Here is a 70,356-nt window from a genome sequence, read left to right as displayed (position 1 = left end):
AGATCAATATAGAATATGTACATCATGGTCTCTTCTTCATCTCTATGAGAGAGAGAGAGAGAGAGAGAGGAGAGAGAGAGAGAGAGAGAGAGAGAGAGAGAGAGAGAGAGAGCGAGAGAGAGAGAGAGAATGTGTGAATGAATGAATTTCATTATTAATTTCCTGTGTCTTGTCATAAGACCCATCTCTTATGGGATTATAAAATACCCAAAAACATAAATAAACAACATTCACTACCACATTTTTTAAAGTATTTGATTAATACCAAAAAAACTAAATAAATAACAGCACATATACAGTATGTTTTCTTTGTCCGTTTGTCCCATGCTTTCTCTAAATATTCTGCAAGTGTGACTACCGGTATGTTATTTGTAAAAGTCCATGCAAGTCTCTTTGTGTCACTTGATCATATCTATGTCTGCGTGCGTCCGTGCGTGCGTGCGTGCGTGCGTGCGTGCGTGCGTGTGTTGCACAGTGTACCTTTATTGGCTGAGGTGTCTTGCTGAGACTGAGAGCGAGTCCGTCCATTCTCCATGCTCAGTCTGACGGTGGGAGCAGCAGGACTAGTAGGGCTGACCACGCTATGGTCTCTGATAGACACTGTATCCATGCTGGTCATCATCACAGGCATAGTGGACATGATGATGGGCGTTGGACTGGTGCTACCAGAGGAGGCGCTGTTTCTCTCAGAGAGGGAGACTGCCGTCCCTGGCTGTGAAGATGCAGTACCGCTGTTCTCCTCCGGGGGCTCTGCAGCGACCTGGCCTTGAGTTGAGACGAGGGAAGCACTGATGACGGTGGAGAGGTTGATGTCCATGGTGTGTGAGTTTGTGTTATTGATGACGGTAGAGATGCTGACATCCATGGTGTGTGAGTTGGTGTTGGTGTCGTTGCCGTTTCCCTCCTCTCCATACGGAGTGGCTTGGTGGACCACGGCATACGGCGCCACTTTGTTCTCCTTACACCTGTTGGTTTAAAATGGTTGGAACGGGTTCAAAAGGACACCCTAAAGCAGTGTTTCAAAGTCTCCCCATGACTCTGACAGTGTATGGGTCAATGTAGACCCCTCTAAAGGAACCCACAGTGTCCCTGGAATCCACTTTGCAGATATACAAGCTCACAGCGCGTTCCGGATTACAGTTTTAAAGCCAATCATGTCTAAAAAAATCACACCCAATGTGAAGTGAGCGGTGGTCGTGCTTGCATAACGTCTTCAGACTAGGATTTGAGTCTAGGATCTACAGGCTATGCTATACACACACGTTTTGCTATGGCAAAACGCTGAGGAAAAAGGCTACAGACATACGACATATGACATCACTAGACAAACATGATGCTACACACACACATTTTACTATGGCAAAACGCTGAGGAAAAAGGCTACGGACACACGCACAGCCACTTATAGGAGCGGTTTGCACCGCTCAAAAGACTACTTACATTCCGAACCAGTTCCTCTGCGTGCACTGCAGTCTGTGGGAGAACTCGAAGCAGTTCAACTTCAGCACGTTAAAAAACACGTGTCCCACCACGTACGAGATGCTGTCGTTGGCCCCCGCCAGACAGCTGTGGAATCTACGGGAAAGACATGATAACAAACTCTGTCAGGAGAGATCCTCCATAGCACATTACACCCATATTGGCATCTCTCCACTGGCTACCTGTGCGGTACAGAATACATTTCAAGATCCTACTGTTTGTGTATAAAGGCTTAAATGGACTGGCCCCCCCATACATCTCTGAACTCCTGTCTTATCCCCCCACCACCAGGACCCTCAGGTCAGCAGATAGGGGGACACTTGAGGTCCCGTTCTCTAACAAGGTACACAGGGGGGACCGCGCCTTTGCAGTCGCTGGCCCCACCTTGTGGAACAGCATTCCCGCCTCTGTTAGGTTTGCCCCTTCTGTTGAAGTTTTTAAAACCAGGCTTAAAACACTTTTATTTTCACAAGCCTTTGAATCCCCCTGATGAACTGTGCACTTTTTCGATTAGAGGCCTTTTCTTTTTTACCCTTAGTATTTTTAATGTTTTTAATGTGAAGTACTATGGTTAGGTTGTCAATTCTACTTTTATTTTTCATTTTTGATTGTTTGTAATGATGCATTTTTAACCTGTTGAAGCACTTTGGTACAATGAGAGTTGTTTTTAAATGTGCTATATAAATAAATTTGATTTGATTTGATTTGATTTGATACCAGATCAACAACTAGGCTCAATATGGTGTAACATTGATTCAAACCGTCGACTTAATAGTGGGAGAAATATGTAACAAAAATAGGCTAATGTGTTCACTTCCGGCAGAAAGCAAATTTTCACGCTTTCTGCCGGAAGTGAACACCTTTTTCACATATTTCTCCCACTATAAACCGTCACTACTAAACCTCTGGCTCGGTACTTGGTCTGTTCTTTTAAAGATGGGGTGACATTTTCCCCCCCTAAAACATGATGATCATGTATTATGATTATACTAGGAGGAAGATTCTCCAAAAAAAAAGTGTACAGAAAGTGTTAAAATTATGTTTTTATGTGGCCACACCCACCAGTTCATTAAGTGTGCCTTGTTGTCAGGTGGGTGGTGGTGACCCAGCTGAAGTTAGCCACACCCACATATTATGATGTCATTATATCTGTGTATTTCAATATGATTATTTTGGGGGTCCTGGCCTGAAAAGGTTGCGAACCCCTGGTTTAGACAAGAGTATACTGTGTGACACTATTTGACCATGTTTTTCTTTCTTTTCCTGATGACATTACAATCTAGCTGTGTCGTCCCCGTCTGAATACACTGTCCTTCCTGTGCCTTTAGGGCTCAGGGCCGTTTGACAGTATTATTGAAAACCTTCAGATAGTACGGCTATTTTGATAAAGTCACTCCGACCCAACACTTTGTCTGTGGAACACTAAAATAATGGACCTATGTAGCAGGTTGAGGCTTTTGTACTCAAATAGTAAAACACATGAATAGTCATGAATAGAATTGTCTACTACTGTTAAGTACCATAGTTTTGTACTTTTTCTGTTTTGTATGTGTCTATGGAGTTAACATTACTCTAATAGAACACCGGGAGTGGTTATAATGTGCAAATGTGCCTTCCCTGTGTATTTTTGGTTTCTTCCTAAAAGCATAAAATCACCTTTACCATACACCCAACACTGTGGGTGTGGCTAACCTCAGCTGACAACCAGGCATACTTAATGAACTCAACTGGTATTGTGGCCACTTTAAAAACATAATTTTAACCACTTTATCCATATTTTATACTCTGGCTGCTTCTTGGGTCCCTGGGACAAAACCTTTTAAAATGGGGGTCTACCTGCTGCCAAATACTGTACATATCCATTTAGGGGTCATTGACAAAAAAACCTTTGAGAAGCACTGATTTTACAGACGGCTCTTACTTTTTGTCACAGTCACAGTGAGACATGGTGAAGATGTTGCTGTTGAAGACTCCGTAGCTGGACTGGAAGGACAGAATGGTGTCCTTACACTGGTCATGTTCACGACAGCAGCTGTCAGTCCCCGCAAACACACCTGCACAGACACCAGGCGGACAGGGGCGTCACAAGGGGGGAAGGGGAGAGTGGGACGGAGTTACTACTATAGGGCCCAAGGTGGAGGGGCCTTAATTATTTTATGCTTTAGCTATTGAAAAATAGCAGATATACAAGCTCACCGCGCGGCACCGAGTGCCGCGCTGCGAGCTTGTAGATCTGCTATTTTTGAAAAGTCGTGAAAATGGGTGCAAATCTTTGAATATAGACCTATGTATTTTTTTAAGCAAACATTTGTAACTCAAATTTAGCTTCTGGGTGGTCCCTGGAACTAAATATTTTGAGATGGGGGTCCGTGGCCAAATACATATCATTTTGGGGGTCCTTCACATGAAAAAGTTTGAGCAGCACTGACATAGAAACATAGGGTTTTCTTTTCGTGCGACACCCCTGTATGTAAACGTTCAGACATTCATCAGTGTGACGACAAGTCTAACTAGACTGCACCTTTCAGATGGATGTGGCCAAATAGATGTGAATCTGGGGGTCCTTGACATGAAAATGTTTGAAAATGAATTGAGTACAAAGGACCCCAATGGAATCACCAATAGCAGACCTTGTGTTGAAATGTACCTGCAGATCAATCTCAGAAAAATAGAATATTGTGTAAAACCTCACTGCAGTCAGATGTCATAGCACAGCACCCCATATCATAACTGACTTTGGAAACTTCCCACTGGACTTCAAGCAACTCTGACTTCAGAAGTGTGACATTTCTCTAATATAAATCCTTGTTTTGCGTGGTCTTGTTGTAATAGTTTGAAATATGGACTTATGATATTCATGAACTGTAGCTTATTAATTTATGCCATAAAGAAATCTAGGTTTGAACAAAAGGGTTTGGAATAATTCACTGAGTGTGCAATGTATCTAGAATATAATGAAAGTTTCAAGAAATATATGAACGTTTCAAGAATATAGGCAGACAGTCATTCAATCAATCAATCAATCAAAAGCAATGATTTGTTTTTGTTTGTTTACAAGTTTTACTTGTGCTGTCAAGCGGGACACCTACTGGTTGAGCCTATGCACTGCATGCAGGTTTTGCTGCGTAACGTTCCAGGCTGGCATGATGCCACACTACACACGCACGCGCGCACACACACACACACACACACACACACACACACACACACACACACACACACACACACACACACACACACACACACACACACACACACACACACACACACACACAGAGAGAGAGAGAGAGAGAGAGCCAGTCAGACAGACAGACAGACAGACAGACAGACAGACAGACAGACAGACAGACAGACAGACAGACAGACAGACAGACATAACAGGGGGTAACCAGTAACCACCTTACAACTCACCCAGGTCTGCGTATGAAGGCGCTTTATTCCCAGAGCCGCACCAGAGAGTTCCAGGAACAATGAAGCCTCGCTTCACGCGCCGATGGCCCACAATGAGACCATGGTTGTTGTGGTCATTCTTCATGTCCCCGACGCTCCGCGCCAGCCTCTGCCCCGGCCTCCCCTCCTCCTGCCCGGCCAGCCTCTGCCCCGACCTCCCCTCCTCCCCGGCGGCGGTTGGAGACGCCGTGGACTCGACGCACATCCCGTCCCCACCATCAGGACCAAACATGAGTCTGAGATCAAACGGTTCATGGCGTTGTTGGATGAACTCCCCCGGCGTCTCCCCGCTGCGCTCCTCCGCGCACAGAGCCGTGTATCTGTCTATCACCGCCGCGTCGTCGCTCCACGCGCAGCCGAGCGGAGCGCGCCGCTCCGTGGACCACACGGAGTGGTACAGGCGCACGGAGGATGGAGAGGATGGCTGGTGGAGGAAACTGTAGTGCGTCTCCTCCTGGTTCCCCATGACTTTGATCCAAGCGCAGCTGTGGTGGTTTATCTCCGCCTGCGCGGTGGTCCATCTCAGGTGGTGATGAGACAGTAAGGTGATGAAGAGGAGGACAGATGGTGTGTTGTGCATGATGTCTGTTAGAGCCAGCCTGTTAAGTCTTTGTCGATTAATATATAAATATAGGCCTACAGCACAGGATAAGGCAGACGATGCAAAACAAGCCCAAATATAGCCTAAATATAATTTTGTAGCAAGCAGTCTCTCTCTCTCTCCCTCTAAACTATTGACTATTGACGGTCCCTATTGGTAGCTTTTATACAGAGCAGGGGGAGTTTCCCAGCGCTGCAGACTACAGTGATATGTCAGCACCAGATAGCACACACACACACACACACACACACACACACACACACACACACACACACACACACACACACACACACACACACACACACACACACACACACACACACACACACACAGCTTTAGAAACACGTGGTACACTGCTGTCCTACTGTTACCCAAAACATGCATGTCTGACTGGGACTGTCCCTCCCTCTCTCTCTCTCTCTCTCTCTCTCTCTCTCTCTCTCTCTCTCTCTCTCTCTCTCTCTCTCTCTCTCTCTCTCTCTCTTCTGTCTCTGTCTCGCTCTCTCTTTTGCTTTCTTTCTTTCTTTCTAAGAATTCTTTCTTTCTTTCTTTATTTCTTTCTTTCTTTCTAAGAATTCTTTCTTTCTTTATTTATTTCTTTCTTTCGCTTTCTTTCTTTTGCTTTCTTTCTCTTTCTTTCTTTGGGAAAATGATGATGAAGGGTGTTATGAGCTGTCGGAAATGAAGCAATTTCTACAGAAAACTAAAAATGAAAGATTTTTGAAAATTGAAAAACATTTCCCTGGTAAACTGAAGTTTGTGAAATCAGCTAAATTAAATATGAAGAAAAAAGGAAAATGGGCTCTCTCTGAACAGGAGATTAGCAGATTGGAAAAAATGATTTCAAAAGTTAGGCAAGAGTTGAACGATGACACTGTTAAACAGACAGCTTAATGTTTCTTGTTATGTTCATGAATTGTTTGGTGCTGTGGTGTGGCTCCTTCTCTGCACTGAGTCCTCTTTTTCATTTAGCTTTGGTTTTAATGGACATGAAGATGATATATGGGCAATGCTTGACTGGACAATGGTGCAGACCGCTACATGCCTGTACTGTTTTGAGGAAGAGCCTCTGGTTGGAGGGGCCAGGATGGACTCATAAAGCAGTCCAACATCAGACTTCACTCATTGTCTCCACCAGCCGAAGGCATGGGGGAGAGTATGTTTTCCCCTCCGTCCGTCCGTGCGTGCGTCCGTCCGTCCGTCCGTCCGTGCGTCCTCGCAGTTTGTGAGCACCAAATCTCAGTCGCCGTTGGCCCGGTCGCTGCCAAAGTGAGCACACACATTCCCTGGATGCCAATCTAGAACCTCTGCCCTAAATTTTTCAAATTGGCCTTTCTAGCGCCACCTAGTGGCCGATGTTCGCGGTAGTATCTCGACAGTCATGTGATCGACATAGATCTGTCCGATTTTGCATATTCCATCCTGATTGGCTAAGATTGGCTTCCAAAGTTTGTAGGATTGAGCCGTTTTGAACAAAATGCCTCAAATCACAAACGCAAAGTGCAATTATCATGAAATCGCGCACACACGTTCCCACTAGGCCGAGGAAGAAATGCCACTTATTTTTTTTTAAATCAGCCTCATGGTGGCGCTATAACAGGCCGATTTGTGGTTTTACCTATAACTCCACCGATCAGTTTCAAACTTTGTAAGCGCACTCCCTAGAGGCTAAGGATAAACCTTTGCCCTGCATTTTTCACATCAGCCTTTTATAGCGCCACCTTTGGGCCGACATATGTAAAACACATTTTTGGATATTACTCCTTGAGATTTTATGCAAAAATCACGCAAATCGGTACACAGTATCTCTATAGTCATGTGATCAAGTCCGATCAGTCTGATATTTCATATTCCATCCTGATTGGCTAATATTAGCTTCCAAGGTTTGCAGGATTGCTCAGTTTTTGAACAAAATGCCTCAAATCATCAACGCAGCTTGTGATTACCGTGAAATTTGCCACACATATTCCCACTAGGTCAAGGAACAAATGCTACCTTTTTAACATTGGCCTGTTATAGCGCCACCAGCAGGTAGACTTTAGCAAAACACATTTTTGGAACACAATGCTTCAAATCATGCATGCAGCGTCCGATGTCATGAAAGATCTAAGGTGAAGAACACATGCCACCCTTTTTACATTGGCCTATTATACAGTAGCACCACCAGGATGCATGGCCTGGTGGAGACCTGTGCTCGGAAGAGCACTGCTTCTAGTTGACTCTGTGCCATGGGCCACTGGAGTGGATATTGCAAAAGCAAAGAGACTGTTGGATGTAGCTGGTCAAAGTATGGTGGAGGAGCGGGCAGCTGATCTGTTGGGGTCGCTAAGATCAGCGTGCTGTATGGACGGCTCTTTGATGGCGGAGGAGCGGGCAGCTGATCTGTTGGGGTCGCTAAGATCAGTTTGCTGTGTGGGCTGCTCTTTGAGACAATGGACAAGAACGCTGTCTACGGATGATACGGAACTTGTAAGGAGTTCAGATGGGGAGAACCTTTTCCCTGAGTTGGAAATCATGTGTTTAGACTCAAAAGGCTACTCTGAAAACCTGATAGAACTAAGACAGCATCAAAGCATTGCCATGCACTGTAATGTTGCAAGTTTGTGGTGTCCAGGACATTATTGGAACCGGGCTGGGTGTGGAGGAGGACTCGGTGCAGGGAGGGAGCTTAGAGGTCCCAGTGTTGAACAATTTGTACCCTGTCTTTTATTTGAACTGTATATAAAAAAAAAGGAAAAAAAAAAAAAAGAAAAAAAAGTAAAAATGTAAAATCTCTTGTTTTTAAGTAAAAAAATGACTGGAGCATTTTGTTTAATTGCAATACTATATGCGAGATGAATGGTATTGATAGTATTGTCTAAATAAAAGGGTTTTTTAAAAGTCAAAAGTCTTTCTCTTGTGAATGTAATGCTCAATCTATGCAGCGCCTTGGATAAAGGCGCTATTTAAATGCACCATTTACCATTTCTTTCTTTCTCTTTCTCTCTCTATCTCTCTCCCTTCTCTCTCCCCCCTTTTTAAGGGGGACTCAAAAAAATCAAAATCTCTCTCTCTCTCTTTCTTTCTCTTTCTTTCTATTATTTTCTATTTCTCTCTCTATCTCCAGGATCCTATAGTATCACATAAGTTATTACATTGCAGCATATAGTTTATATTAATCGGAAACAACAAGTGAATAACAAACAACCCATAATCTGAGTTCCCAGAAGTTCTTGCATGAAAACCAGAGCAAACAGCCTAACAATGGTGTGTGTGTGTGTGTGTGTGTGTGTGTGTGTGTGTGTGTGTGTGTGTGTGTGTGCGTGCGTGCGTGCGTGCGTGCGTGCGTGCGTGCGTGCGTGCGTGCGTGCGTGTGGTAAGTGATATTGACTTATTGACGTGCACAGAGAGAGACTATAAGTAGGTCTATCAATGAACAAACGTGACTGTGTAGCTCATCAGTGCATTGGTAAACACATGAGCCTGAACTCCAACATGCTGAATATGATAGGCCAGGCCGGGGACCACCAGTGGTCCTTGAGGGGGGTTCCAGGTGGTCCCCAGCTAAATGATGGAGAGTCGGTAACTAAATGGACCCTTGTACAGTAGATCTTTTGACTAATTGAGAGTGTAAAGATGCAGGTTTAATTTCTCGCTCTCAAGAGTTTAATTATTGTTGGACATCTGCGTTAATTAATTCACCAGAGGTCTACACAATTAGAAAGTTGTTTTGGTCAGAGTTTTGCTTGTTATGCTATGGTACCACATGAATAAGCCTACAGCATGGAATTGTGGACAAAATCGTTATCCAATCCATCCATCCATCCATCCATCCATCCATCCATCCATCTTCAACTGCTTATCCGGAATATAATCCTTCCATCTGGTCTTTGGTCTGCCACGGGGTCTCCTCCCAGTGGGACGTGCATCGAGGACCTTCCTAGGAAGGTGCTCGGGGGGCATCTGTACTAGATGCCCGAACCACCTAAGCTGACTCCTTTCCAAGTGTAGGAGCAGCGGTTCTCCAAGTCTCTCTCTCTCGACTGAACTTCTCACTCTATCTCTAAGAGAGATGCCAGCCACCCGTCTGAGGAAACTCATTTCGGACACTTGTACCTGCAGCCTTATACTTTCGGTCAAGATATTGTACATTTTGGGTCTGAGAGGCTAAATCTCATCAAATCGTGGTCTACTGGTCCATGGCTCAAAGGACGAATAGATAATGGACCTTGATTTAACTTTTGAGAGTATTCAGATTTCTTTCAGACCAATACTACATGTTTCCATAAAATGTTGTTTACTCACTTGGACTGGAGACGAGTTTTATCCATCTCACAAGTATTAATAAACAAACACACACAGCCAGAGGTTCAAGAGCATTCTAATAGCAGGCCTATCATTCTAAATATTCCCAGCAGGTTGAATTTGGATAATGATAATCATTGTAAGAGCACACATCTGTATTTCCCTTTAAAGACATACTTTTACAGGTAAACACATAAAAGAAACACAAAGCTTTATTAAATTATATGTGTTACGTTTAGTGCTGCACCTTATGCACATACGGCTGTAATTAGACCTATATATATTTATTTTAGCTCACCTTATTGCAGATCATCATGCATCATATACATATTGCGCCTGTGATGCAACAAAACATAAGATTTTAATTCTAATTTCATTATTATCATTATGACTGCTTAAGAATCAAATAAATGTTGAGACATATTGAGACATTTTATGTACATGTACAGTAATTAAGTGAGGTAGCCTAATTTTACTTTAGTGGAGTTTGCCTCATGTTCAACACTTTAAGGCCTGTCCATAGTATCTCCCAAATGTTGGGTGAGTTGGACGTTCCGATGTGCACATTTCCGAACTCTCATTCGGTCTAATGCTTTTCAGAAGTCGTGAGTGACGTCATTTTGTAGTCGAACCTTTTGGACCTTTTGACCGAAAAGGGCGATTTTGGTCAAAGTATGGACAGGCCTTTATACTTCTACTACTCAGAGGCAAATATTGCACTTTTACACCACTACAATTATTTGAAAACTTGAGTTACTAGTTACCTTGTAGATTGTGAATATTATTACAAAACATACATACAGTAACCTTTTCAGCCCTATTATGTCAGCTATTTAAAAATGTAGATCTGCAATTTTCAAAAGATTTTTTATACATTTTGAACAATTGTGAAATGGGACATTCTGCATAACGAGTTATGAGTACTTTTAACTTTTGGCACTTTTAGTGCATTTTGATGCCAACACTTTTGTACTTTTACTCAAGTCTAGTTTTGAATACCGGACTTTTACTTGTAAGGGTGCCCTCACACCAAAATACCTATGAGAGTGGAATCCACGTTCCGCCAATGCATTTCAATGAGAAGGGAGCGTTTTTTGCAGAAATCCTCTGCTGGCATGAAACCGCTTCACTCTCATTGAAATGCATTGGCGGAACGCAGATTCCACTCACATAGGTATTTTGGTGTGAGGGCACCCTTAATCCGCGTTCCGCCAATGCATTTCAATGAGAAGGGAGTGTTTTTTGAAGAAATCCTCTGCTGGCATGAAATCGCTTCACTCTCATTGAAATGCATTGGCGGAACGCGGATTCCACTCTCATGGGTACTTTGGTGTGAGGGCACCCTAACAGAGCATTTCCACACAGCAGTATTGATACTTTTACTCAAGTAAAACTTGAGTACTGTGAGTACTTCTTCTTCCATCACTGGTAGGCTAATTCTCCCCTTCACATACCTTGGGTTTAGGTTACACAAAGGAGGAGTCTAACGGGCACACAGGCACACAATGGTGTCTTTTCATTCATGTCCGAGAACAGAACAGTGGAAGAAGTGACTTTTAACCAGACAGGATTCAGCTTGACCTTGTGATCTAAAAAGCTCAGATTGGTTTTCAGGGGTGTCGCACCACATTCTGGGCCCTGGGTACAAGGATTCACTCACATTTTGTGCTTTAACTATTGAAAAATGGCAGATAAAAAAGATTGCCACGCTGTGAGCTCGTAGATCAGCTATTTTTGAAAAATCATGAAATTGAATATTTCAAATCCTTCTAAGGCTTTTTGAAAAAACTGTTTCAATGTCAGTGGCACTCAAACTTTTCTCATATGAAGGACCCCCAAAATGATATCACGGACTCCATCTCAAAATATTTCGTTCCAGGGACCTCCAAGAAGCAACATTTGAGTTACAAATATTCGCTTAAAAAATACACATATTCAAAGATTTGCACCCATTTTCACAGCTTTTCAAAAATAGCAGATCGACAAGCGAGAGCTTGTAGATCTGCTATTTTTCAATAGCTAAAGTATAAAACAATGAAGGCCCCTCCACTTTGGGCCCTAGTAACTCAGTCCCACTTTTCCCCCCCTTGTGACGCCCCTGGTGGTTTTTAAGGCTAGCTGAGGTCCATGAACCTTCACCCACTGGGAGAGGAGAGCGGCTTTTTATCAAGAAAGGTTCAACGTTCACTAAAATACCCAGCTGCGTGTCTGTCTGCGCTGATTGGTCCAGACCTCACCTGATCCACACAAAGTATGCTGCCATGTCACAGCCAGTGTTGCCAGGTCTGCTGATTATAAGCCACTGTGGGCTTGTTTTTCTGCTAAATATTGGTTCGTTGTGGGATGTTTCTAAAGTGTAGTTGCTTGTTTGGGCTTGTTTCCTAAATGTTGTTTAAACCAGTGGTTCTCAAACATTTTCATGTCAACGACTCCCAAATTAATAATATGTAATTGTCTGTGTATTCCCTATAGGACGGTGCTTCTCAACGTGTGGGTCCCCAAATTATTTAGGGGGGTCCCCAGATGATTAACTTAATGTGCAACGTTGTTTTCTCACTCAACAGTAAACAAACCAACATAAGGTTTTAATTGTATATAGCGTATCTACACATTTCTAAATACCTCTAAAATGACACATTAAACATTGGCCAAACTGTCAAATATTAGAGGCAGAAATTGTGAAAATAGCCGATCTATCTACATGCTCACAACGCCTGTAGATCTTGTGAGCATCGATACAGCACAAGCAGAGACAGAACAACACTGCGTTATACAGTAGGCTATTATACACTGTGCAAATTCATGGATGTTTACAGGTCCATTTTTACACTCTTAGTAGTCAGTTAAGATAAGAAGACCCATATGATTTTGCCATGTGTACTAAAACTGAACATATTACAAGTCGAGCTTGTAGAACTGCAATTGAGAACCACTCTTCTAAATCCTAATTAGTTTTCTGAAAAACTAAACTTTTCGTAAACCAATAATAATGTCAGGGAGGGACTAGTGGAGAAGAGATCCAGAAGGACTAAAAGACAAGTCATTTTAGGTTTGGTATAGCGCTCTGAACAGATCTACAAGCTCACAACACATCACGCTGCAACGCGTTGTGAGCTTGCAGATCGGTTATTTTAAGCATGCAACCAAGCAAAATCAATAGTAGATTTAGTCGGCTAAAACGACACTAAAACGAAAACTTTTCAGATGACTAAAATAAGACCAACACAGGGGTTGACACTAAGGTCTCAGAGGCCCTTGCACGTCGGGCAAGGTGTATATTATGTATATGTATATTATAATAGGTGGTACTCATAACTACTCATAATGCTTTAGGAATAATTATCATAAGACTACAGTACATCTATGAGTGCATATACTGATAATTATACAGTGTTATAAGCAGATTATAATGCATCATAACAGTAAGTTTATAATACAACATAGACATGGGCTTCACAGCAACTGTTATACCTATTATTTTAATTGTACTAGACAGGATCATTTGAAAGCATTCCCTATAAAATACACAATAACACCATCGGTGAAATGAATGATGGTTCGGTGGTGCCAAGCACGGAAGTCACATATAGATTAGATTATTACATAACATAGAATGATTTATTACCATTATAGAATGATCTCATAGCAACATCACACATATCATCAACTGGGTCAAAGTTCCTTTTTACACCTGGACACGGAGACATTACCTCAGAACGTAATGTCTAAACACTGCTATCAACTAGAGATGGGACGATAAGTGATATTATCGTGATAAAAAACACTCACGATAATCGTATCGTGGAGATTTAATTTATTGTGATATCGTCCTCTGTCATGCACTGGGATCAATTCACCTTTTATTTGACAAGCTGCATATCTGGTACCACTTAAAGCCTCTATAAATGGTAAAAGGGACTTATGATATATGTACTTGATACAGTCTTTTTTTCACTCCCTTTCTATCAAATGTCTTTGCCAAAAATTAGCCGATTCTCAAGCTCACAACGCATCGCGTTGCGACGCGTTGTGAGTTTGTAGATCTGCTATTTTTCGGCAAATGTTCCGCCCCAGGATAATGGAATATGATTATCGTGGGGTTTCTTTTGTCACAATAATCGTGATATGAAACTTTCATATCGTCTCATCCCTATATCAACACGTTCATCTTCTTCATCAAATAATTATGATAACAACCCTTTTCAATCAGCAAATCCTTTCTTTGCACCACTCTTTTTTTGGTTACATTCGCATTATAGTTAAATTAAAGCTGCACTATAGGTTAACTTTCCTCTTCTACCATTGAGCTAATAGAGCCGGCCTGCTTGCTCAGGGGATAAATTGACTCTTGAACTTCAGGTCAAAAAGTGTCAGATCGGGGCGCGGTCACAAGAAATGCCAGCTTCCGTTACTCGGGATTTCGGGAGGTGTAGTCCAGACCTTATATAGCATTCAGAGATTGTGGAATAGTTGTCTGGCTACGTGTGACTATTCCATCCATCCATCCATCCATCTTCAACCGCTTATCCGGAATCGGGTCGCGGGGGTAACAGTTCCAACTGAGACTTCCAGATTTCCTTATCCTGAGCAACTTCCTCCACTCCCTCTGGGAGTATACAGAGGCGTTCCCAAGCCAGTTTGGAGATATAATCCTTCCATCTGGTCTTAGATCTGCCACGGGGTCTCCTCCCAGTGGGACGTGCATCGAGGACCTTCCTAGGAAGGCGCTCGGGGGGCATCCGTACTAGATGCCCGAACCACCTAAGCTGACTCCTTTCCAAGTAAAGGAGCAGCGGTTCTACTCCAAGTCTCTCTCGGGTGATTGAACTTCTCACCCTATCTCTTCCGAGCTTGATATATGATCGCGCCCATCCCGTGTCTATAGGTGAGACATGACAAAATACAACCACACCAATTGTATAAGTTATATTGTATTAACATGCTCTACCATACAGATGTTATAAGTTATATTGTATTAACATACTCTAACATACAGATTCTATATTATATTAACATATTGCACCATGGACAAAATTTAAAATGCATTAATGAAAAAGAAGTTATAGTGCAGCTTTAAATGAACACAGGATTTCCTTTTGCTGTGCAGAAGCAGAATGGTACAAAGATGTAACGCAGAGGTTCTCAAAGTGGGGTCTGGGGACCCCCAGGGGGGTCATCGTATGGGTTGTTCCAGGGGGTTCCCAATCTGGCTCGTCAGAGAAAAGGGCACAACAGCGCCCTCTCTGTTTTGTTCTTTTTCATCAGAGAATCTCTTCTTGAGAGATCAGGGCGGCCCCAGCAAAAAGAGAAGCAGACTGCCGTATTTTCACATCATTAGTTGCGTTTCCATAAAGCCTCTTAATGCGCAATAAGGGTATTATCCGCATACATCTTTTTATGGAAACACTTCAAAATTCGAATAAACTTTCATTATCCGCAAAAACCTTTATCCGCTTGGAGGAGGTGGATTTTGAGGCTTTATCAAATAAACTTTGTGAATGGAAAAGGGTCAGCCAATAAATGCGAATAAATGATGACGTTCTGGGTCCATATCGTCCTCCAAGTTAACACTTTCCCCTGCCGCTTAACGTCCATTGTATTTGTATAACGTTAGCCCACAAAACAAACCGGTTGTTATACACACGGAGTGACAGAGACACGGTGTGTACAGTAAATTCCTCCCGTTTTCACAACGTGCCAGGCTGCCAGCTGTAGCTCCTTACAGCCCCTTGTTCAAAGACAACCTCCGACAGAACCAGTCGCTGTGTTCAGCTGGACGGCTCATGCGACCGCCGCTAATTCGAATGACACCCGCAAACGGAAAAAGGCTAAATTTGCTCTGTCTTAATGCGCATTTCTGATAATTCGCTTCCTATTTTCGAATAAGTTTATGGAAACATGACTATTGACATTTAGTTAACATTTGTCCCAAGAAGTTACTATTACTATAGGCCTTTCTGGGAGTGGGAGTGTGTTGATCAAGTCATTAATCGCAATTATGATAATAATAATCAATGGTCTTGTAAAATGTCATGATGGCGCGAGGAGGCGGAGCCAGGAGGAATGAAACGACCACAGGGGAGAGAAAGAGGACTCAGTGGTCAAACTGAGCAGAGGAGAGCAGAGAAGGCGGGGCTGCGACTGCGCGTTTACCACTGAGGCCTTGAGCTAGATGCAGAATAGACCCACTTTCAGAGTGAACATTTTTAACTAAAATCTCTGCTTCTGGGGGGTCCCTGGAACAACATATTTTCAGATGGGGGTCCGCGGGCAAATACATATCATTCTGGGGGTCCTTGACATGACAAAGTTTGAGAACCTTGTTAGGATTTAGAAGACATTTGTATAATCTGCCTATCAGCCGTTAAAGAGGTGGTGCCATAGTTTTTTACTTTTTCTGGTTTTCATGTGTCTAGGAGGTTGTCAGTACTTCATTAGACCCCCTGGTGTGGTTGTTATGAGAAATTATGCATTCTCTTTTTATTTGGGTTTTTATCTGGAGGATGCCACCTGCTGGGTCAGACGTGCCGTTCCAAAAACACCCATACTTATTACATCATAGAATCAACCCCTCCCCTAATTACCATTCACCCAACACACGTGGGTGTGGCTAACTTCAGCTGGGTCACCACCCACCATGACAACCACGCATACCAATGAACTGGTGGGTGTGGCCACATAAAAACATAATTTTAACTCTTTCTGTACACTTTTTTGGAAAAATTATTCCTCCTAGTTTAATCATAATAGTAGATAATCATGTTTTATAGAGGGGAAAATCATGGCACCTGCACCTGCACCTGGACCCCCAAAATGATATGTATTTGGCCGCGGACCCCCATCACAAAATATGTTGTTCCAGGGACCCCCAGAAGCAAAGATTTAATTTAAAAATGTTCACTCTAAATGTGGGTCTATTGGGCCTCAGCCTCGTTGACACACGGCAGGTCACAGAGAGGAGAGGACTCAGTCGTCAAACTGAACAGAGTTGTCGTTCAGCAGGACGTGCCAGCGCTCGATCTTCTTGTCTTTGTTCTTGAGGCAGTCGTACCAGTGCTTCAGGCATTCCCCTTTGGCCTGGATGCCCAGCTGGCATCCTCCTGTATGTGGACGGGCACACAGGGCACAGGAACACCACTGATCAGCATACACACAGCTTACACAAATACACACACTGACACACAAAGATAGACTTTACAATTTAGGCTTTTAGCAGAGACGGGGAAAGCATCTGTGTCACTTAAGATTTGAACCACTTTAAACATTATTTTATGCTTTACTTGTTAAAAAAATAGCAGATATACAAGCTCACAGTGTGGTGCCGCGCTGCAAGCTTGTAGATCTGCTACTTATTTTAAATATATTGACCCGATTCAATAAACGTCTTCTAAATCCTTCTTCTAAATCATTGGTTCAATCTTAAAAGGATCCCTGGCTAATACGACAAATATGCCTTAATACATTATAATTGTCCTCTATAACTACAATGTAAAATTAAAAACACCTTAAATATTTTATTTCCTCTAGAAATAGCTAATCTTTCACTCAATAGGGGAAATGCCTGTCGCAAGTTGATGATGTCATAAATGTCATGTGTGATCTATCCCTATCGAATTGATGGAAAGCATGTGCAAATAAAAACAAACGTAATACTTCCAATGGTTAATATGAGCATCAAATCAATATTTCAAATGTGTTTTTTGCACATGTATGCCATAAATTCCATAGGGATAGATCACACATGACATTTATGACATCATCAACTTGGGACAGGCATTTCCCCTATTGAATGAGAGATTAGCTATTTCTAGAAGAAATAAAATATTTAAGGTGTTTTTAATTTTACATTGTAGTTATAGAGGACATTTATAATGTATTAAGGCATATTTGTCGTATTAGCCAGGGATCCCTTTAAGGACCCCCAAAATTACCGTACATGTGTTTGACCGCGGACCCCCCCCATCTCAAAATATGTTGTTCCGGGGACCCCCCAGAAGCAGAGATTTGAGTTAGCTTTGAAAAAAATTATATTCAAGGATTTGCACAAATTTTCAAGATTTTTCAAAAATAGCAGATAATATAAGCTCATAGCGTGGCACTCTGTGCCTCTCTGTGAGCTTGGATATCTGCTATAGGGTCACACAGGTAAACCAAGAACCTAGCATCAGTCTAACCATTGAAACTATACAAACTATACATAATGCCAGGTCAACACATGAACCCGGCATCTGTCTAAATAACGTGCTATCTAAATTACATTGTAACCTTCAACCAACATAAACATTTACCATTTTTAAGACTTTTGTGGAGTGGTTTACTGGATGAATGGATGGACAGACAGACAGACAGACAGACAGACAGACAGACAGACAGACAGACAGACAGACAGACAGACAGACAGACAGACAGACAGACACTCACCAATAAAATCGTTAGATTTGCCCATGTCGTAGTCCCACACTGATATGTCCAGGGTTTTCTTGGCCAGTTCAGCGTGTTTTATTTCATAGCCGAACTCCTAAAAACAAAACCCACAGGTGATGTGTGCTGCGTGAGCTCCAGCACTACGCTACGCTACGCTACGCTACGCAACGCAACGCAACGCAACGCAACGCAACGCAACGCAACGCAAAGCAACGCAACGCAATACTGATCCTAATAGCTAGGATGGTGAAATGCAGGACACTTTTTATGTGTTTGCAGAAAGTACATTAACAGAAAATACATCAAATGACTGGGATCTAAATTATTATTATTATTATTATTATTGTTGTATTGTATTATTGTTTTCTACATTTTTATCCCGCGATTTTGCAACCCATTTTTCACCCAGTGCCAATTATCTAATCAATCCTGGGCGCTACACTCCCTCTGCCAACCTGGGGAGAGCAAAGGACTGACCTCACGCTTCCTTCTATGCATGAGGAGTCCAAGCCGCTTCTTCTCACCTGGGGACAGGGGAGAGATTTCCCTGGTTGGACGTAGCGCATGGAAGGAACACGTTATTCCAACCAGTTCCTTTCCCCTCCATCAGGTGCCCCGGCTGGCCAGGGGGAGGCAGTATAGAGACCAGGATTACTGCATGTCTTTTTGAGGGTATCTACCCTATAGGAGACCCTACCCCACAATACGGGTGACATTAGGATGGGTGGGCAAAAGCCCAAATTGATTTATAATAGAAGGTGCAGTAGACAACATTCTGCCACTAGATGTCGCACTCCACTCGAGAACAGCTCTGTTGCATAAGGTTGCTTATTTCCACAAGTAATTCCTATAAGGCAGCAGTCCTGCAGTTTGCAGCATTTTCTAATGTGTCGGCTGCCTCCAAGTGTATAAGGGGGAAAAAGTACATTCCTCAAAAAATATATAAATACAATAAAATAGAAATATTGCATTGATTATTTGACAATCTGATTACTTTTGTTTACTGTACTTTATAAAACCTTTGTGGAATTATTATTCATCTACATAAAATGCCATTTTAAAGTACTTTGTGAAGAACTGACCTCATTGTATTCTGGGTTGAGAGTCTTCTTTTTGATCTGCGTCTTGTTCTTGGCTTTCTTCCCCATATCTGGCTTCAGACATCTATACAGCACACACAGACACAACAACACTTATTATACACACATCTATACAGCACACACAGACACAACAACACTTATTATACACACATCTATACAGCACACACAGACACAACAACACTTATTATACACACATCTATACAACACACACAGACACAACAACACTTATTATACACACATCTATACAACATGCAGAGACAGAACAACACTGCGTTATACAGTAGGCTATTACAGGGGTTTTCAAAGTGGGTGACGGGGCACCCTGGGGTGCCGTGACGGCAGTCCAGGGGTGCCGCGAGATAATTTGATAATATTTGGAACATTTGAAAAAATATTTAGTATCATTTTAAACTTGAAGTACAAAGTTATTTTCATTCAGTTCTAGCCAAAATGGCTATTATCTCAACGTTTTCCTCGCAACATAATCACTAAAATATTGTCACTGTCGGGCAGAAACCTTGTATCTCCAAGTTTCAAATGTGTACGTCATTTAGTAAAGCAAAGCCCTGCTTCATCATACAAGACTTTCACACAAAACTAGTGAAAACAGCCGATCTACACAACGGCTCGCGATGCGAGGTGTTGTGTGCTTGTAGATCTGCTGTTTTCACTAGCCTCGGATTAAAAAAATATTTATGGGGTGCCCTGAGACAAAAAGGTTTGGGAACCTCTGGGCTAATATACACTGCATTATAAAATGCACCATTTACACTGTGCAAAATACTGGATGTTAATTAATGGCGCAATTTTTACACTCTTAGTAATCAGATAAGATAAGACCCATGTTTTGCCATGCAATTTCGTCAACAAATAAAAACTAGTCTAAAATGTTAGGGAGAAACTATAGTGGAGAAGAGAACTAGAAGTAGAAGTTTGGTTACGCTCTGAAAATGGCAGATCTGCAAGCTCACAACATGTCGCAGTGCGACACGTTGTGAGCTTGTAGATCTGCTGTTGTGAGCTGCCTTTGGTTGCATTTGCTATTTTCAATTCAGCATGCAACCAAGTGTAAAATCAGTCATCACAACGCCATCAAGGCCTGCTACAATACACTTTGTCTCAACAAAATCAACAGTAGATTATCATACTAAATATCATATGATTTTAGTTGACTAAAACTAGACTAAAACTAAACATTTTCAGATGACTAAAACTAAATAGAATAGGCTATATGCACAGCAGCCATTTTGGAGAGAAGTTGGATGGTCTTCTCACTTCCTTCAGAGGTGTTGCCAATAATACTAATGAAGGCTCTGCTCCATTCTGCTCAAACAGAGTCAGGGTGCTGTAATATTGTGCATGTTGGCTCACTAGAAACATTGTGCTACACCAGTGGTCTCAAAGTGTGGTCCAGGGACTCTCATCGTTCCTTGGGGGTTTCAAATGTCCCCTTAGAAGGTGTTAGTTACTCTTGAGAGTGTTCAAATATGGAACCAAATGCAGCCGTAAAAGGTTTGAGAACCACTGTGCTACATGAAATGGAACAGAGCCTTCATTAATATCATTGGTAACACCTTTGAAGGAAGTGAGAAGACCATCCAACTTCTCTCCAAAATGGCTGCTGTGCATAGAGCCTATTCAATTAAAAAGACTGCATGGTTTTAATGTTTTAAGTTTAATATGTGTAGGGATTGACGTACACTTTGACGAAGGGGTCAGAGTAGCCGTTGGAGTCCATGGCAGCCAGGTGGGCACAGCGGACCACGCCCACCAGCAGCCTGCCCTGCTGGCTGCTATAGGTCAGAGACACCAAGACACGCCCCCTGTCCTCTGTGTCAGAGCCGTCCAGCTGCAAGCACACACACACACACACACACACACGCGCACGCACGCGCGCGCACACACACACACACACACACACACACACACACACACACACACACACACACACACACACACACACACACACACACACACATCAAGACCTGTCACAATTATTACATAATCGTCTAATCGCAATTATTTGACAATTATTTTGTCATAATCTTCATAATTGTTTCCATGTTGAACATTTTTCATAGGCTATATTTTCAAATATTTTCTAAAAATAGTGGAAATAGACGATCTACAAGCTCACAACGTTGTGAGCTTGTAGATCGTCAATTTCCACTATCGATGTTCTTTTTAAAAGTATAAAGTTGTCAAATACGTCAGTAATTTCTTTTCCTTCGGGCGGCCCAGCGTCTAGTCGGCGACCTGGCCAACTCGGGAACGATGTAAATAGGGAATGAATGCCCCGCCCTTTAATGCAAACCCCATTATACCTGTTGTCATAGGACCCGTCTTGACCATCTGTTTGCCTGTGTCCATTTATGCCCATATATGGAGATATCTGTATCTGTCTGTCTGTCGGCGTCCATTTTATGTCCATATATGGAGATCACTGCAGATATAATCCTGGGTCCATTTTATGCCCATATATGGCCATATATGGAGATATCTGTCTATTTGCATCCATTTTATGCCCATATATGGAGATCTCTGTATCTGTCTGTCTGTGTCCCTTTATGCCCGTATATGGAGATCTTTGTGATTCTGCGTCCATTTTATGCCCATATATGCCATATATGGAGATATCTTTTTTATCTGCGTCCATTTTATGCCCATATATGAGATCTCTGTCGCTTTTTGTTTGTTTCTTCTTTAACACGTTGCAAGCCGCGGCAGAACCCTCTGAACAGAGGTAGCGCCGAAGAAATAAGCCATTTATTTACAAACATGTTTTAAAAAAACAAAGCCCACATGATAACAACACGTACTGGAGTGCTCGACACAGCGTACATATTCATCCTGCAGAGGTCGGCGATCTTACTTTGGCGAGGCGGAGGGGAGATCAATTCCATTCGTTTACGTGCGGCGAAGCAGGGAAAGGAGCGATAGAGAAGCGGCGCCCGAACGTGATTGAAACCGCGATCCACGAACAGAGACAAAGACCAGCCATCTTGTTTGAGCTCCTTGCTGAGTTTCAACACTGGGGAGAGGATGAGGCTCCTCCTGGCCAGCCATCCATCCAGAATGTGAGTCAACGGCGTGGCCTGCTGGATATTAGGAGTATCACACCCAGCACCAGAAAATGACTGTCAGAGCATATTAACCCTTTCAGATCGCTCCAAAAAGACACAGAGAAGAATTTCCGATGTTTTTTTTTTTTTTATTATAATTTATATCAAAAGTCCGGTAATAGACGGCGTGGCTGATGGGACCCAGTAGGAAGTCCGAGGGAGTACGGCCAGGCTTAGAAGGTGTTAAGCATATGGAGATATCTGTTTATATGCGTCCATTTTATGCCCATATATGAGATCTCTGTCGCTTTTTGTTTGTTTCTTCTTTAAGCAGAATACGCAGCCTGCTTAAATCTGCATCATTCAAGTCATCCTCCCAGTCCCACGCTTTGTTGCTTGTCTTATGTTTGTCTTGTCTCTTTTATTTTCTTTATCTTTTTTGGAGCGGACCCCATTAATGCAAACCCCAATATACCTGTTGTCATAGGACACGTTTTGACCATCTATCTGTTTGCCTTTGTCCCCACCCTTTAATGCAAACCCCAATATACCTGTTGTCATAGGACCCGTTTTGACCATCTGTTTGCCTTTGTCCCCTTATGCCCATATATGGAGATCTCTGCACACACAGTACCGGTTGCGGAAAACTCTGATGTCAGACATCAGCTCCGCATACGGGCATTCATTTTATGCCCATATCTGGAGAACGCGCGTGCCGGTGGGAAGAAGGGTTCTCGAGATACGCGGATTACATACATACATACACATTCACAGAGATTTTTTTGTTGACTCATGTGGAGTACGTGATGTCAGAGCCTTTTATGAAGTGATGTCACAATGAGTCAGCGCTTGCGCCGGTTTCCTCCGAAACACCTGATGTCAACAATCAGCTCCGCATATGGTGATTCCGAACGTTTCGCGCCGGCGTACGTGATGTCAGAGCCTTTTATGAAGTGATGTCACAATGAGTCAGCGCTTGCGCCGATTTCCTCCGGAACAGCCTGTCAACAATCAGCTCTGCATAAGGAGATTCCGAACGTTTTGCGCCGGTTTCGGAAAACCGTGCGTCGGGTCGAGGCTCGGCACTGCACTCCGCGCCGCGTCGGGGAACGCGCGTGCCGAATCTGAAGCCGGTGGGACGAACGGTTCTCGAGATACGCGGGTTACATACACGCAGAGATACATACACGCAGAGATTTGTCGCATTTATAGATAGATGTGTCATATCTGCCATGTGCAACTTCAAAGCCTACAAGCCAAACAGAAATGTAATTGTCAACGACAAAAACACAATTAAATCGTTAATCGCAATTATTTGAGTGACAATTAATCGTCATGTAAAATGTCATAATCGTGACAGCCCTAACCATCAACCATATGAAGCATGAGTGTCATGGCACTAATATATAATATTTAATCCAACACTACTGCAGAGAATATAGTGGAAGTGACGTCACATACAGTATGTTGTACACTCTCGCACACTCACTCATGCACATACGCGCACGCGCACACACACATGCACGCACGCACGATTCATGTTGAAGTGCAGATTTACATTAGCAGTAGTGATGTGCTGACATGCATCACTAGTACTCTACAAGGATTACCTTGTAACTAATGCAGGATCATATACTGTAGCTACACGTCTATGTCAAAGGTTATGTAACACATAGGACTGTCACGCACGACTATTACATTTTACACGACCATTAATTGTCACTCAAATAATTGCGAGTAACGATTTAATTGTGTTTTTCTCGTTGACAATTACATTTCTGTTTGGCTTGTTGGCTTTGAAGTTGCACATGGCAGATATGATAATGGAATAATAATAATATAATAATAATAATAATAATGATAATAATAATGGACTTACATCATCCTCGTAGAGCGCCATGCCCCGCGCCACCCCACCCACAGTTGCCTTCTTTACCTGAGAGAGAGAGAGAGAGAGAGAGAGAGAGAGAGAGAGAGAGAGAGAGAGAGAGAGAGAGAGAGAGAGAGAGAGACAGAGAAAAAAAAACAAGATTTAAAAGATGTGAATTACTGGTTTCTTTCAAAACCGTCCTGAAAAAGCTAGCCTGGAAATCAGACAAATCTGCCATTGCAAAAGAAATACATAAAAAAATTGCCCTCTGCAGATTTGGTCTGGCACAGCTCAGTTGTGATTGGATTTCACTCCCTCCGAATTAGTGAAGGGCCAATCAGGGACCAATATGTATCACCAGAGGCATTTTTTCATTTCTGACATATCAATTTGAGGCGTCCTTGAGATGGTTAAGTCTGAGAACCATTGCCGTATAGCGTTCAAACAAAACCCCAGTAGTAAAGTAGCCCAACACAACACTAATAAAGCCCTGTATGAGCCTATACATTAACAATAGCAGGCAGCAGTACAGTGTCTGTATGAGCTTATTAACAGTGCCTTAAGAGTTAAGACTCACCGGGATGACTCTCTCCAGACACACGTTGAAGTGTTTCTTCTGGTTGAAGGTGAGCTTCTTCAGGGCCACGCGCGTCTCCCCGATGAACTCATTATGACCAAACTTATCCTCATCGCTCACTGACAGCCTGCATGAGGGGAGAGACACAGCTTATAGTGAACCTCTCTGAAAACGCACTTTAGGGGGCATTGACGCAAAAAAGGTTTGAGAATAACTGACTTAATACACTGTAACCTGCCCACTGGTGCTGACATACAGAGAACACATATTCTGCTTGGCGCAGCGTTGTGAGCTTGTAGATCGGCTATTTTCGCTACTTCTTAAACATTTATTATCTAATTTATGGAATTTCTTTGATTTTTCTTTTTATTTATTTATGAAATTACTTCAAAATCGTATTTTAAATGAAAATGTAAAGGGACCCATAAAAAAGCTCTTATCGCAGGCTCTTTCGTGTCATCTCATCATCAGTGATGTAAAACATGCTCTTACCGTAGGCTCTTGCGGGTCATCTCATCATCAGTGATGTAAAACATGCTCTTACCGTAGACTCTTACCGTGTCATCTCATCATCAGTGATGTAAAACATGCTCTTACCGTGTCATCTCATCATCAGTGATGTAAAACATGCTCTTACCGTGTCATCTCATCATCAGTGATACAAAACATGCTCTTACCGTGTCATCTCATCATCAGTGATATAAAACATGCTCTTACCGCAAGCTCTTACCGTGTCATCTCCTCATCAGTGATATAAAACATGCTCTTACCGTGTCATCTCCTCATCAGTGATATAAAACATGCTCTTACCGTGTCATCTCCTCATCAGTGATGTAAAACATGCTCTTACCGTGTCATCTCATCAGTGATATAAAACATGCTCTTACCGTGTCATCTCCTCATCAGTGATGTAAAACATGCTCTTACCGTGTCATCTCATCAGTGATATAAAACATGCTCTTACCGTGTCATCTCATCATCAGTGATATAAAACATGCTCTTACCGTGTCATCTCATCATCAGTGATATAAAACATGCTCTTACCGCGTCATCTCCTCATCAGTGATGTAAAACATGCTCTTACCGTGTCATCTCATCAGTGATATAAAACATGCTCTTACCGTGTCATCTCCTCATCAGTGATGTAAAACATGCTCTTACCGTGTCATCTCATCAGTGATATAAAACATGCTCTTACCGTGTCATCTCCTCATCAGTGATATAAAACATGCTCTTACCGTGTCATCTCATCATCAGTGATACAAAACATGCTCTTACCGTGTCATCTCATCATCAGTGATATAAAACATGCTCTTACCGCAAGCTCTTACCGTGTCATCTCCTCATCAGTGATATAAAACATGCTCTTACCGTGTCATCTCCTCATCAGTGATATAAAACATGCTCTTACCGTGTCATCTCATCAGTGATATAAAACATGCTCTTACCGTGTCATCTCATCATCAGTGATATAAAACATGCTCTTACCGCGTCATCTCCTCATCAGTGATATAAAACATGCTCTTACCGTGTCATCTCATCATCAGTGATATAAAACATGCTCTTACCGCGTCATCTCCTCATCAGTGATATAAAACATGCTCTTACCGTGTCATCTCATCATCAGTGATACAAAACATGCTCTTACCGTGTCATCTCATCATCAGTGATGTAAAACATGCTCTTACCGTGTCATCTCATCATCAGTGATATAAAACATGCTCTTACCGTGTCATCTCATCATCAGTGATATAAAACATGCTCTTACCGCGTCATCTCCTCATCAGTGATGTAAAACATGCTCTTACCGTGTCATCTCATCATCAGTGATGTAAAACATGCTCTTACCGCAGGCTCTTGCGGGTCATCTCATCATCAGTGATGCCGTAGTAGATCAGGGTCTCGTTCCACACAGGGTTCAGGGTGGTCTTCAGGGTCTTGGTGCGGAGCTTGTTGGCCTGAGAAAACAACAAACAAACAAAAAAAAAACAAGTCTTGACCCACCTGAGAATGATTCCCCAAAATGTCTTCTGAATCCTTTCTATGATCAGTGGTTCTCTAACTTTTCAAGGACCTGCAAAATGATATTTGACCCCGAACCCTATCTCAAAATACATTTTTCCAGAGACCTCAGAAGCAAAGATATGAGTTAAAAAAAAAGCTTTTAAAATCATATGTATTCAAAGATTTGCAAAAATTCTCACTATTTTTCAAAAAATAGTAGATCTACAAGCTCATAGCTCGGCACTCCAATTTTAAAGATATATTTCTCTTCTTACAACATTAATCTGACTGGTCAGAACATATCAGAATGTGTTAGTGACTGAAAAGGCAAAGAGGACAGAGCAGAATCAATAACAATACATTACCAGTAAAAAAAAGAATGAGATTTCTGAGCCTTTATTGGAGATAGGTACAGTGGGTACGACAGAGAGAGAGAGAGAGAGAAAGAGAGAGAGCCCAGCCAGCTGTTGGGTCATGGTCATCACGCACCACTGCCTGCTCCTAATGAGATGTTGAGATGTTGTGAGGTGAATCAATGGAGAAGAATCCATCACACAAATCACTCTGGGTTTGATTTAACGTCTGGAAGCGTCGGAGAGCCACTCTGGACACATTAAAGTCTAGTCTCTCTCAGTCCATTGGCCAAAGCCTGATTTGATTTGTACTCTGTCGTATAAGACATTGTCGCATCCCGAAAACAGCCCGTCTAGATGAGACATTTCCCACATGCAACCCAGGGGAATGGGACAGGTTAACCATTTAAAGCCTAGCCCATATATTTCCTTACTTGTTCCCCTCGGAAGTGCCAAGGGCCATTTCAGTCAGACAACTCTTGGATAAAATAAATAATTCATTGAGCATAACATAAAGAGCACAAATATTTAAGCATATTTGGCGTCACAGCTCTGTCCCATTTCATTTCAAAGCGAACATCTTTAACTCAAATCTTTGCTTCTGGGGGGTCCCTGGAACAAAATATTTTGAGATTGGGGGTCCGCTGTCAAATACCTATAATTCTAGGGGTCCTTGACATTAAAATCTTTTAGCACCACAGATAAGAAACATACGTTTAATTCAGAAAACCATTAGGATTTTTCAGGTCTTCTGTCCATCTGAGGTCATAGGAGATAGCAGCGACTTTAAGCTCAACGATTTTCAGGACGGCAACGCCAGGCGGAGTACGGCTGCTATGACGCCATCGCCGTAGCGGTCCAAATCGTTAAGCAAACAGCCGTCGGCGACGGGGTCCCACCCCTTTTACTGAACTCTTTAGTTCCCATGGCAATGCGTCTATGCAGCAGACGTTGTCGCCACAACGTGGAAAGGGAGCTTCTGGTGTTGTAGAGACGGCTGAGACGGCGGCAGATATATACATTGAGCAATGACGCTGATCATTTCCGGTTACCGTCTGCCGTCCATTGCTTAAAGTCACGAATGTATTTCCTGGACAAGCTGAATTATCTTCATGAAAAACGTGGAGGTGAGGGCCATCTCTGCACAGTCCAGGTTCATTTTCATCTCCATCCTCTGGAAGCTCCTCACGGTCAGCCTCAAGGTTGAGGGAACGTCCAGCTGTCACAGCGATGACATACTGCCCTCGCCGAGGACACCAGACAATGTCACCACGCCACCGTGTCCACAATGTCACAGCGATGACATACTGCCCTCGCTGAGGACACCAGACAATGTCACCACGCCACCGTGTCCACAATGTCACAGCGATGACATACTGCCCTCGCCGAGGACACCAGACAATGTCACCACGCCACCGTGTCCACAATGTCACAGCGATGACATACTGCCCTCGCCGAGGACACCAGACAATGTCACCACGCCACCGTGTCCACAATGTCACAGCGATGACACACTGGCCTCGCCGAGGACACCAGACGATGTCACCACGTACGTGAGGAGCCTCCAGGAGGGGTCCTTGATGCTGCTGCAGACAGCAGACCCCCCCCCCCCAAAAAAAAAAAAACATTTTCATGTTACGGACCTCAGATTAAAGCAATCAAAGATACTCGCACCACTGACACTTAAGCCACTGGTTGATTTGGTTCCCAACCTTTTCAGGCCAGGACCCCCAAATTAATCTATTTGAACTGGGGGACGCCCCCACCCTGACAAGCACTTGTAGGAGTTGAGGCGTTACATTTAGTTTGACTCGGTTTCCACAGATGAATTGTGAAAATAGCTGATCTAATATTTTGAAAACAGGTGATCTACAAGCTCACAACTTAAGTAAAAGTTGTGAACTTGTAGATCACCTGTTTTCACAATGTTTGCCACTTTCGTAGGTATTATTTGTTATATTGTCAGAATTAACACTGATGCTGACATACAGTACGTATGTGCAGCGCGCACGCTGAGAGAAGGACGTTGTTATCTGTGTATACAGTACCTACTCCTCCCGCCAAAATTCAGTATTTTCAGCCCAACCCAGCTGATTCGCTGCCCACAAGGGGCGTGTGAGCATATTGGGTTTAAGAGTCTTGCTTAGGGACACACATCGACATTGCCGGCCCGACCTGGTATCGAACCTGGGATAACCAGGGGCTCTGATTCCCCAGGCGGGATCTCTAACCATTCAGCTATGGCAAAGGCTCTAAGTCCCACTCGAGCTGGTTACAACAGCAGTGACAACACAGAAACTGGCATAAGGACTACACTACACTGGGGGAGAGAAGGTGGTGAAAAGGAGTGGATGTGATGTGACCATACCTTACTGGCTCCAGGTAGGAGGTGTAACTTCACATAAGGATCAGCCAGTCCATTGGAGTCCATTGGCTTCAGGCTCTGAAACGTTCACAAAGGAGCACAATGTGAGTGTGTGTGTGTGTGTGTGTGTGTGTGTGTGTGTGTGTGTGTGTGTGTGTGTGTGTGTGTGTGTGTGTGTGTGTGTGTGTGTGTGTGTGTGTGTGTGTGTGTGTGTGTGTGTGTGTGTGTGTTACCTTGGCTTTGATAATACAGCAGTGCAGGGCGTTCTTCTCTTGTTCATAAAGCAGACTGAACTCCAGAGAGCCCAGACTGGCTGCAAAATGAAAAGTAAAGCACAAAAGACAAATGAGGAACAGAGGTCTTATTATGGACATGAATTGTTTATATATTTTGTGGAACCAAGTCTCCGTGTGCAGGGGCGTCACAAGGGGAGGGGGGGGGGGGGACTGAGTTACCAGGGCCCAAGGTGGAGGGGCCTTAATTATTTTATACTTTAGCCATTGTAAAACAGCAGATAACCAAGCTCGGCGCGGCACTCAGTGCCGCGCTGCGAGCTTGTAGATCTGCTATTTTTGAAAACATCTTGAAAATGTGTGCAAATCTTTGAATATATGTATTTTTTAAGCGAACATTTGTAACTCAAATGTTGCTTCTGGGGGGGTCCCTGGAACTAAATATTTTGAGATGGGGTCCATGGCCAAATAAATGTCATTTTGGGGGTCCTTCACATGAAAATGTTTGAGCACCACTGACATAATAGAAACATAGGTTTAAAAAAAAAAGAAACCTTAGAAGGATTTGAAATATTCAATATTTTCAGGATTTTTCAAAAATAGCAGATCTACAAGCTCGCAGCGCGGCACTCAGTGCCGCGCTGTGAGCTTGTATATCTGCTATTTTTCAATAGTTAAAGCACAAAATGTGATTCAATCCTTGTACCCAGGGACCAGAATTTGGTGCGACACCCCTGAAACCTTGTTGGGAAATCAGGTCTCCGACCCGTGTGGAATCATAAACATTGACTGATATGTTCACAAGTCCAGGGGGAAATTACCTTTTGCTGCTCCGAGCACACTGGCCAAAGAACCTTGTTTATTCTTGACCCGAATCAATAACATATACACACACAACTGAAGAATAACCAAATCAATGGAACCCAAGAGTATTATGGTCCAAAAATATGCTATTCAACACCCTGCAGATGCTATGAATTACTTAAAGTCCCAGCAAAAAAAAAACGTACATTTCTTTAACTCTTTTCGCCTACAGTATATGACCTGCCCAAACCAGTTTTAATCCAGGTTTTACCCATTAAAACCAGGAAACTATCAGTATAATTTAATTTAGAACAGTGGTTCTCAAAAAACGCAGATCTACAAGCTCACAGAGCTTGTACATGTGCTATTTTTTACATTTGTGAAAAATGTTGAATATTTATTCGATTAATGCACGACCGGGCACGGCGCAAACGATCCGAACGGAGCGGTCGCTTCGGTATCTTCTCCTCCCAGCAGGGAAAATCACACTTTTTTTCTTTTTTTTTTTTTTATCAACACGGACCAAAGTGAAGCCATAGAAGCGACTAGAAAAAAAAAATAGCTTCAGGTTTGAACGCACCTTTTACTTTTCTTCTTTTTTTCTCTTCTTTTTTTTAAAAATATTTTTCATCCCTCGATTTTGTAACCCATTTCTTCACCCAGTGCCAATTGCCTCAGCTGTAATCCTGGGCTCTGCTCCCCGGCTGGCCAGGGGGAGGCAGTATAGAAACCAGGATTACTGCATGTTTTTGTGAGGGTACCTACCCTTGGAGACACAGGGAGAACATGCACACAGAAACTCCACACAGAAAGGCCCTTTCGCCAACCCCAACTAGGGTGTGGGGCTGTGGGCGCTGATGACACGGAGGAGGAAACACGCCCCCCAGCGTCCCAAGTAGGTCGGGAGTGGCTTATTGTCGGTATCAGCCGGTAACACGCGGGAGTCTGTCCCCGTTACAATGCGCTAGACCCCTGGGAGATGGACTGCTGAGGTGGAGCGCCACACCTACCATCAGCTCCCAGTACTTGCCGCACGACTTGCCAAGCCGTGCTACTCATACGCTGAGTTGGCGGTGCCCGGAATCGAACCCATGACCTTGCGGTACAAAGGCGAGAGCTCTACCGACTGAGCTACCCGGGCACACCCCGCGGAAATCAAACCCAGGACCTTAGGCGACAGCGCTACCCACCCACTTTTACTTCTCTTCTGAGGGTCCCTAGCACACAACATTTTCAGATGGGGGGTCCGTGGCCAAATACATATCAATATGGGGGTCGATTTAGAAGGCCCAGTATAATTATTTTGGCGATGTTGCGTCCTGAAAAGGTTGAGAATCAACGGAGTAATGGTGAATCTTACTGGAATCATCGGAGTCGTAGTTGGTGTCGTCCTCCTCGTCTGCAGGGGGCGCTGTGGTGGTGTTGGAGGGAGGAGGCTGAACACGGGGCTCTAAACCAGCTGGAGCCGGTATGTTGGAGCGCACGGGATGGACCGCCGGAGTGGAAACAGAGCCCAGCAGGGGTTGTCTTTTCTCTTCCCCGACTGTGGGAGGCGCTGTCTCTTCCCTGTGTGGGTATCTGCTCTGTACGCCAGGAAGAGCAGCAGCTGTGGGCAGGGACGTGCAGAGAATGTTAGGAGAGGCAGGGGCTGACATTTCTAAAAGGGCCATTTGGTGAAAATATCGAAAGCTGCGATGCGTTGTGAGCTTGGAGGTCGGCTATTTTCGGTGCTTGACACCGCACTGAACCAAGCATAATCAAGTGGATACTGGAGATGTGGCGTAACGGCATGGATTTCTAAACAGAGGGGGTGATTCTTTCTACATGAGATGCTGCATTCAAATTAAGGAGGTTTTGGACAAGGCGATCTTGAATGCTGCCTTCAGGCATGGCATGGAACGAGCACCCTCTTCGAACATTATTGAAGCAGGTGCACTGAGGGCATTTGCATTTCTTTCACCATAGTGAAAACTGCATTCATGGTCTGGAGAGGGCACTTTTTACAGATGGATAAAAGGGCAGGGGCTCAAGCCCCCATTGATGTACTGTATGGGTACACTTGCCTGGCTGTGGGGTTAACTATTTACAATTCAGGCATTTTAGCAGACGCTCTTAATCCAGAGCGACTTACAGTATAAGGGAAACACAAGGTAAAAAATCACACCCAATGTGAAGTGAGCGGTGGTCGTGCTTGCATAACATCTTCAGACTAGGATTTAAGTCTAGGATGTACAGGCTATGCTACACACACATTTTGCTATGGCAAAACGCTGAGGAAAAAGGCTACAGACATACGACATATGACATCACTAGACAAACATGATGCTACGCACACACATTTTACTATGGCAAAACGCTGAGGAAAAAGGCTAAGGACACGCGCACAGCCACTTAGGAGCGGTTTGCACCGCTCAAAAATCTATCAAATGCAGATGTATGCAGGCAGTGTAGTGCCTCAGTTATCTAGAATCACAGGTAAACCAAGAACCTATCATCAATCTATACAGTGTCATTTTAAATCATTTATCATATCTACATTGAAACTATACAAACTATAGGATGCCAGCAGGGCAACACATGAACCTGGCATCTGCTTAGTGCCTACATAAACATGCTATCTAAATTACATCTTAGCCTTTCCATAATCCTGCAGGGTTGTCAAGGCTATAGGGCAGGGGTGCCCAAAAGGTAGATCATGATCTACCAGTAGATCACCAAGGGTGTGTGTGCAGGTAGACCACATGACATGCCTCTAAAAATATATAATTAAAATATAAAATATATGTCAATATGACATCAAGAAGGACCTGTCAGCTCCCTTCATGACTTCTAAAGTAGGCAAACCTCCAATGCAATGCTTTTTTCAACAGTTAGTAGCATTACAAAGAACCCCAAAACCTACCACTTCCATACAGAATGGGATGAAGACATTTTCCCCAGTATTTCCCATTTATTTCCCCCTAAAATGTAACGCCAGTGCTGCTATTCCAGAGCTCAGGCCCTCAGCTAAAACATTTTGGATGGGTAGATCATGTTGAGCTAGTCATTTTAAAAGTAGATCTCACGTCAAAAAAGTGTGGGCACCCCTGCTATAGGGCAATCGCTACGGTCTGAAGAACGTACTCTTTAGGGGAGCCGTGCAGCCTGAGGCGGTGTCCTCAGTGTCCTGTGTGGTCCGTGTGGGTGATGTGGAGGCCAGCCCTGAAGCCTGTGTGTCCCTTACAGCCGGGGGACTGGCCTGACGGTCACTGCGGGCCACTGCCGAGGTCCCCTGGGACTCACAGGAGCGCTGCTGCTGCTGTGGCACCGTGCTGGCGTCTGTGTAGGAGACACATGCACAGACACACCACCCTAGAAACATTCATTTCAGGGAGGTCCCAAAATGTATGGACATATTAGGGACCGGATGATATGAAAATGACATATCACAAAAAGAAATCTTGATTTACGATATTTTCGCAATAATCAAAATCCATTTTCCTGGGGCGGAATATTTGCCAAAAAATAGACGATCTACAAGCTCACAACGCATCACAGCGTGACGCGTTGTGAGCTTGTCGATCGGCTATTTTTTGGCAAAGACATTTGATAGAGAGTGAACAAAAGTACTATCAAGTACCTATATTATTAAGTACCTTTTACCAATTATAGAGGGTTTATGTGGTACCGGATATGCAGCTCGGCAAATAAAAGGTGAATTGATCCCAGTGCATGATGGAGGACAATATCACAATACGATTATCGTGAGTGGTTTTTATAATGATAAACGATAATATCGATTATCGTCCCATCCCTACCCTAGAAACATTCATTTCAGGGAGGTCCCAAAATGTATGAATGAACATATAAAGTATTTTTTATATATGCCACATATATGTTGATCATATCAGTCATTTTCAAAGCGCAACGCCAGAGCGCAAGCAAACATAAAATTACTTGTCTTTTCTCCACTAGTCCCTCCCTAACATTTTAGAGTTTAGAGTTTAGAGTGATTCGAATTTTGTTTGCGAAATTGTAATATATTTAGTCATAGTCGTCATAGCTTAGTTTTTATTTCGTTTTTGTCAGCAGAAAAAGGTATTCGTACATCTTTCGGACAAAACACACTGGTCTGTGCATGCGTTTTTAAGGGTTACGAGTAAATATCTCTATTTTTCCGTTTCGTACATAAAAGGAAAAATAGGCTACAGTATATACTGTATGCCTCCATAGTATTCAAGCAAATAATTCATAACTTTTTTCAGAAGCATTTCATAAATACAATGAAAAAAGGTCTAATAATTTACATAAATAAATACATTAAAAAATAATAATTGTGAATGACGTACCTGTGTCCAGTGGTCCCTGGGTGTTGGTGGGGTGGGGGTCAGTGTGTCTGGGTCTGGACAGTGGGAGGAGGGGGGGCAGCAGGAACCCCTGCTTCTGCCCCTTAAAGAACCAGGCTCCTGATCGCTTCAGCATCTGAACAACAGAGGGCGACACTGAGTTAAAGAACCAGGCTCCTGAGCGCTTCAGCGTCTGAACAACAGGGGGCGACACCGAGTTAAAGAACCAGGCTCCTGAGCGCTTCAGCATCTGAACAACAGGGGGCGTCAGTTCAGCAAAAAGTCAAGGTATGGTGAGCTCACCTTACACAGTGTACAACATCAATATCAATGGCCAACAAACACTCATTTCATAAGCTATGGCACTGTTTCACCAACAGTAGGTTACGAGTATATATTCCCTTTTCTCCATTTCCTACATAAAGAATTCATATCTTTTCATCAATGAAGAAAATTCCAACACTTTCAAGTTAAAATTCCAAGTATTTCACAAATAAATGCATTAAAAATAAGACGTAGTGTTTATATATTTGACCAGGGAGCCAAGCTATGCTGTACAACATGACAACACCCTGAACACTGATTACTTTTTTAAAGGTAGGCAAAAATCTTGGCTATTTATATCAGAGTGACCCAGTCCTAATGTATTTAGTTTTTAGCCTATTGTTTGAACAACGAATGCAAGGAACGTGTATTCTATTTTGAAAGTATTTGGTGTAAATTGTGTTAGCCTCTTTTTTAAACGTGTATTCTCTCAGTGTCACTTGTGTTTTGTTTTGTAAATAAGTCTAAGTCTACTGTGGTTTCTTTATCCTCATTACCGTTTTAACCTTCTATGTATGTCGGTTGTGATCAAATCAAATTAAATCAACACACAGCACGTTGCTCTGAATCACTCTGGATCAGCAGAATTAAGCCTGATTGGTGTGTCCACTAGTGACATCTGAATTCAATTTAGCAGCTAAACCTGCGTGGAAACTATTTGTTGATGAAACGAAATAACATCACATCACATAAAACTGATCAAAACAAACACCATCACCATCTATAACACATTCTTACAAGTGGACTCCTATTGTTTGAAGTGAACTAATATGGCCACCTGTACAATGAAATGTAATCTGATGCAGTGGTTCCCAACTGCCACATTTTAAAATGGGGGAACCCCCCACCCTCACCAAGAGTTATATTTTGTAAATTTGTGTTTGTACATTCTGCTGTGAAAATAGCAGATCTACATGCTCACAACACCTTGCAACAAGAGGCGTTGTGAGAATGTAGATCTGCTATTTTCACAATTATGCCTCTAAAATTGTACAATTTGGCCAATGTTTAATTTGACATTTTAGACTGAGGTATTAAAAAGTCCTTAGATTGTCACTTTTGAAATGTGCAGATACCCTCTATACTCTTAAACTTTATGTTGGTTTGTTTACTGTTGAGTGAGAATGTTGTGCATTAAGTTATTCATCTGTAATTTGGGGACCCCACCTGGGGGTTCCTGAGTCCCGACCCACAGGCTGAGAACGATGAAAGTAAAAAAAAAAACAGCACATGAACATTCAAGTGGGTGAGTGGAAGTGACAGGATTGTGTCACCGTGTCACAGGAAAGTCTCACGTACCTCTTGGTGTTCACTGCAGATCCTACAGAGCCACACAGGACAGGACCGACTGTTGTTCTGGATGCCACACTTACTGCACATGTGCTGGAGACAAGCATCACACACATAGTTAAAGAGATACTCACTTTAAAACAATTATTATACTGCTACTTGCAGCAGCACCAATACACACAACACAGCTCACCACCAGTAAAGTCATAGGGTAGTATTAGCTGGTCCAGAGCATCAGCTGCACTGCTTTGACAGACTGCTCGCTAAAAGACTAGACCAGGATTTCTCAGCCCCTACGAGGGCTAAACTTCAGTCAAAACAAACTAAACTACTACACTACTCATCTAACCAAAGGTAGTTTTGACTCGTTGAAAGTCTATTCTTTGGGGTGGGAAACCTCTCAGCACCCCAGCCACTCTGCCGCTTATTTCCGGGTTGTGTCTGCGCCTGCGGTGGCTCGCTCCTGGCTCGAGGTGGGTGGCACTGGGTGCATTTTATTTCATGACAAAAATAATGAATTTTACAGAGTGGGTGGGGTGCTGAGATCTTTCCCACCGCCGTAGAATAGACTTTGGTCAGGTGAGTAGCTAAGTAGTTTCGCTTTTGACTGAAGTTAAGCCCTCGTAGGGATAAAGAAATCCTGGTCTAGTCTTTAAGCCAGCCGCCTGACCAGAGTTAGGGTAGTATGTAACTTTGCCCTTTGTTTACATAATAAAACAATATATACATTTTTACCCCAATTTCCCAGTTATCATCAGCATCTGGAGTAGTGTGGTGGTGTTTAACTGCAGAAACACACTGCCATCTGGCTGTATGTGGCATTTTCACTGTTTATTTTGGTACACAGTCAAATAAATTAACGCCCTGGTCTATACTTGATCATACTAAAGCGTTACACAAAAGCATCAAAATCAGCTTCCATCTGGTATTTTTTGTAATGTCTGAATCCTGGAAAGTAAACAATTATTTTGGACATAATTGATGAGACAAGCTGACCTTGTTGCATTTGGCACAGAGCACGGTGAGGAGGCCGTGTGCGCCGAAGGCCTGTCCACACAGCAGGCAGTGGTCCTGTCCGTCTCCACACGCTGTCTGCTTCATGCTGTCCAGGCGAGACGCCAGACGCCTGCACAACAACAACAACACACACACCTCCATGTCAACAACACTCTACACCAGGGGTCTTCAACGTTTTCATGCCAAGGACCCCTTAGTTGAGAGAGAGACGAAGCAGGGACCCCCACAACCTTTTTGTAGATTCCATATGGTTTCATCGTTTGACAGCACAATCATCAGTGTATTTTGGATTCATGTCAATTTGTGTTTTCAGTTATTTAAACCACTTGAACCGTAAATACTTAATAAAGTTGACCTTTCACTCTGTACTTGGTCTGCTCTTTTTCTCCACTACAAAACCTCTTTGCCGAAAATAGCCGATCTATTGCGAGGCGTTGTGAGCTTGTAGATTGGCTATTTTTGGCTAAAGTTCTCCGAATATAAACGCTAGGGTTCAAGTGGTTAATATAAAAAAGTGGTTAAAAAAAACTTTCTATCACCCAAAGATTTGGAGGACCCCCTGTAGTAACTCTGAGGACCCCCTAGGGGTCCCGGACCCCCTGTTGAAGACCCATGCTCTACACAACAACACAACCCAGTGGTGCATTGGTGATTCAATGTTTGGGCGTTCGCTTATCTAGTCGCTTAACACCTACGCTCAACACCTACTACAGGTCTATTGAAATGCCTAAAGGCTTGTTTATTTGTCAAAACACCCTGTTGTGACAGTAAAGCGGTGGCGAGGTGTGAACTTGGGGGGTTTTGGGATCAATGCATGTCCGTTTGCGTGCGAGGCGAGAACCCTGCTCAGAAAGGATATGGGGTGGCGGGGGGCGCGCGACCCCGGACTAATGCAACACTGAACACTCCCACGTCCATGTCAACAACACTGCCATGCAGCGTTAGTGGAACAACACCTAGCTGTTTCCACTGGCGTAAAGTAACCCAGTATATTTACTACTAAGTACTGTACATAAGCAGCCTGAGTACAGCCCACTCCACTGAGTGAACTGCAGGGACGTGCTGGGCCCCTGATTCAGCCCGGGAAAAAGAGTTGGAGAGGCCCTCATTGCGCGCTATAGAGAGAGATGCTGCTACTCAAAGATTTGCCATTTCAGATCATGACAAGTGACAAGCCAGTGGGCCAATTACTGTACATGAATTATATTTTGTTGTTGTCCGGTGGAAACCTTGTATATCAAAAAACGTTTGTTTTGTATTTATCATTTTAAAAATTATTTAAACTAGTGAAAATAGCCGATCTACAAGCACACAACGCCTCGCAATGCGAGGCGTTGTGTGCTTGTAGATCTGCTGTTTTCACTACTTTTGTGCGACGGCCTTGTATGATGAAGCAGGGCTTTGCTTTGCGAAAATATTTACAAATTTGAAACTTGGATGAGTTACTTTGTTGGCCGCCCAGCCCCCAAAATGGAACGAAGGCCGACATCTTATTTAATTTTTTTTCCTAATGTCCAGGCCGGGAATGAACCGGCCGTTCGGGAGTTGAGACGCTTTTCCCAATGGCCAGCACGTCCCTGGTGAACTGCTTCTCATGCTTCAGGAGGCCTCAGTCTGAAATCCGACTAGCACTTAAAGGAGTAGTTCAGTTCGGATGGAGACCCAAATGCATGTTTGTCCCCATCCGGAATCAATGAGGGTAAATTTATTGTAATCAAGTTATTGTCTTAGGAATGCGACTTTTCTTTTTTTTACTATACTGGAAGGAGTATTTCCAGGTTTCAATAAGCTACTTCCTACTAGTAGGGTACTTTTACTCCCCCACATCTCAGAGGCAAATACATATTATACTTTTACTCCATGACAATGTATGAAAACTTTAGTTACTAGTTACTTTTGCTTAGTTAGATTTTAATTATTATTACAAAACATACACTTTAAACCACTATAGGCCTACATTTCGGGCATTTGAGAATAGCTGATGGATCTACAAGCCATTATGACATACAACAACACACAACGTCACTCTCACCCTATCCTCTCCTGGTCCACCTCCTCCATCATGGCGGCGCGCGTGATGACGGCGTTGATCACCTCCTTCTCCTCATCTGTCAGCTCCTCCCCTCCAGTGGGGTAGGGGGCGCCACCTCCGGACATGTACATCCTCCTCCTCCTCCTCACAAACCCCTGCTCCCTGCTCAAACACATCACAAGCACACACACAGCTCAGCATCATAGACATATCGTTTTTTTGGGGGGGAAAAACTTTTTTTTATTCTCCTATCAAACATAAATGTTGCAGAACAATAACTCATATAAGGTCCTTCTGTAAAGTCAACACTTATACAACTTATATTATCCCCCTATCGATTATCGATTATTACATTTTGAAAATCGATTTTGATCTCATAAACGAATATTCGAATAATCGAATATTTGTTTACATCGCTAATACTGGAGATGTGGCGTACCGCATGGATTTCTACACTGAGAGGGCAACTCTTTCAACATAAGATGCTGCATTCAAGTTCAGGAGAGTTTGGACAAAGCTACTTCACTTGGATGCTGCCTTCAGGTAGGCCTATGACATGGAAAGACGGCATTTGCAATTCTTTCACCATAGTGAAAACTGCATTCATGGTCTGGAGAGGGCACTTTTTAATAGACGGGTAAAAGGGCAGGGGCTCAAGCCCCCTTTGATGTCTATGCATGCACGTGCCTGTTGGTAGGCCAATCAGAGGGGGCATTTTGTTTTTCATACACAGCCTCTATAAGAACAGCTGAGCTGCGCAACATCAGGAACTGGACGGAACGAAGCTCTGATGGAAAAGACACTCTGTGATTGGCCAGTAGTCACTTTGACTGACAGGCTTCCCTCCAATGAACTGCAGCGGCGGATGAGGTATTTAGCGTTTTATATTTATGCCCAGTATGACCAACAAGTGTTGACACATTTTCATTTAGTTTTAGCCATAGATAGTCTTTTGAATAAAATACCATTCCATCAAAAGTTTTAGTTTTAGTCGGGGGGGGGGGGGCTTCCTCCAGTCATGATCGAGTGGGAGCGGGCCTTACGCACACCAAGGCCATAGCAATGTGTGTGTGTGTAGCCTGTATTACATCACCAATTACCAATTGAAGACGTTATGCAAGCACGACCACTGCTCACTTCACATTGGGTGTGATTTTTTTTCTCCTCACAGGGGAGTCCTTATATGGATAAACACTCTATAGTAACTAGTACTATCAGAACATAAACCCATTTTGTTTGAATTAAATGAAATCACTTACTATACCTCTAATTTAGTTGACAAAAATGTATTTTGGCGGGCTTTGATGGCGTCGTAATGACAGATTTTTACATGCAGAAAATAGCCGATCTACAAGCTCACAACGTGCCGCAGAGATATACCGTACGAAATGACCCTTTGTGACCCAAGCTTAGAGTGGCTATTTTTACTATTTTAACATTTAAATGATAATAATAAAGGAATGGTTAACTTTTGGACATACGAGGTATCCACCCGACATCGACGATATTCAGGAGACCGAACTCAGTACTTTCTACCAACAGTGAACACAGTACCCTATACTAAAGCTACCCTATGTTGCTCAAATAATTGCGTTTAAGAATTTCTGTTGTTGAACATTGTTACAATATGAATAAAAATGTGATTGGCATTATGCTTAGCAAACTAAAAGTTGCACAAGGCAGATACGACAAATAACGTACGCATTTAATAAAAAAGCATGAATAGTGGAACTAGCCAATCTACACAATGTTCAAGGCGAAAATGATTATGACGATTATGCAAAATGTACTTTTCTATGCATTTAAATGCATAGAAAATCAGCAAGGCTGGGCTACACATCCTAAATGAATATAATAATAATAATAATTACAATGCATACGATTTATATAGCGCTTTCTAGGTTCTCAAAGACACTTAACAGAAACAAGATAGAAACAACTTTATTAGGAAAAACTAGTTAAAAAGGTAAATTAAAATGAGCATAAGGTAACCATTAATGTGTCGTCATCAGGTGCAAACAATTCAGTCAGCTCCATATATGGGCACAAAAGGGACACAGACAGACAAGTACTCTGACAAAACCGCCCGACTATATGACCCAGACGTACAGTAGGTACAGTATGTGAGGGCCACACAGTGGCCCAAACCTCTAGCCTATATAGACCTGAACCAATATGTGTGTGTGTGAGAGGGTGTGAGCGATCAATCAAGCAAGCGCAGCTTTAATTACAAAACAATCTCATCAATTCTGTGTGGGCTAAAACCCACAGAAAGCACTCAGTGTGCAACAGCGACGTAATTGGCTTTATACGCTCACATGGACGTTTCTCATGGTTTATCGATCTGAAATTGATTGATGAAGGTTGATTTCTAACAGCACATTTTAAGCTTTATATTAGCATTCCTGCCACTGGCGTGTGTATCGCCAGTTGAGGTCTCAAAGTCTATTAGTGGGTGCACACACATCATCCCAGGGTATTTGACGGGGTTTATCTCCCGAAACAAAAGACGTGCACGAATCCGAAAAGAATCCTTGGAAACTAAACAAAAAGGAGCCTCAAGCCCCTATCATAGTTCGCGGTGTAGTCTTTTAAAGTCAGAAAACTACAACATTACGTCATTCGCCACGGTGAAGACCTATCAACGCGAACCCCGACATCACTCCTCTGTTTTTACCTTCAGACATCTCCCCATCACCCCGTTCACTGATTGGTCGATCTAGACCAATAATAGACTAATAATATGATGGCCTCCACTTGTTCACATTTTTAGGTGATAGCTTATCACCTAAAGATGTGAGGTGATAGCTCTTCACCTCGGACTATGATAAGGCCTTTAGTTGCCACGTCAAGGTGCATCGCGTCCGGCCGCGATGTGGTGCACGGTGATCTTGGCCACCAGCAGCTGCAGCAGCACCTCGTCCTGCTTGTCCACCAGCTGACCCCGGGACATCTCGCTCACGTCGAGGGGCACCAGGGTGAACTTCTTCTCAAAGTCCTTGAGGTTCCGCAGCAGGACCTCCTTCTTGTCCTGGACCTCGTGGTCGGCCGTCTCCAGGTGCAGCTCCATGTCGGCGATGGCCTGCTCGGCGTAGCGCAGCTTCTTGGTGACGGCCTGCTTGTCCCGGAACAGCGCGTCCCTCTCCAGGAGGATGTCGCGCCGGTCCCGGTCGAAGCTGGCCTCCATGGCGCGGATCTCCCTCTTGAAGAGGTCCTCCAGCGCCTGCTTGTCCTTGCCCCACTGCACCTGCTTGCTCCGCAGCTCGTTCATGGCGTCCGTCAGGTGCATGTAGAGGAGGCGGTTGGAGCGGTCGTCGATGATGCCCATGGCCTTCTTCACCTTGGCCGCCTTGTTGCGCAGCTCGTCCTCCAGGTGCTTGATCCTCTGCGTGGTGGCGTCCAGCCTCCGGCCTATCATCTGGTTCTCCTTCACCAGGGTGTCCCGGTCGTCCGCCCAGGCCTCCTCCATCGCCACCGCCGACGACCAGAACCTGGCCTCCTTCTCCCTCTGCCCGCGCCCGACCGCCGGCGTGCCGCTCTCGTCGAACGCTGCCGCCGCCGCCGCCATTCCGCCGCCGCCGCGGGGTCCTCCTCCGGTGGACTTGGGCCGGGGCTTCTTGGCCTTCAGTCCGTAGGTGCCCCACAGGAGCTCCTTGTTCCTCTGCTTGGACATGGGCTGGGGGAAGAGGAAGAGGTCGTCGCTCTCGCCCCTCTCACAGCGCAGCTCCCTCTCCAAGCACTCTGTCCTAGTGTCGTGGAGGTTCTGGCTCTGCTGGGAGCCCGTTCGCGTCATCATTGCTAACACACACTTAGTAGTCTCGACTGCCAATGCGGCAGGTTGTGCTCCGAGACGCTGTTTTGTACCTCCGGCACTTAGAATTCTCACGCGTCACGCTGGCGTCACTTTCCCTTTAAACAAGTTGAAAACCATGGGACTGCACGGACCAGGGGTTCTCAAACCTTTGAGCGGTGCTCCTGAAAAGGAGGCTTATAATCTGGCTTTATCCGGTCAAAGAACCAAGGGTAAAAAATTCCAGGGTTTAGGAAAACTTAAGCATGGCTACATCAGGTCTAGATATAGCCTACATGCCGGCACAAACGGCTCAAGGTTTGTTGTGTAAAAAATGTCCAGTCAAAAACTGTAAAAAACTGGGGGGAATAACGTTTTCAGAAATGTCCCAGGCTCAGTGTTTGTTGTACGCCAGGGTCTCATTGGCCAAACGTCGCAGAACGAGTTGTGATTGGCTAGCGGGAATGCTCGATGAAATGAACTGAATGAGTAATGCTCAACTCACACCAGGTGTGATTTGTTATTTTATCCCAGGCCACCACCCCATATGAGGGAGATTCTTGGAGCGCCTCTAAAAAGCGGAAAGATTGTTATAATGCGGTGTCACCACAGTCAAAAAACGAAACAAAAAACAAGACGGGTCGAAGTACAGAATGGATTCACGTGGTCACGTCAGTCCTCTATGACAATGGCTCTAAAAACTCTAGGACCCCCATATCTCTTCTTGTCTTGTCTTACCAATTGTCTTCCCTGGACCCCACTTTGAGAACCACTGATCTATGATTTATGACTCCATATTTAAAGGGGAAGACCACCCATTTTCAATATTGAACTGTGTCATTAATATACCTTATAGAGGAGTTGTGTGGAAATAGAAAAAAAGTTCCCCCCCTTCTGTGTTGCCTAGAACTGCAGGATGGATTTGGGGGTTTGTATTGTAAAGTACAACTTGATGACATCACACATTGTACTTTACAATACAAACCCCAAAATCAATCCTCAAGTTCTAGGCAACACAGAAGGGGGGGAACTTTTTTTCTATTTCCGCACAACTCCTCTAAGGTATATTAATGACATATTTCAATATTGAAAATGGGTGGTCTTCCCCTTTAAGCAATGTTTCAGCCCCTTCCCCCCACTGAATGATAGAATTAGTTATAAGTACTCCAAAAGAATATGAAAACATGAAACATAATGGTGCTGATGGTTCAGCACTGGAGTGGACACACACACATGCAAATAAGCAACTACACTTGATAAATAAGCCCAAATAAGCAACTACACTTGAGAAACAAGTCCAACATACATATATCCGACTTTACAGAAAGACAGGGACGTGCTGGCCATTGGGAAAAGCGGGACAACTCCCGAACGGCCGGTTCATTCCCGGCCGGTCCAGGCCGGCCATTAGGATTTTTTTTTTTTACCGTTTGCACAAAAGTAAAAAATTAAACTGTTTGCACAAAAGTAGTGAAAACAGCCGATCTACAAGCACACAACGCCTCGCGGTGTGAGGCATTGTGTGCTTGTAGATCGTCTGTTTTCACTAGTTTAAATCATTTTTAAAATGATAAATACAAAACAACGGTTTTGGACATACAAGGTTTCCACCCGACAACGACGAAATATAACTCATGTAATTGGCCCACTGGCTTGTCACTTTGTCATGATCTGAAATGGCAAATCTTTGAGTAGCAGCAGCGCTATAGAGAGAGAGATCTCTCTCTATAGTGCGCAATGAGGGCCTCTCCAACTCTTTTTCCCGGGCTGAATCAGGGGCCCAGTATGTCCCTGCAGAAAGACCAAAGTCGCTTATAATAAGCAGACCTGGCAACTTCATGCTCCTGGCTTCTTCATGAAACCCTTCATTCTATCCGTTTAATCCTGGTAATAATCTTTAATCTAACGGCATTATTCTCTCTTTCACATGCAGGCCACCTATTCTTCCCTGTTCTGTTCAGGTCAGATGACAGGTAACATGATCTCCTCTAACGTTTTGGTCAGCCTTTATTTTGGCTTCACGGAGCAGTTACTGGGTGTCATAAAGGCCTAGAGACCTTATTTTCATATCAGATGAAGAGGACACGGGCTGTGTTTGCGTGCTGCCCTCATACATAGGCCTACCTCCAGAGGTGGAGAAATAATCACGTTTTACTCAAGTAAAAGTACCATTGCTGCAATGTAGAAATACTCTGTTATAGGGAATTCACCAAATATTTGAATATTCAAATATAAAAGTCACTATTCGACGTTGTTCACCGAAGTCGAATATTCGCTTATTTTTATTTTCTTATGGGTTTCTCTTTAAAAAAAGATATAGTTTATAAAGCTTGGCTAGATAGGAAGTCATACAAATTTGTTGTCAATGTCCCTGGTGGATGAATTTGTTAATGCTCTATACCAGGGCTTCTCAAACCTTTTTAGGCCGTGACCCCCAAAATAAACATATTTGAACTGGGGACCCCCACCCTGAAAAGCACTTGGAATTGTCGGTATTACATTTAATGTGACTCGGTTCCACAGATAAATATTGTGAAATATTTATCACAGATCAACATTTATCACAGATTTATCACAGATAACACAGATCTACATGCTCACAACGCCTCGCAACGCGAGGCGTTGTGAGCATGTAGATCGGCTATTTTCACAATGTTCGCCTCTTGCTTACTTAATATTTGACAGTTTGGAGAATCCTGTCGAATATTTTACTATTCGAATACTTTGAGGTCGAATAATTAGAATATTAAAAATCACTATTTGTGAATGCCCTACTCTGTTACCAAGTAAATGTCTGGAATTTAAATATATACCCGAGTAAAAGTCCGATCTCCATGCCCAACTCGTTGCGACGCATTGAGAGCTTGGAGGTCGACTATTTTCGCTACTAAACTAAGCACAATCAAGGGAATACTGGAGATGTGGCGTAACGGCATGTATTTCTACACAGAGAGGGCAATTCTTTCAACATAAGATGCTGCATTCAAGTTCAGGAGAGTTTGGTCGAGGCAATTATCTTGAATGCTGCCTTCAGGTATGGCCATAGTAAAAACTGCATCCATGGTGTGGAGAGGGCACTTTTTTACAGACGGGTAAAAGGCCCCTTTGATGTCTGTGTGTGCACGTGCCTGTACAACAGTACTTGAGTAAATGTACTGCACTACCACCACTGGAAGCCAGGGTTCACGTTGTTAACGGTCAGCGTTCCACTTCTATTATCCACCCACGTCTTTGTGATGTCATCACTTGCAATTCCACTGGTGTATCCTACAGTAGCCTGCATGTCCTCTCTCCTGATTGGACGATATTGATATCCTGACCCTTTCTGTCCACTAAACAGCTAGACAGACAGTCAGGCACATATCATCAGACAATTGTACAAGTCTCTCTGATCCGAGTCCAAGTCGAGTCACAAGTCATTTGGTCCAAGTCTCAAGCAAGTCTCAAGTTGTTCTGTTGTGGGCAAGTCAAGTCGAGTCGAGTCAAAGGTTATGTCAAGTCAAGTCGAGTCGAGTCACAAGGTTGTCATGTCAAGTCGCGTCGAGTCGAGTCGCGTCGAGTCGAGTCACAAGGTTGTCAAGTCAAGTCAAGTCACAAGGTTGTCAAGTTGAGTAAATGATACCTCTGTGACCATAACTATTAAGTAATTAACATTCAGTAGGAAAAAAACAGTAGCCTAACACTAAGCCTACCCTCTGACCTGATTTGGTTGTACACTGTCAGTACAGACCTGTAAGGGTCAATTTAGACTCCTGGTATATCCTCTGAAAAAGGAAAAAAAAAAATAACTACAAAACTGCTACAGGCCTATTGCTTTAAAAACAAAAACAAACAAGACACAATAATCTTAACGTGCATGCTTTGTTTTGTACTACTAGTACTGTATTTTAAAGTAATTTCTCATCAGGCACAAATTTAGCTGCCTACTCCACGACACGTGCATCATTTGTTTTGCTGGCATGGGGTCCCATTCATGACCGCAAGTAACCCCAAGTTACACCAAATTTCGTTACCCGTCGTAAACTATAGAATGACTACGCAACCACCACAGGCTGGCAACACATTTCTGGTCGGTCACATTTGTTTGTGTAACATTACGGGCCATGCGAAAAGCTCCCAAGAATAACAGTGGAGTGGAAAACTTGTCGGAGGCTAAATGAAAAGGAATAAAGCTTTTGCGTGGGAGTTATTTAGTGAAGTTCTTAACCCTGCTGACGACTGGATGTATGTTATGAAAAGTGAGAAAGTGTTGGAAGACGGAGGCTTGCTACCATGAATGGATATTATTTAAGCAGTCACAGATCAACGTTCGTGACAGTGGTGAGTGACATTGTTGTCTTATTAAGGTTCAAAACATGATCGACCGACAGTATATCACCAACACAACACACACTGGCTGCATCAGGCTCGGGGGCAGCAGTAGCAATTCGTGCTGTGTGTGTCTGGTGCCCAGTCTGGTGCCCAGAGTGTTTGGCTGCTTCCGTGCTTGTGCTCTCGCTTACATGCCTGTCTCCAATCAATCAAATCAATCAATCAATAAAAGTGTGAACCTAGCGTGGCGTTCACGACTGCTTTGGTGAGTGACGTAGCGGCAAGTCGTCCGAGTCAGCGTGTCTCAAGTCGAGTCGAGTCGGGAGTCATTGTCTTCCAAGTCAAGTCGAGTCTCAAGTTTTTGTCCTTATGTCCGATCAAGTCGCAAGTCGTCAAAAATATGACTCGGGTCCGAGTCAAGTCGAGTCATCATGACTCGAGTCCAATTGTCTGCATATCATTACTATCAGAATAGAGAGATATTTAACACACCTATTTTAACAAATATCACTCATTGCACCTTTAAGGATCATCCTTTTCCCACATTGCCCCGTGCATTTTCAGAGTATGTACGCACACACACACAACCACACACACACACACAACCATTGTCACCACGTGCAGCACACACACACACACACACACACACACACACACACACACACACACACACACACACACACACACACACACACACACACACACACACACACACACACACACACACACACACACACACACACACAGACACACAGAATGGGTGGATGGGTGGATGGGTGTGCCTCCTAGTGGTGAGGTGGGTATAACAGGAAGGGCGAGCACTAAGGAGTGGGCACCTCCATGTAAAACTGTCTATTTGGTCCAAAATATTCAAAATTGATTACACTTTTGAACATGATAGAACATTATAAGAACATAATTATAGTAAAACATTTCTAAAATTGCTACAAAACCTGCATATGCAGTCATTTTGGCTAAAGTGTCATATAGGCTACTTTACATTGCTTAAGACCAAAATGTTGTACTTTTTAACGTTTTGGACAAGATAGCTAAATGTTACATGGAGCTGCCCGCTGTTCTTGTGTCCGTTGACGTGCACTGCACTGGGTGAAAGCTTTGTGCTCAAACCTCTTGAAAACATTGTGTCCATGGATGACTGTAAATGTCACCGTTTGCTGTCTGAGTGGACAGACTGATGTCTGTGTGACTACAGAGTGTGTGTGTGTGTGTGTGTGTGTGTGTGTGTGTGTGTGTGCGTGCGTGCGTGCGTGCGTGCGTGCGTGCGTGCGTGCGTGCGCGTGTCATGCCTCAGAGGATTTAGATGTGAGTGAGTTTCACTGTGAATTAAGGGAATGTTCCAGAAGAATGACGGACACGTTTAGCCAATGTCATAACACACGTGTGCGCGCGCATGCACACATTCACGCACAAACACAGGGACACACAGAGAATGTTATAGAGAGGCAGGGGCTAAAATTTCTAAAAGGGCCTTTTGATGAAGATACTGAAAATAGCCGACCTCCAAGCTCAAAACGCGTTGCAGCGAACCGCGTTGTGAGCTTGGTGGTCAGCTATTTTCGGTACTTGATACCACACTGAACTAATCTGTTACTCGATACTGGAGATTTGATATACGACATGGATTTCTACACAGAGAGAGCAATTCTTTCAACATAAGATGCTGCATCCAAGTTCAGGAGAGTTTACTTTGGACAAGGCAATTCTCTTGAATGCTGCCTCAGGTATGGCATGGAAAGAGGGTCATTTGCATTTATTTCACCATAATAAAAACTACATTCATGATCTGGAGAGGGCACTTTTTACAGACAGATAACAGGGGGCAGGGGCTCAAGCCCTCTTTGATGTCTATGTGTGCACGTGCCTGCGACACACAAACACGCGCGCGCACGTGTGCTGTCATTACTCATCAAGTTAGTGTGAGCGTGCTTGCAGGCCCGTGTCAACATGACAATAGCAATAACATCAGCCTAGGAGAGAGCAGAGAACAAAGGGCAAGGATGTTCATTGCATCGTAATGACAGGCACACTGAGGTGAGTCAATAATAATGAACAAAATATCACTTAAAGGGATATTCCACTTTCAAAAAAACGTTTTGTCATTGTATGGTCTAATCAGGCTTGTATGAACACCCTGAACAGTTTTTAATTTTCTTCATTCAGTATTTAGATATTTGATGTAAATGTTATCTGACCCTCCAGGCTCAGGGCCTCTCCCCACACACACTCATTGTAACTTCAAACTCCATTTTAACCATGATAGATTCATTAAAAACAACCATTATTTTTTCTGGTGACTCATACTACCCTCCTAATACGTGAGCAGGCCGTGTTTTTTCCATAACGTTTTTCACGTATTTTTTTATATATTTTTATTGTATTTAGTTTTTTCCATTTTCACAAATAATTATTAAAAATACATGAAAAACATTATGGAAAAAACACGGCCTGCTCACATATTAGGAGGGTAGTATGAGTCACCAGAAAAAATAATGGGTGTTTTTAATGAATCTATCACGGTTAAAATGGAGTTTGAAGTTACAATGAGTGTGTGTGGGGAGAGGCCCTGAGCCTGGAGGGCCAGATAACATTTACATCAAATATCTAAATACCGAATGAAGAAAATTAAAAACTGTTCAGGGTGTTCATACAAGCTTGATTAGACCATACAATGATAAAAAGTTTTTTTAAAGTGGAATATCCCTTTAACCCCCCTAAAAATGTTCCAAGACCCATGCAAGTCTGTGCCAAGATGTAGGCCACGCTTCGCATCCCGGACAAGCCAGATGATCACAAAAAAAAGAGAGAGAAAATAAAAAGAAACATTAGATATTTTTCAAAAATGTAAAAAAAAAAAAAACAACAGAGATTTTACAGGTTCACCTTTCCAGAGCAACATTAGCCACTTCCTCCAGGGGGGAATCCAGAGGTGTTCCCAGGCCAGTGTAAGGTCTGGTCCTTGGTCTGCCTCCTCCTCCCAGACCTCACGTCACCAGGCTTTCTTGGGGGAAAGCCTGGTGTTCGTTTACAACGGGCCGTTGATCCGTTCTAGGCGGAAACCACAAGCAGAATAAGTTTTGTTTTGTTTCCCCCCGTTTGTTTCCCCAATCCCTATTAAAATGTTCGAGTAGCCACATCAAGGGGTTTATTAGGTAGGCCCTAAAAGTATGTCCTTGAGTGCAGGGGAATATTTTGGGTTAAAACTGTTTCCGGTTTGATCTCTCCGGCCAAAGTGTAGTCCGTCTAGGACTACAACATGACGTTAAGTGGTTTCCGCTCCCGAAAAGTGAAGGGACCCTCACCCTAGGCCGAGAGAGCCTCACCAGGGAGACGCTCGGTATTTTCCTTTATTTATTTGAGGTGCTAACCGCTCCAATAAGCGACTTTGTGTGTATGTCCATGTGATTCTCTTTTTCGCTCAGATCCAATTTTTGAGCGATGCAAACCGCCCCATATTTCACTTTGTGTTAGCCAAAAGGATTAGCACGGACCAATCAAAATCCGTTCTGTCCATGACGTCCATGACATCACGTGTCAGTCAAAAGCACGGACCAATAATTTGCACCGCTCATTTTGCAGGGGTGCAAATTTTATTTTCTCCATTGTTGTATCAAATACCAAATACATGCTCCATGTGGGTCTATCATCATCCGCACAGCTCATCTCACAGGCTCACACGGGTGTGAATTCTTTCATTGGACGTTATCATTTAAAACATGGGTCTTCAACAGGAGGTCCTCCAAATCTTTAAGTGATAGAAACTTTTTTTCTCCTTTTATATATTAACCATTTGAACCCTAGTGTCTATATTCTGAGAACTTTAGCCAAAAGTAGCAGATCTACAAGCTCACAACACCTGCAGCCTCAGGCGTTGTGAGCTTGTAGATTGGCCACTTTCGACAAAAAGCTTTGGTAGAAAAAGAGCACACTAAGTACAGAGTGAAAGGTCAAGTATTGACGGTTCAAGTGGTTAAATATCTGAAAACACAAATTGACATGAATCCAAAGTACACTGACGATTGTGCTGTCAAACAATGAAACTGTATGGAATCTATGAACATGTTGCGGGGGTCCCTGCTTCATCTCTCTCTCAACCAACTAAGGGGTCCTTGGCCTGAAAACGTTGAAGACCCCTGGATTTTAAAACCACCTCTAGTCAAAGAGCCCGAAGCCCATGTCGTCATCAGACTCCTCAGACTCCTCCTTCTTCTTCTCCTCCTCCTTGGCAGCGGCTACGGGGGTGGCGGTGGCGGTGGTGGCTCTTACAGGGGCCGCGGTGGCTGGGGCCGCTCCTCCTCCGGCCCCCCCAGCGCCGACTCCGCGGATCAGAGCGCCCATGTCCGTCCCGGCCAGGGTCTTGGCGAACAGGCCGGGCCAGAAGGGCTCCACGTTGACGCCCGCGGCACGGAGCAGCGCGATCAGCTTGTCCTCGGTGACGGCCACGTCGTCGTCAAAAAGGATGCTGGCGCAGTAGCAGCACGCCAGCTCAGACACGCTCGCCATCTTGTTTTAGGGTGCGTCGGTGGGGTTCTTTAACGGTTCGGGTGTTTGGACTTTTAAGTCGGCTTTGACGTTGGCTCCAACGGTGACTTCGAGGCTTCTTTCAGTGGATAAGGAAAGGCCAACTTGCGATGGTATTTATAAGGTCGGTATCGATGACGTGGCATCGATGACGCAACGATGACGTCACAATGATGACATCAGTTTCCAAATTTTGGGCATTTTTTGTCTGTTTGTTTTGATTGATTGATAGAAGACCTTATTAGAAGTTTGCATAGGAAAAGGTACAGTTTCATGACAGTACAGTTCACTGGTACAAGGTCAACTAAAAGGATAAGCTAATGAAAGCCGTGGCTTGTTTACATTGGGGACCTTTTTTAACTCATAACATTGAATGACAGACATATAGAACACAGTACTATGCAGAAGATATCATTAATTTAAATATAATAATAACATAACATAATATGCAACACCATGTATGGGCACAAAGATCTATACCCTTTGGCTGCACCTCATTGGCCAAGGGCCCTGCCTTTGTACTGTCGAGGAGAACTTGACTGATAGATGTCTTACGTCAGTTTGAGGAGAACTTGATAGATAAATAATGAAGATTACATACGTGTGTTCGCTTTCACCGAGCCCACAATAATAATAATACAAAAAATCACACCCAATGTGAAGTGAGCGGTGGTCGTGCTTGCATAACATCTTCAGACTAGGATTTAAGTCTAGGATGTACAGGCTATGCTACACACACACATTTTGCTATGGCAAAACGCTGAGGAAAAAGGCTACAGACATATGACATATGACATCACTAGACAAACATGATGCTACGCACACACATTTTATCATGGCAAAACGCTGAGGAAAGATTCTACGGACACACGCACAGCCACTTATAGGAGCAGTTTGCACCGCTCAAAAACTATCAAAAAACACAATGCAAAGTAAATGGCATTTACAATAGAAAGGTCAGGGGGAGGAATAGGGATAGGCTTTGTTTTCTTTTACCAGTTTCGTGTATAGCAGCCGCCTGTAAGTGGCTTTTCAGTGCTGTTTTAAAGCGTATTTACACTCTGCCTTCGGAAGGGCGTTCCACATTTTAGTGGCATAGCAGGAGAACGCATTTGACCATTCTTTTTTGCCAAATCTGGGTTGGACGTGATCTGTGAATGGTTAGAATGTCTGGAATAGGGACAAGGATAGATACAGATACAGAGACAGTAGAGCCAGTGTGACTCGCAGCAACTCAAGGCAACCACACTTGTAATTTCCAATTGCATCTTTCTAGTTATCTATATTATTATTACATTGTCACCCACTTTGATTGTGAGGTTATCGACCTTGCTAAGGTTAGGATTTGACCCAAAGAGGATGGATTGGGTTTTACCCAGGTGTATTGATAGTTTGAGCCAGGGGCAGATCTTATCCAGTTCAGAGCTGAGGGCCTTTTCAATCTGCAATCTGTCCCTGTCCAAGACAAGCAGACTGTCATGTGTCAGTCGGTGTCCGTTTGAGCGTACAGTATGGCTACTGGATCTCTTCTCCACTAGAATCCACACAAAATTGTCAATATATTTTTAGTCTTAGTTTTAGGCATCATACATGGCTTAGTTTTTCATTTCGTTTTTATTTAGTTTTGGTCAGTGAAAAAAGGTAGTCGACAAACATTTTCCATCATAGTTTTAGTCAACGAAATCAACACCATCTTCAGGGTGCATCACACTAGAGCAGTGGTTCTCAACCTGTGGGTCGGGACCCCCAGGGGGCCTCCCACATTATTTTGGGGGGTCCCCAGATGGTCAACTTAATGTGAAACACTCAGTAACACTAAACAAACAAGCATAACGTTTACGTGTATAGAGGGTATCTGCAGTGGTGTGTTCTAGACTTTTTTTGAGGGCATACTATAATCTATGATCCGCGGCTATCCAGTGCATAATGCCTGTTAGATACGCTACTTTGAAAGGTTCACGAGGGCATACGCTTTTTCAAAGAAAATGTCTTCACAGCGTACTCCGTATAACCGCGTGACAGGTAGAACACAGCACTGGGTATCTGTTCATTTCTAAAGTGACAATTTGAGGACTTTTTAATACCTCTAAAATGACAAATCAAACATCATTGGTCAAATTGTCAAATATTAGAGGCAGAAATTGTGAAAAAATAGCCGATCTATATGCTAACAACGCCTCGCGTTGCGAGGCGTTGTGAGCATGCTCGTATAGGGTTTAACCGGGGACCCCTCAGTTAGAGGGGGAGAACTTGTTTAACCAACACTCCTCCATGACCTCCAAAGGAGGTCGACGTGTCACTTGCAAATGGACCCGCTTTGATTTATGCCATCGCTATTACACCAGGAGAGCCAGTGATGCATGTACGTGTGCATGTGTGCCAAGCTCTGCTCGGGAGGAGAAAAAAAGGATTTCTGTCCGGAAAGACGAGAAATATTGACTTTTAACGGGAGGTCAAATCGAGGAGCATTCGTTCAAAAAGCGACTTGGAAAGCTTCAGCTTCGTGTATGAGAACCGAAATGCTTGCTTCCTGTCTGTACCTGGCATGGTACAGACAGGAGGGGGGTGGCGTTGCCAGATTCTGCGAGAGAAATATGCAACCAGGTGTATGAAAACAAGCCCAAAAGAACGTGAAATGTAACTGTTTTAAACAATAATCACGAAATCTGGAAACACGCACAAATTAAGAAAGTATAAAAAAAAAACAACCCACATCTAGTCTACCAATATTTACTAATACTACTTTACACAAGAAAAAGCCCCAAGTCGCTTATAATAAGGAGACATGGCAACACTGGTGGCTAGAGCATGTCATTGAATGGTAAATGGTGCATTTACAGTGCGCTCTGCTTCAAAGAACTTTACAATGTGCACCACGCACACACAGACACGCACACGCACGCACACGCACAGGCACGCGCACGCACACGCACACGCACACGCACACGCACACACACACACACACACACACACACACACACACACACACACACACACTTGCCTCCTACGAGAGATGTGTACCGACACCAACATCAATACAGCATGGAATTGTGGACAAAATCTGAGAGGCTAAATCTCATCAAATGGTGGTCGGTGGCTCAAATGCCAAATAAATAATCGACCTGGATATACAGTATATGAAAGGGGTTGAAAACCATTGCACTAAAAACACTGTGTGTGTGTGTGTGTGTGTGTGTGTGTGTGTGTGTGTGTGTGTGTGTGTGTGTGTGTGTGTGTGTGTGTGTGTGTGTGTGTGTGTGTGTGTGTGTGTGTGTGTGTGTGTGTGTGTGTAACCGGTAGAGACTCTCCGGAAAGAAACTCGCAGAGATTTGGTTTTACTGCAAGGTTAGAAATAACTTTAGGATTACAAATATCTTTCTGAGGTTAAGATCAGGAATAGTGTTAGGTTTTGGCACCGTTTTACTGAGATTAAGGTTGGGAATAAGGTTAGGTTTAACAGTTTAGTCATATAGGTATATAAGGATATTAAGGATCTCAATGGAAAATAACACATAAGCCTTGTCTTACCCGAGTTTCCTTTTAGTTGACTGTATCAGTGAACTGTTCTGTCATGAAAAGCCCCTTTTCGACTGCAGCTTTAGCACCACACCACACCACACCACACCACACCACACCACACTACACCACACCACAACACACCGCACAACATAAAAATATCTACATTTTCCATGGCAAAATCGCGCTCTTTCGAACGACCATCATTTCAACCGGAGGGTTAGCGACTCACTCCACGGAGGTTAGGGTTAGGGTGAGGGTTAACGTCAGGTGTCGAAAGGATGACAAACAGCAACACGCTCCCATTTTCCATTACACAAAAGTACCCCTAACGGTAAGAAACAAATTGACCCTTTTAACTGTGATTATAATACAATATGAATTTGTATTTCAACTATACTAAATTATAATACACTATAATGGATTATAACTGTGATTATAATACACTATAAAGTATTAATGTATTACTATGATAATTACAATACACTATAATAGATTATGATAGTGGTTATAACACAAAATAATCTATTATCATGTATTACAACTATATCCTGGTGGTCTAAATTAAGTCAGTAAAGTGATCAGTCATTATGAAGTGTTTGGCCCTGTTTGGCCTCTCAGACCTACTCTAGATTGGATACTTTTTTAGTACCAAGTTTAGTACCACTTTCACACCACTCTACCCAGGTCCTTGTAGTGGAAAACCTGGCACAAGTGGGCGGTGTGGTGTGGAGTGGTGTGGTGTGGTGTTGGGCCAGTGGAAAAGAGGCTAAACTGTATCTGTATCCTATCCAAAACTTCTAATAAATACCTCAATCAATCAATCAATCAAAAGGCATAAACCAGAGTCGTCTAATCAGAGAGTTCTGCCACTGCGGGGTCAGAAACAGCGCTGGTCACGTGGTTCATTGTCACTTTACACCTCATAGACTTCAAATGCATTCTGTAAACTTCCGGTTCGCCGTTTGTCACTATACACCAATAGATGTGTGCGTAGAAGACCTGGCCCCATGAAGTGAACGGGAGTGACGCAGCTCTCCGTAGGTAGAAGGCTCTGGCATAAACCATCAGCGAGTTTCTTTCCGACGCCTCTTCTGGTGTGTGTGCACCCACCCACCCACCCACCCACACCCCCCTCTGGCGTCCCCCCCCCCCTCCTCAATGTGCTGAGAGAGAGCAACCTGTCACAGAGGAGAAACCAAACCACTGCAAACAAACAGTAAAAAACAGCAAAGCCAGGCATTTTCAGCTCCTTGAGACTTCTATTGGTAGCGACTCAACGCCGCAGCCTGTCTGCATGGTTTTACAAGCACAAGTTATAGTCTGCACAAAACCATGATGTGCACACGCGCATGCACGTCGTGAATGCATGCACACACACACACACATGCGTGCGTTCACGCTATGGGGAATGACATATTGCGTAATACTTCTGTGTTTACTCTGAGGCTAAAAGGACTTCCTTTTACACAATGATTTAGCTTTATTCCCCCTCCTTCACTATAAATCCTCCAGAAACAATGGACTATAACTTTAGTCTTCAACAGGGGGGTCCGGGACCCCTAGGCGGTCCTCAGAGTTACTACAGGGGGCCGGGTCCTCCAAATCTTTGAGTGATAGACATATTAATCATTTGAACTCTTGTGTCCATATTGGGAGAACTTTAGCCAAAAATAGCAGATCTACAAGCTCAAAACACCTTGCGCTATTTTCGGCAACAAGCTTTGGTGTAGAGGGGGAAAAGAGCTAAGACTAAGTACCGAGTGAAAGCTCAAGTTTGTTAAGTATTGACGGTTCAAGTGGTTAAATATCTGAAAACACAAATTGACACGAATCGAAAATAAACTGATGATCGTGCTGTCAAACTATATGGAATCTATGAAAAGGTTGTGGGGGTCCCTGCTTCATCTCTTTCTCAACTGGGGGTCCTTGGCCTGAAAACGTTGAAGACCCCTGCTCTAGGTTCAAAATGTAGGATCTACAAGCTCACAACTCCTCGCAGCGCGAGGCGCTGTGAGCTTGTAGTTCGGCTATTTTCGGCAAATAGTTTTGGACAAACGATGAAATATGGAATCTGGGGGTCCCTGCTTCATCTCTCTCTCAGCTAAGGGTTCCTTGGCCTGAAAACGTTGAAGACCCCTGCACTATAACGTACCAAGTTAATTTACCTATGCAGCATAATCTCTCCTGTTATTCACACACACACACACACACACACACACACACACACACACACACACAAACACACACACACACACACACACACACACACACACACACACACACACACACACACACACACACACACACACACACACACACACACACACACACACACACTCTCATTTATTTATGTCCACATACAGTAAGAGATACAATACAAGGACACAAATAAGGTGCTGTAAATAATGTACAGTCAGCAAACCTTGGACAAATATCCATTACCCACACTCCCTTCAAGGGTAGTAGCAATGTCTTTCCCACATTTGGCAGATAACGAGAGTAGAAGAGATTGCAAAGCATTTTGCAAGGTGTTTAGCTGCTTTTTTTCTGCCATCCCAAGTTGTTGGAAGCCTCTTACAACCAAACTTTGTACATGTCTTGTCCAAGGCTGCCAAAGATGAACACAAGTAGATTGCACCTATACTGCCTTAAAGGCAGAGTGCAGTAACTATACGTTTTCGGACACACCGACTTATTTGTGTCGCCCAAAGGTCAAATTAGCCTTCATGATATTGGGGGATGAGCAATTACCTCAAGAACATATATGCAATCAGTTGAATATCACGTATATGCCTATATCTCATTTGGCTGATCAGTTGTAACACTTTTAAACCCATTTTTTGTGAAATTCTTGTACGTAGTCTGTCTCATATCAGTGTCTGTCAGAGTGACACAATGCCACAGCATTGTGTGACAACTGCAGGAGTTAAAGGAGTAGTTCACAAAACAAATGTACATATTTCTATCGGTATATAACCTTACCCACCAGGCTTTCCGAGGGAAAGCCTGGTGACCGTTAACAACGGGCGGTTTGATCCGGTCTAGGCGGAAACCACAAGCCGAAGAAGCGGAGTCGCTTTGTTTTGGTTCCCTCCGTTTGTTTCCCCAATCCCTACTAAAATGCTCGAGTAGCCTAGTGTAGTCTTGCCAGTCGCTACGAGTTGGAATAAAAGATGCATATCCCAAACATTTTTTTTCAAAAGCAAAACTACGTCGCATCAAGGAGTTTATTAGGTAGGCCCAAAAAGTATGTCCTTGAGCGCAGGGGAATTATTTTGGGTTAAAACTGAATCCAGCTTGATAGTTCCAGAAAATTGTAGTCCTTTGAGTACTACAACATGACGTAAAGTGGTTTCCTCTCCCGACAGAATCAAACCTTGAAAAGTGATCCCAGACTAATTGGTATACACCCCATGAAGCCTTAAATTCATGTTGATGTTTTTGTTTTTGTTGCATTCCTAAGCCAATAATTTGATTATGGTGGTACATGGAGAGATAGATATTTTCTGAGGTGGTACTTGGTGTAAAAAGGTTGAGAACCACTGATCTACAGTGTGTATACTGTATGTACTACATGTATGTGTTGTGTAAAGAGCTGTCATCAGAGCAGTAAAGACAGCAGCTTATAAAGCTTAAACAGGCCCATCATCCTTACTTTATTTATCCCCTGTCTCATCACTATGGAGATCCTTCACACACACACACACGCACGCACGCACGCACGCACGTACGCACTCACGCACGCACGTACGCACTCACGCACGCACGCGATTCTCTGTTAAAGCCGGGATCAGATGTATTGGAAAACATGCTAAGTCTTCAGTCCATGTGGTGTGAGAGTGTTGACATGATCCCTGGGTTGTCCGAGAGGACATTAACCACTTAAACCCTGCACGCTTGAGCAGCCAGAGAGAGAGAGAGAGTCCCCCAGGGCTCTGTACTAGTGTCTCTTCTGTTTTATTTTATTGTGGGGGCAAAGCCTTCGCAAGACAATAGCCGTCCGTCGAAGCTCAACACAATGACAAAGTTATCGTCACTATCGGGCATAAACTTGTATCTCCAAGTTTCAAATTTGAACGTTTTTTTTTTCGTAAAGCAAAGCCCTGCTTCATCACACAAGACTGCAGCACTGCTTGTAGATCGGCTGTTTTCACTCGTTTAGATAATTTTTAAAATGATAAATGCAAAACGAACGGTTTTGGACATATGGTACGTTATGGATATAGCATAATCACTGAGGAAATAATCAATATAGTTACAGTTCCTGAAGTATAATGAGAGAGCAGCTATGGACATTAAAGGACAACTTTGTTTTTTTACAACATATTTTAGATTGTAAGTAGAGAAAAGAAAAGATGAGTGTTAAAATGTAATCATTTATAGCTTCCTTTCTATCGTTTTATCCATTTTAGAGAGTTTGTTTTCAGTGCATGGGGGCATGCGTGCAAGTTGCTAAATATGTCTTTTTAGACACATATGAGCCGACAAAACCATGAAGGATTGTGGTGCATGTTGGGAATGGGCTTATTAGGTGATTTGGGCCCGGTTCATTAAGCACTTTACGGCCAAATTACACCCATATCTTACCGGCATTTAGGACAATTCCCAAGTTAGGGTCAGATTCAGCAATGGAATTTGAAGGTAAGACAAATATAAGCCAGATTTAGTCACTTTATTTACACTATATTTACGACCAGATTGATGAATCGGGCCCCTGGGTGTCTAAAAAGACTTAGCCACTTGTACGCATGCCCCAACAACCACTGAAATCAAAACTCGCTAAAATGTCTAAAACGTATATAGAAAGCAGTATATGAAAACATTTTAACACTCATCTTAAAGTTGTCCTTAGATCACATAAACATCACTTCTACCTAACCTCACTCTATGTGTGTGTGTGTGTGTGTGTGTGTGTGTGTGTGTGTGTGTGTGTGTGTGTGTGTGTGTGTGTGTGTGTGTGTGTGTGTGTGTGTGTGTGTGTGTGTCTCTCTCTCTCTCTCTCTCATATCATACTCATATACATTACAAATAACGTCTCATTATAGCAACTGTAACAATTATCTTACATTCCTGGGTTTAAATATATCACTTCATAAATAACTCACAAGGGACTGAAATTCCAGTACGCTGTCTGATTCAGCATGTTTCTCTGTGACACGCTCGCCTGCATGCGCGCGCGCACACGCACACACACACACACACACACACACACACACACACAGAACCCTAAACATGTGGCGTGTCTAATCAATCACCCGTGGACAGAATGGATGTCCACGCTGCATCTGTGTGGTCCACAGTGACATCAATCAGAAGTGGTCAACAACCATATAACCTCTGTTACTGGACAAAGAGGGAGAGGTCCATCACAATTACTTTCTGAATACCAGTCAGTTAATCAACAATATAGCTCTGTTACAGGACAAAGGGGGGGGGCGGGGGGGGGGGGGGGGGGCAGGGGCAGCAGTGGCTCAGGGGTAGAGTTGCCGTCTTGGAACATGGAGGGTTTCCAGAAGGGTCGAAGTGTCCTTGAGCAAGACTCTGAAGCCCGGCCTAGTTGCTCCCGGTGAGCAGGTTGGTGCCTTGCATGGTTTCCTCTGCCATTGGTGTATGAATGTGTGTGTGAATGCATGGGAGAATATAATGCACAATCTATGTAAAGCCCTTCGATAAAGGCGCTATAAAGGTCTACAGTATATCACAATTACATCTGAATACAAGTCAGTGAATCAGCAATATACTGTACCTCTGTTACAGAACAAATAATAATGGATTGCATTTTATAGCTCTTTTCCATGTGCTCATTCTGCTCAAAGAGCTTTACATGGAGTTTACCAGTCATCCAGAGCGACTTACAATAAGCAAGGTAATACTGTATTACCTTGCTTATGAATGAATGAACCATTATTGACCTTATTGTATTGATGTATTACTAATACATCAATACAATAAGCAATGGTTCGTTCATTCATTCATACATGGGGAGGTGAAGCGGTGAACCGTCAACGCCAGCGTCCTCACTTCCGTCCTCACACGTCCTCACACACCACCGGTGGCAAGCTGGCACCAACTGACTCAATGGAGGCAACGTGGGGTTCAGTCAGTGTCTTGCCCAAGGACACTTCCACAAGTGGACAGGAGGAGCCGGGATCCGATCCGCCGACCACCCGATCATTGGACGATCTGCTCTAATAATAATAAAAATAATAATAGATGGCATTTTTATAGAGCTTTTCTAAGCAAGTTGCGAACTCAAAGCGCTTTACAATGGTCCATTCATTCATACCTCCTGAGCCACAGCCCTCCCATCATGGGAGAGGTCTATTATAATGACATCTGAATACAAGACAGTTAATCAACTACAGTACAGTAGAGGAAGGGGGCGATTAGAGCCTCATTGGGCCTTATGGTTGAATTGCCATGCAAAGTTGTGAATTTGTCAGCAAAACTAGGAAAGCATCTGTGTCATTTTAGATGTGGCTAAGGGTTTCCAACTTCCAGGTAGTGCCTATAGCAAAAGTGTTAACATGGTAAATGGTGCATTTACTGTATATAGCGCCTTTATCCAAGGTCGCTTTACAATGATTGAGCATTACATTCACCCATTCATACACTGATGGCGGAGGAAACCATGCAAGGCACTAAAGGCCCTTTCCCACTGGACGATAAAGAATTGAAGTGGATGGCAGCGTCCGCATCACAACGACAAAGCCATCATAATTGATGTGAACGCCGACATATCGTTATCGTTATCTTTATCGTTATCGTGCCCAAGAACCTTAAAGATGGGGTGCCATGATTTTTTCCCCCTCCAAAACATGATTATCTACTATCATAATTATACAAGGAGGAAGATTTTTTCCAAAAAAAAGTGTACAGAAAGAGTAAAAATGTGTTTTTTATGTGGCCACACCCACCAGTTCATTGGTATTAGTGGTTGTCATGGTGGGTGGTGACCCAGCTGAAGTTAGCCACACCCACGTATGTTGGATGAATGGTAATTAGGGGAGGGGTTGATTCTGTGATATAATAAGTATCTGTGTTTTTGGACCGGCACATTTGACCCCACAAGGTGGCAGCTACAGCTAAAACCCAAATAGAAAGGCAATACATAATTGCTCATAACAACCACACCAGGGGGTCTAATGAATTACTGTCAACCAAAACAAAACTATGGCACCGCCTCTTTAACTCTGGGGGAGCCCGGGATCGAACTGGGAACCTTCCAGTTAGCCTCGTAAACCAGTCTCCCTTCCTGCCTTCATTCGAATGCGAGCAGGAGAATCCTCTGCATATTCGAACTGAAGATGGGAGGAGTCAGTTTACTAGGCTACCTTCCAGTTGCCATGCGGCCACTCTACCCAATGGTCCCTTAGAGGTGTGTTACTTGGGCCCCATCCACACAAAAGAGATGCCAGCAGCACTCACTTTAGCATGACCTCTTCCATTTTTATTTAATTTTTCCCCAGCAGCTGCAGCAAACGGACGTTTCGACCCTATCGGGTCTTCCTCAGCGTGCATCAGAAGTCTCTTTTGTAAAGTACATTTATTCCCTGAGCCGTGCACCCAACAAAAGTATCTGGTGGAACTGTGTTTTTGACGAGTGCTCCTCTCTCCCTCTTCTGAAGTGCCCCATCCACACAAACCAATTCTCTATCGTCTCACGAATTCACAACGCGTGTCACACAATGCGACACCACGCCTGCCCTACAGTAGTTAATATGACACTCGGAGAAAAGGTGACGGCTATTAATACAGGGGTTGAAGTCGTTAAGGGAAAGGTCTGACTCCACTGAGTCACACGGCCATTATATTTTCCTCTGAGTTCAGCAGGAATGGAGACGTGGAGCTTAGGGCTGCCTCCTCCGTGGCCCGTGTGCCCAGCCAGCATCTAATCTACAGCCGTCAGCACCATGAATAATAAGCCCTTTAGACCCGGAAACACTTTGACCATTATAGTTTATGCTTTAACTATTGAAAAAATAGCAGATCTACAAGCTCACAGCGCGGCACCGAGATGACTGAGTGCCACGCTGCGAGCTTGTAGATCTGCTATTTTTGAGAAAAAAAACTTTGAATAATTGATGTTTTTTAAACTCAGATATTTGCTTCTCGGGGTCCCTGGAACAACATATTTGGAGATGAGGGTTCGCGGCCAAATACATGTCATTTTGGGGGTCGTTGACATGAAAAAGATTGAGAACCACTGAAGATGGAAAACATGAGTTTTTCAACAACAAAAAAAAAGGATTCAGAAGGGATTTGTAGTATCGGGTCAAAGATATTCAAATTTTCAAGATTTTTCCAAAAATAGCAGATCTACAAGCTCGCAGCGCGGCACTCTGTGAGCTTGTATAGCTGCTATTTTTCAATAGTTTTCAAGTAATAACGCGTTCCCGCCCCGGTCTAAATTGGATAAGCCCCGTAGCCTCCTTCACTCAAGGTATACGTGCGGTAAGCAGCTATTGACCATAGGGATGACAGGGGGGGGCCGAGAGGTGAAGGGGACGCCCTAGAGAGGGGGGAGGGGGGCAGGGGGAGGGAGGGGGAGACAGGGGGAGACAAGGGGGAGGGGAGGGGAGGAGAGGAGGAGAGGAGGGGAGAGGGGGCATGGGAAAGAAGCTGTGGTCAATAAACGCCGGCTGCATTTCAAAAGGCTGATGGTGATTGAGGGGCTAATCAAAGGCCAACGAGGGCCGGGAAATTAATCACTCCCTTATGCCTCCCACGAAAACACATACACGCACATGCATGCACACACACCTACTGGACCCCCCCACACACACACATACTCTACCACACATGCACACACACACACACACACACACATGCCTACTGGACCACACACACACACACACACACACACACACACACACACACACACACACACACACATTGTACCACGCATGCACACACACACACACACACACACACACACACACACACACACACACACACACACACACACACACACACACACACACACACACACACACACACACACACACACACACACACACACACATTTTGAACCAGATGCACACACAAACAAACAAATGCATGCGCACACGCACACATGCGCGCGCGCACACACACACACACACACACACACACACACACACACACACACACACACACACACACACACACACACACACACACACACACACACACACACACACACAAACCTCTGTGTTAATTCAATCATACTGTATCTGTAATTCTGCTAAATGACGGATACATGATCCGATTGTAGTTTAGAACCAAATTGACCTTTGATCACTGTCTTCCCACGCGCAAGCACACACACACCCTGTGTCTGTGTTAATTTAATAATCCATTTGTAGCTCTGCTAAATGAACGGATACACCATCCGTTTTGTACAAGTTCAGAACCACAGAACCCAAACATTGACCTTATGGGTCTGAAACTCTAGTCTGTGATCATGTGTACATTTGCAGCACACTGACACTCTAGAGTGTCAGTGTGCTGCAAATGTACACATCACCACACTCTCGGCCTAAAATTATTGAATGCTTTAACCAGTGAAAAATAGCCAATATACAAGCCCACAGCGCGGCACCGAGTGCCGCGCTGCGAGCTTGTAGATCTGCTATTTTTGAAATAGTCGTGAAAATGTGTGCAAATCTTTGAATATAATCTATTTTCAAAGAGAACGTTTGTAACTCAAATTTTGCTTCTGGGGGGTCCCTGGAACTAAATATTTTGAGATGGGGGTCTGTGGCCAAATACATATCAGTTTGGGGGTCCTTCATATGAAAAGGTTTGAGAACCACTGACATAGTAGTCTCTCAAGAACAGACTAACTGAGCTCCAGTTAAGTGAAAGGGACCTTTTCTTTGACGATGGCTAAAGCCAGATTGCTGACACAGAAACATAGGGTTTTTCAAAAAATCTTAGAAGGATTCAAAAGACACTTATAGAATCAGGTCAAAATTCGAATTTTCATTTTTTTTCAGAAATAGCAGATCTACAAGCTCATAGCACGGTGCCGCGCTGTGAGCTTGTATATCTGCTATTTTTCAATCGTTAAAGCATAAAATAATGATACACAATAATGTGTACCCGTTCTAAATGGGTTAAAGAAACACTGAGGATGTTTACAGTGCACATCACATTGAATATGAGTGGATTTTATACTCTCTCTCTCCATCAGAATATGAGTGGATTTTATACTCTCTCTCTCCATCAGAATATGAGTGGATTTTATAGTCTCTTTTCCTCTCTCTCTCTCTCCACCTATCTGTATTCTATGTAATTTAGCAGAACATTTTAAAGGCAATACAGACTTGTAAACTAAAGTGACTTGTGCATATAAAAGTAAAGTGACAGTGCAGTATTGGTTTCAAATAATACAGGATTCAACACTGTTCAAGTGAACTAGACTATTAGACTATATGGTCACAGGTTTGGTTGTTTTTTTTTTTTTTATTGTACTGACACCACAGTTTTTAGCCCTGAACTGACAAAAAAGCGGTTTGCCGGTGCGGCACTTGGCAATCCCCCTTTAGTGGTTGCAGAACATAGAAGGTTTCAATAGTCTCTCTTCCTCTCTCTCTCTCCATCAGAATATAAAAGGTTTCAATAGTCTCTCTTCCTCTCTCTCTCTCCATCAGAATATAAAAGGTTTCAATAGTCTCTCTTCCTCTCGCTCCACCATGGTGACCTATTCCTCCAGTGCTGTCACTGTGCATCACATCTGGCCAGTGGTGATCAGCCTGCGCGTTCTCTCTGTCTCTCTGTCTCTCTCTCTCTCTCTCTCTCTGTCTCTCTTTCTCTCTCTTTCTCTGCCCTGCAGGCGAGAGGAGAGACACAGCAGGGGAACCCAACACTACACAGCCTCTACTCCGGTGTTTCTCAACCACTGTGCCCGGGGACCTTTGGTGTGCCCCTGAGATGGGTCAAGTGTGCCCCTTGAAACTGCTTGAAAGCCAGTATTGTATTTATCATTTTAAATATGATCTAAAGTAGTGAAAACAGCCGATCTACAAGCACACAACGCCTCGCGGTGCGAGGCGTTGTGTGCTTGTAGATCTGCTGTTTTCACTAGTCTAGTACATTTTATAGATGATAAATAGAAAACAAATGGTTTTGGAAATACAAGGTTACCACCCGACAACGACGATATGCTATAAATATAAGGTGCTGGGAGTGAAAATTATAATGTAAAAAAAAAAAATATTCATGGGCTGCCCTAGCTGAGACAAAAAAGTTTGGGAACCCCTGCCGTAGAAGACTCTTTGAGTCTCCTACTCGCCTGTCATCAACGATCAATTGTAGATCTGCTGATTTCACTACTGTTGTGCGACAGCCTTGTATGATGAAGCAGGGCTTTAACTTTACGAAGAAACGTACACATTTGAAAGTTGGAGATGCAAGGTTTCTTCCCGACAGTGGCGATATTTACACCCCCCGTATTATGTTGGTGTGCCCATGGATTCTTGGGACATGAAAAGTGTGCCCATGGATTCTTGGGACATGAAAAGTGTGCCCATGCAGAAAAAAGGTTGAGAAACACTGCTCTACTCTAGTGCAGGAGGTCTTCAATGTAGCTGAGAGAGAGAGAGAGAGATGAAGCAGGGACCCCCCTTCCCCCTACTCACTACATATTGGATTCATGTTAATGTGTGTTTTCAGACGTTTAACCACTTGAACCCTCCGTGCTTTGTAAACTTGACCTTTGTCTGCTCTTCCCCCCCCCCCCCCCCCTGTACACCAATGGTTTTCAACCTTTTTCATATCAAGGTCCATTTATTTATTTGGCATTTGAGCCACAAACAGAACCACCGTTTGATGAACATTTAGCCTCTCAGACCCAAAACCTGGGAATCATTTGTTATCGTTGGATAGGATTTTGTGCACAATTTCATGCTGTATTGATGTTGGCGGTGCCATATAGGACTGGTCAATCAAAGATAACAATGATCTGAATTCTCTAATTGTGTAGACATCTTGTGAATTAAGTAACTTTAAAGTGTAAAATGATTGTGAGTGTAAAATGATGTTACACTCACAAGAGTTAAAGATCTATAAGGGTCAATTTGGTTACCAACCCCCTAACCCTAACCCCCTCCAGGACCACTGGTGGTCCCCGGACCACTGCAGTGCTGTACACCGAACCTCTTCTAATATTCCCCCCAGAATAGGGATGCGAGGGTTCAAGTGGTTCAAAAAAATAACAAAGATTTGGAGGATCACCGGCAGGAACTCAGAGGACCCATTAGGGGTCCCGGACCCCCTGCTCTTGTCTTCATTTGACTGTGAGAGAAGTGTAGCCTGAGACACAATGGAACCAAGTGGACCTTACATTTTTGGTTCTTTCTCAGTGTTACAAATAGTTTCCCCAAAGCTCAGCCTTGAGCTTTGAAGGCTACAGCAACGTACAAAGATCTTTATACATTTGAAAATGTGTCAAATGGGACATTCATGCATACTGACTACTTATAGTTTCTACTTGGTACTTTAATGCTTTTGTAATTTTACAAATGTTTAAGTACATTTTGAATACGGGACTTTTACTTGAAACAGACATAGCTACTTCTACATTGCAGTATTGATACTTGTCCTTAAGTAAAAAGTGAGAGTACTTTTCCCACCAAGCACTGACACAATTATACAATGACATTGGGACTCATGTAACACAAGAAGGAGATGAACTGTATGAACAGATACAGTTACAGTGCATCAGAGACAGAAAAGTAACTCAATCAGAAGGCAGTGACAAACAGAAAGGTTTTTAGAACATTTGAGTCTTACCTGAACAGACAGAGGTTCCAAAAGGCTCAGAAAGGATGGTTATTTTCTCCCTAACTGATCCTGATGCCTTGTGTTGACTTGTGACCGTGCTGAGATGATAGAGTTGCTGTCTGTCACACACTCACACATACACACTCACACACACATACACACTCACTTCAGCATCCTTTCAGCTCTGTGAGGACCAGTGTGATGATAATCCTCTCTCTCTCTCTCTCTCTCTCTCTCTCTCTCTCTCTCTCTACACTACACTCGCCATGGCCAGTGTTGCCAGATAGTGCAAGAGAAAACAAGCAATGCAGGTCCAGGAAAACAAGACCAATGAGAAGCGATTCATATTATTGACCACACGAACACCAATATACTGTACCACGTTTGCCATTTGAAAATACCTGAAAATAGATCTGCCATTAAAATAGGAAAAGAAATACATCTAAATATGTGGATATAGGACCTATATACTGTATATATATATATATATATATATATATATATATATATATATATATAAATCTGGACCCTGGCAAAAATTATTTCACATGTTCCGTGAATAAATACACATTCATTCGGGGGGGCCCTGACATGGTTTCAACGATAATCAAAACATTTGCAAGGAAGCCCAAATGAATAAGCAACTAACACTTCTGTCACGAATGAGCACGGAGACCCAAAGGCAGGTGACAGGAGGCTGAACTATAGTTTCAAAAGATGTCTTGAAAAGACAGAAAGGTGGCCAAGTGCCAAAATGTATAAATATTATAGCACACAGAGCAACGATAAACCAACGTTTCAGCAGCCAACTGCTTTCTGAACTATAGTTAACATAAAGTGTTTATTAACAAAACAGAGGATCTCCCAGATTATGAGCAAACAAAGTCAGGTAATAATGACAGGACTTTCAGAAAACACAGTAGGCTACACAGGACACACTCTACTCTACAGGGAACTACTAACTGATATAACACTATACTCTACAGGGAACTACTAACTGATATAAACTGACAAGAAAACAGAGGGCTTCAAATAGACAGGGAACTAACAACACACAGGTGAACTCAACGACTAATCAACACAGTGATAGGCTGAGGCACAACAGGACACAGGTGGAGAACATAACTAAACAAAGAGGCGAGACACGGCAGGTAAAAGCAAACACAGCAGACAGGAAGGCACAGAGCAATACTACAGAATAAGATAGACAAAACCAAACAGAACAGGAAAAATATAGATAAAGTACAGAACTACAGTATACTGAAGGCAGAGAAATAGGCCTAAAGTCCAAACCTAATAAAGTCATAGGCGGTCACAACACCAAAGGCCAGAGGAGCGGAGCATGACAACTTAATAAATAAGCTAAACTAACCAATATTTCACTACTTCATAAACTACAACACCAGAGGTAGCTCCACTAAGCACGTTCAACACAGATATGACTCTAACAAAGGCTCAAATGTGGAACGCCCTCCCGCAAGCCCTAAAGGAGAGTAAATCCCTATAACCTCCTTCAAAATCTGTCTGAAAAGTCACCTACAGACTTGATTGATTGATTGATTGAAGACTTTATTAGAAGTTTGCATAGGAAAAGGTACAGTTTCATGACGGTACAGTTCACTGGTACAAGGTCTACTAAAAGGAGATCCATGAAAAGACTAAGCTTATTTCCACTGGAAACCATTGAAGTATCTCATATAACATTGAATGACAGACAAATAGAACACAGTACTATGCAGTAGATATGTAAAGAAAAACAAAAAAAATACAGTAAGTCTAAAATAAACAGTATATACAAAGAAGGGGCAGGGGAGGGTAGGGTTGGGCTAGGTTCA

At 43.3% G+C, this 70,356-nt stretch overlaps 3 protein-coding genes across 3 annotated transcripts in view; all 3 read right to left on the bottom strand.

The window, feature by feature from the left end:
• Positions 1–5,648, bottom strand: part of LOC308299493 (uncharacterized protein) — a 16,294-nt gene extending 10,646 nt beyond the window's left edge. Inside the window, exons 1-4 of the mRNA XM_080743272.1 lie at positions 4,891–5,648; positions 3,401–3,533; positions 1,441–1,575; positions 481–965 (exon numbers count right to left, since the gene is read on the bottom strand). Coding sequence (XP_080599398.1) covers positions 481–965; positions 1,441–1,575; positions 3,401–3,533; positions 4,891–5,509 — 1,372 coding nt within the window. The 5' untranslated portion in view covers positions 5,510–5,648. The remainder of the gene's footprint in view (positions 1–480; positions 966–1,440; positions 1,576–3,400; positions 3,534–4,890) is intronic.
• An 11,132-nt stretch (positions 5,649–16,780) lies between these two features.
• rph3aa (rabphilin 3A homolog (mouse), a) lies at positions 16,781–39,719 on the bottom strand (the record flags this gene model as incomplete). The annotated part of the gene is made up of 15 exons (XM_080743640.1): positions 16,781–16,914; positions 18,236–18,332; positions 19,321–19,402; positions 21,039–21,187; positions 24,280–24,336; positions 24,848–24,974; positions 26,696–26,805; positions 29,573–29,647; positions 29,803–29,882; positions 31,967–32,212; positions 33,730–33,924; positions 34,935–35,067; positions 36,555–36,638; positions 37,542–37,671; positions 39,595–39,719. The coding sequence occupies 15 exons, from the start codon at positions 39,717–39,719 to the stop codon at positions 16,781–16,783; spliced, it is 1,824 nt and encodes a 607-aa protein (XP_080599766.1).
• A 12,146-nt stretch (positions 39,720–51,865) lies between these two features.
• Positions 51,866–52,216, bottom strand: LOC308298795 (large ribosomal subunit protein P1-like; the record flags this gene model as incomplete). The annotated part of the gene is made up of 1 exon (XM_080742471.1): positions 51,866–52,216. The coding sequence occupies one exon, from the start codon at positions 52,214–52,216 to the stop codon at positions 51,866–51,868; it is 351 nt and encodes a 116-aa protein (XP_080598597.1).
• Positions 52,217–70,356: the final 18,140 nt, after the last annotated feature.

The sequence above is a fragment of the Nannobrachium achirus genome (genome assembly GCF_963921795.1).
Source record: "Nannobrachium achirus genome assembly, chromosome: 15".
NCBI lineage: Eukaryota > Metazoa > Chordata > Actinopteri > Myctophiformes > Myctophidae > Nannobrachium > Nannobrachium achirus.
The sequence above is the reverse complement of the archived record's forward strand: the minus strand, read 5'-3'. Positions and strand labels throughout refer to the sequence as shown.